Source organism: Pinus tabuliformis, chromosome J (assembly GCF_031772625.1).
Source record: "Pinus tabuliformis cultivar Carrire ecotype Pingquan chromosome J, CPIR1, whole genome shotgun sequence".
In the NCBI taxonomy this organism is placed as follows: domain Eukaryota; kingdom Viridiplantae; phylum Streptophyta; class Pinopsida; order Pinales; family Pinaceae; genus Pinus; species Pinus tabuliformis.
This window is the reverse complement of record NC_142295.1, coordinates 1,575,213,630-1,575,285,718: the sequence shown is the minus strand read 5'-3', so window position 1 is coordinate 1,575,285,718 and position 72,089 is coordinate 1,575,213,630.

The window sequence follows — 72,089 nt, the reverse complement described above, 5'->3', positions numbered from 1 at the left end:
CAACCTTGGTAATGGTGTAAGGACCATATCGGAGTGGTCTAAATTTCTGATAGGCTCCGGTAAGGCGTTCCTTTTGCAAATGCAACCATACTTTGTTGCCCACCTGAAACTTGTATGGCACCCGATGTTGATCATGTCGCTTCTTGTACTTCCCATTTTATTTCTCCAGAATGTCATGGACCACTGGTGGATATGTTGGATGTGCTCAATGAAGTTGTTTGCCTTATCGGCTTCAGACTAGACATGAGCCGAATTTGCCTGAGTAGCTGCAAATGGTATGGCCACATCAATGGGACATAGTGGCTGGAATCCCAAGCCCACCTGAAAAGGGTTGTGGCCAATCGAGCTGTCGAGAGCCCGGTTATAGTTAAGCTAGACATAGGGGAGGATCTCATCCCATGTGCATGGATGCTTTGAGTTGTACATGTGTAGAATGTGTACGATCATCCTGTTGACGACCTTTGTCTGGCCATCATTTTGGGGATGGAAAGTTATGGACTTAGTGATCTTGATGTCTAGCATCGACCAGAGACTAGACAAAAATATATTGATGAACTAGTTTTCCTGATCTAAGATGATAGATTGTGGGATCCCGAAGTGTACCCACATTCGTTCAAAGAAGAGTTTAGTAGTGGCTTCTGTTGTGATATTCTTCTTGTAGACCACCATAATGGCCATCTTTGAGAATCTATTGATGACCACAAAAACAGAGTCATTGCCATGCTTAGTAGAAGGAAGGACCGACATGTAATCCATGGAGATGGATTCCCAAGGTCAACTAGGGGTAGGACGCGAAGTATAGAGGCCTTTCTTCTTGATGGTCAGTTTGGAAATGGCATGGGCAATGTAGGATCTGATGTACTTCCAGACATACTGTCGAAGATTCGGCCAATAGAAATACTTCTGCAGTATTGCCACCATTTTCTCGACCCTAAAATGCCCAGCGACATGACTATAGTGCGCTTCCCAAATTATCTTGGCACGCTCGCTTGAAGGAACACAAAGGTGTCCTAGGTGGCATAACAAGGCATCCTAGAGGTGAAAATTTGGAACTTGTTGAACCTCCAAGAGCACCTTGTATGTGTGGCCAAATTTTGGGTCACTTTTGTAGAGAAGTGGCCAATCAAAAGTCTCATGCCCACAAGAGTTGAGCACGGTGGTTAACACCATGATCAATGGTCAGCTGAGGCAGTCTGCAACATTATTGGTGTTGACCTTCTTATACTTGATATTAAAATGGAACTGTTGTAGGTATGTGGACCACTTCTGATGGTGATCATTCTGCAACTTCCCTTATGTCTGTATGAACTGCGAGGGTCGACAGTTTGTGTGGATGACTATTTCCTTCCCCAAAATGTAATGCTTCCATTGTCGGCAGGCTTGCATAATGGAATACATCTCTTTGTCATAAGTGGTATACTTCAGAACTGTGTCTAAAAGAGTCTCATTGTGATATGCCACTGGATTCCCATGTTGAGTAAGGACTACCCCATTAGCATATTCAGAGGCATTTGTCTCGATCTCAAATGGTTGTTGCAAGTCTGGTAATGTGAGCATTGGTGCAGAGTAGGGGCGATGTTTCAACTCTATGAATTCCTTCTGTTGAGATTCATGCCAAAAGAATTTTTATTTTGCTCCTCCCTTGGTGACTTGAATCAAGGGCCAAGTGATATGAGAGAATCCCAACATGAACCTGCGATAGAAATTGGCAAGACCCAGAAAGCTTCAGAGCTCTATCAAAGTGGTTGGGTCTGGCCAATCACGAATGACTTGGATCTTAGCTGGATCCACATGCACCCCATGTTCATCAATAATGTATCCCAGATACTGAACCTAGGTCATGCAAAAATTGCATTTCTCCAAATTGGCACATAGCTTATGTTGCCGCAGTGTTTGGAGAACCTGTCAGATGTGGTGGAGGTGCTATTCCCAACTCTAGCTGAAGATTAGAATGCCATCCAAGTATACCACTACAAATGAGTTTGTGAATGGCTACAAGATTTCATCCTTCAGCCTCATGAAGGTTGCAGGAGCATTCATCAACCCGAAAGGCATAACCAATCATTGGAAAAGACCCTCCTTGGCTTTGAAGGCAATCTTCCACACATTGGAGGGTTCGATTGGTACCTGGTAATATCCAGACTTCAAGTCGATCTTGCTAAAATATTTTTCCCCCTTGAGTTGGTCTAGAAGATCATAAATCTGTGGGATCAGGTACCTATTCCAGACGATGATCTTGTTCAGTGCCTGATAGTCAATACAGAGTCACCAAGTCCCATCCTTCTTCTATACCAACATGATCGGGCTCCCGCAGGGCGATGAACTCGGCCGGATGTGACCTTTCTACAAAAGCTCCTAAATCTTCCTCTTGATTTCGTCGTTCTCCAAAACGGAGCATCGATATATTGGTCCATTGGGAAATGATGCACCTGGGTTCAGATCGATGGAGTGCTTGACTTGACATTGCAGAGGCACCCCTGCGGGGGAGGTGAAGATGTAATTGTACTCCTCCACAACCTTGTCCATCTGTTGTTTTTGTGCATAGGGGCCCTATCTGGAGGTCATGGCCACCGTCTTCTTCTTTCCCTGAGGGGTTATCATCATGAAAAAAATTCCCGGTTTTGGAAATTAGCTTACTTCATTGTTTTGCAATAACCAAAGAGATGGTGGTAGGTGGTGCTACCTCTAGTATCATGTACAACTTATTTCCCAAAGTAACAATAATAGCATGAGGCCTTGACTCATACATAGCATGTCACTTCCACAAGTATGGTTGGCCTAATAATACATCACAAACATCAAGGGGAGCAATGTCACATAATACCTCATCCGTGAAGGCCTTGATGTTGTATGGAAGGCGACACTACTGGCTCACGCGAAGATCCAATCCTTGGTGAAGCCACCTAAAGGTGTAGGTTGTGGGTGTGATATGGTCAATAAGCCTAGCTGCTTCACGACCTCTGCTAAAATGAGGTTCTTTTGGCTCCCGTTGTCAAAAATGAACTGTAGTGGGGAACCCTTTACCCAAATCTAGGAGTGGAAGAGGCTCTCCTCCTCCTCTGGATCTTCAGGTTCCTCCTTTTGGATCTTCTTGGTAGAAACAATGGCGTTGGGCTCCGCATCGATAATATTCTTTCCTTTATCATTCCCCTTGTCGAGTTTTGACTCAGAATTGTAACATGCATCTGACTTGAAGCCTTCAGCTTGACCACTACTGACTGCTTGGCCTGACACTCACTTGTGTTGTGAGTGGAGCTCTTATGGAACTCACACCATTTTCCCATGTCCTTCCACCGCTTTGCGGTGTTGTTCTTTGCTTACGGTTTTAGCAAGTTGTCTCGAGTCGCCTCGCCTTGGCTTTGTCCTTTGTTCTACAGTTTGGGGGCACCTTTTGCTTGCTTCAGATTCGCAGATCCAAAGTCTCGCTTCTTCTATTTAAACTTCTGCTCAATCTTGATGACGTATTGGTATGTCGTGCCGATCAAGGCGATGTCCTATATGTACCTATGTAGAAAATCATGGTACTTAAGTACCAAATGTTTCTCAGAATCCTTGATACCCAACTTCGTGCAAAGGGTATGCAAAACATTGATAAACTCTGACACATCTTGGTCTCTTCCCTGCTGCAGCATTTTCCACTTTATGTATTTATCCTCATAGCTCCCAATAGGGTAGTACTACTCCTTGATGACATCCTGGAAAGAGTTCCAAGTGGGTGCGGCTGAAAATAGTGAGGTCGTACTTTCATCTTTTTTCTCATAGTAGGTTTTCCGCCAGTCCTTGATGTGGGGGGTGGCTTTGAGAAGAGAAAAAGTAATCTTTTCTCGGCTCGAAAAATCATGAACAGAAAAATATCCTTCTAGTAGATTTAACCATTTATCTACGATGTCTACATCTATTTGGCCCTCAAATATGGGAATTTCAAAGTTTACTTGTACCTTAAAAGGAGTGGAACCTCCAAAGTGGTTGTTGGATGTGGATGCACCGCCGGTGGGCAACCATTGAAGGAACTGGGAGAGGTTATCCATCATCGCATTCCTTTATTTCTCAAGGGCCTCCTAAAGTAATATTTTGATAGGATCTCCTGCCCCCTCATCTTTATTTTCTTCCCTCATGGATGGTCTTTGGGGTTTGCGAGGTTGATCTTGCAAAGGTTCAACCAGATCGAGCCCTAACTCCTTATATTTTGACCTCGTTGGGGACATGCAATGAAAGACAAAGAAAGAGCAGACAGCTCTGATACCATTGATCTAGATTTAAACAGGAATGCAAAAAATTATAGATATAACTATAAATACAAAGATGCAATATAAATAACACTTCATTTCATTAATATCCAATACTGAAATATGCTTACAAATAGAATGGAAATAATACTAGCTCGAGCGATGGTAGCTTATCTATGAGAAGCGATGTGGTGGATACATGCCTATAAAATTTGTTACAATGAGACTCAAAGGCCTATTTATTATTTAGAAACAATGGAACACCCTAAACATCCAAATAGCTAACCCTAGGAGATAAAGCGCCAAACTAAGGGCCCTGTTTTGGTAAATTGGTACATCAACTTCCCGAGGTCATAACTTTGGCATACGATCTCTGTTTGATGCACACAATACCTTGTTAGAAAGATATATCTGGGGACTACAACTTTTAAATGAAAAACATTGGTCAATGACCCATGCTGGTCCTAGGTTTCCCAGAAACCGTTGTTTAGGGCCTCAAAACGACTCCGGAAGTTCAAGACCCTAAAAAATGCCAAAAATAGTAAATTGTGATACAAATAAGGAAACTAAAAAACTGAAAGAAACAATGGTGGGGGTCCAAGTGGAATAAGTGAGTGGCCACCAATATCCACCTAGATCAAAAATGGAATGAGGAAATGATCAATCATCTTTTCCATTACTCCCTTGTAGTTTCACTATAAAAGTAACTTGCAGTAGATATGCACCATGCTTTCTCTTGGTGACCAGCTCCACTTCATGCCAGGAAATGAATTCTAGGCACATATTACATCTAACAAGTAAGCATACATATAGAATCGAGCTTTCTTACCCTGGAGAGGGTTCTTAGTGTTAGCCACATGGATCCTCAACTATTGAGCTAACAAATCTGACTAATTGAATGGTCTTCCTTCATTCACAACCTGATTAAGAAAGAATGTTGATCCTTCTAGAAAGGTCTTAGTACTGCTTTCGCCATAAATTCGACAACATAAGACTATCAAGTACTGATAATCCTTCGTGAGAGATTTGGCCTTGTAGGTGTTGTTGGGTGTCTTGTGAAATTTAGAAGGCTCATTCACCCAACCTTCGATGACATCCTTTGTGTTCAGGTATCTTGTGATTGCATAAAAGTGGGAATCCATGAGTGATTCTGGCTCCAGGATATGATACATAAGGTCGTAATCAAGTTCTAGGAAAGAGGCAAGCCTTTGTCTGTTGGTAGTGCTAAGAGTCATAGTCTTGGAATCTGTATGAGATATTATCCAAATGACAATGTCTACATATGGGAAATTTGGTTATTTGCATGCAATATTGTGTAATCCTAACCTTTGTACATTGATTTACACATGTTGGTCCTCAAGATATGCTTTGAAACTCCTTGTTGAGAATGAATCGTTCATTTTCTTCCATGTAATGTCTGACTCTTTCTCGATAAACAGATGAGTCTCTGAGAATATTGGCAAGTTCATTGGATCACTCTCAACTACCTCCCCTCTGTTTCTCTCTGTATTTCCCTTTGATATAGATCTCTTGGGAGCCATAGTGATAGTAATTGATCAAGGGAAGTGATCAGCAACTGTTGTACTTGTAGGAGAAAAATGTACTCATGGAAAAGATACATTAGCTCAAGCAAAAATGACTCACAAAGCATGATAAAGGCAACATCCACAAGATTGAGAGGGAAAACTATGTAATATTTCTACTGAGCGAAGAGAATGGCCCCATGAACTACACATTATGCAGTCTCAGTAATCAAGGGATAATATTGAGGCTTAACATTGTGCAATGCGCAGTCTTAGCCTTGGTAGACTGAGGGAGAGGTTGTGCATTGTGCAAACTTAGTGGCCAAGGATTAGGCTTGAACCCTGGAACTGCACAATGTGCAGCTGGGAAAACAAAGGATTGTGCATTGCACAGTCTTAGAGGCCAAGTATGAGGCTTGAGCCTTGAGGCTTGAGCTCAATGGGTTAGATGAATTCAGGATGGAAGCCCTCCTACACAAGAAGTTACTCATGTACAAAGAAAGGTTTGGCATGACAAAAACATCAAAGACAAAGTTTTTCAAGAAGTTGATTGGGCTCTACTATATGACTCCAGGTTCAAGGACTTCAAAGGAAAATTAATGACCAGGTGGTTGGGCCCATATCTAATATAAAAGTGTCATGACAATGGGGTTGTGCAAATAAGGACCGTTGATGAAGGTATCCCCTTGCTTGTCAATGGATACAGATTGAAAGCATATAAAAGACCTTTGTCAAGGGAAGAGTTCATCAGTACCATCAATAAGGAAGTGAATGTGCTTGGAAGTGTCTCAGCTTCTAGCTCACCAAATTCTTGAAGACTGTTTTTATTTTTGAAAAAAATGAAAAAAAAAAACAATAAGGGACCTAGGTGAAAACCTCTATGAGGCACTCAAGGCCAACTTTTGGGTTGAAAACCTCCTTGAGGTAGTCCAAGAGTGAAAAAAGGAAAATAAAAATATCCTTGGGTGAAAACCTCCCTTGAGGCACCTAGGGCGGGCAGACAGGTTGAAAACCTCCTTTGAGGCGACCTATGTGTATTTCAAAAAAAAACAAAATGACATGACAGGGACCTCAAACCTGCCCACTAATAAAATTTTGTGATTTTTGCAAGTTTTTAAAGGAAACAAAGGACTCAGATTTCATAGGATAGCAAGCCAAGAATCACCCCATTCTTCCTCCATTCACTTCATGTCTCCCATGCCTACTAGGTCTCCATCATCCATCCTCATTTCCAAGCATCAAAAACCAATTTTTATGCAGTTTTCTGAATTCTACATGGTTTCCTATAGTTACTACAGGAGTTTCTTGTAGTACTACAGGATGTCCTGAAACACTACAGGAATGAAATTACAATTGGAAAATGATGATGCAATCCTATTTTAGGTTAAAATAAGGGACCATACACTTCAACACCGCTCACCCAAAACCAGCTCATGACAATGCCAACTTTTGTGTCCATCAAAAACCACTCAAAAATGGGTCCTGAGTATGATCTGAACTGACATCATGAGGAACTGATTCTTTGATAGATACAACAGGTATGAAAAAATCGTGGAATATGTAAGGATAATGAGGGAGAGGTGAGAAAGGATAAATATCAACTTTCACTGCAGATTCTTGTTCAGAAATAAAATCCCACACATAATCATCGTAAATGACATCACAAGTTTGTTGGTCAACACTAATCCCATCCTGAGTTTTATCCTCATAAACATCAGAAGAAACAATTAAAACCGATGGAAACAATAATTCACAATCAAGAGGACCACAAGAACCAACTAATGGAGGACAAGGAGAAAGAACATCACTAGAAACATCAAACTCACAGTCTAAACCTGCATTTGAATTCTAGATATGTGGGGTGGGAGAAGATGGTGATATATCAATGAAATGACTCTCAAGCTCTACAACCTCAGCCTGTGTAAATTTTTGGGTGTGGAGCCTGATTATCTTATTTTATAGGTATCGCCACATTGGACCCCAGTTCGTAATGTGGCAGCAATGTCGCCCGTAAAATATAAGCTGCAGGGGGGTCCAGGGGGGGACTGCGACATTTGGGAGGCCCCCCCTGGCGGGGGATCGGGGGCAACACCCCCAAAGCTAAAAATAGATGTAAAACTGCCTTGTAAAATGTTGTAATTCGTAGTCAATCTGGGTTGTTCATTAGGAAGAGATCTGACGGTAGAAGTTATGTTTAATTTAGGGTTTTTTGCCCTAGAAGGCACCTCCTTGCTATATATGAGGGAATTGTATTACGTCTAAGTAGATATGTATTATGAGCGAGGAAGAGAGAGGATATTGAGATTGAAGAGGGAATTAAAGTGGATCTTCTGTAGGTTGTATCTCTTCAGTTTGCTAGATAATATAAATAAAAGGGCTGGCTATTTCTCCATGGACGTAGCCCAAACTGGGTGAACCACGTATATTTGTGTCTCCCTTGTTTTATGCATTTTTTGTGTTTATATTTCTGCAATATTTATGTGTTCCATTGCTCTGTAATATATAATTTTCTAACATAAATGGAGTTTTTTTATGAGAAGAAGGCGAAGAGTCACTCAGAACAACAAATTCCTTCATCATAGATTTACGAGCTCCATAACCAGTGTATGTTGGGATACTTTCGAAATATTTATATTCTATTGGATTCATCGAAATAAGAACAGTAAATTTGAACTTCCCTTTCATGAGATTCCAATCAATATTATCTTCATAAAATTTGTAACATAAATGAATAAAGTGATTGTGAAAATCGTTAAGAGATTCATCAAGTCTTTTCTTAGATGTGTGATTTTCTTATAAACAAATTTATAATCATACCTATCAAAGGAGTGGTAGAGATCCTTGAAAATATGTTCGAAAGGCTGAATAGAAGTAGTTGGCAATGTGTAACACCATTCCTTGGCACACACTTTAAACATGAGAATGAACAACCTGCAAGCAATATCCCCACAGTGAATATTGTGTTGAGTGAAAAAATCAAGAAAGTGAGCAATGTGCTCAAGAATGATTGTTCCACCCTCGCTACCAAACCTCCGATTTGAAAAGTCATGAATTATCCCCAAGGGCACTTTCATATTTACATTTTTGGAAAAACATGTCAAGGTTAAGATATGGGATTTAGCCATTTAAAGGTTCACAAAGTTCAAACGAACTTCACGGATTTGCTTGTCATCTGGCCCTCCTTCTAGGGCAATGAATGTTGATGGTGTTGAATCCACCAACATTTAGGGGGTCTCCCAAATATGAGTTATCAATTAGGCCTCACACCATTTGGCGTAGCAGCCCCATATGGAATACAAAGCAGTTTCCAAAGTAGTTTGTTTTAATCTTATGCCTTGGTTGCAATAACACATAGAATGATGTATTCATGACTTTGGTGAAACATGTGTATGAATTTATGAAGGGTCAAGTGCAATTCATGAAAGGTTCTAACACGACGAAGGGGAATTGAGTGATCCCCTTAGAAGCCTGTAATAGTACGCAGCTTGAAAGGAACATGTTAGGTTCCTATACCAATAGGAATCATAATTTTTTAATGACTGAGATTAAACCTGTAATATGTACATACCTTTTCTTTTTACAAATGTTTTCGATATTCAAAAAATCAAAAAAATGTAAAGAGGGTATGTCCTAAAAGAAAAATCAAAGGACAAAAAGAATAAAAAGGTCAAAAAAGATGAAAAATATGAACCCCAAAGAAAGAAAAAACCAGGAAAGTGTGCTAGTCAGAATGCCACTACTATTTACTTTTTATGCAAAATAAATGATTGTGTGCAGTTTCTAACCTATGCCACAAATCCATGATAGTCAAAATGTTTAAACTTGGCTATTTCATGTTTTCAATTTCATGTCCATAGATAGATAATAAAATCTGACCAAATTGTTTAATCTTGGTATATAAGTAGATTAGATAGAGTAAATAAAAAGGAGCTCAACTATTTAATCTGAACCCTTAGATGTAATAAGGTTAGACTTAGTTAGATTACTATTGTAAAGGAAAAGAAAAATGTTTTGATAAGGGTTTGCCAGCTTAAGTGCACCCTAATAAAGAGAAGTAAAAATGGTAGGATGAGTAGATGGGTAAGTAGTAAAAAGGTTGTAGAATTGTGATGGTTGTTAGAAAAAAGCATATTTATCACCCTCATCATGAAAATTCCAAGTATGAATGAGAAATTGGGCATGAATTAAGCTTACAAAGTCAACTGATTAATTTCTCCATTCATTTCACCCTTAATTTTACTAATTTCCCATAAGCAAAGTCTTAAGTACGCAAAATCTTAAGTCAAAGGGGCTCAGAGAATTTCTCTGACTTCTGGAGGGACCGGACCCTCGACCCAATGACTTATAGGTCCTAAGTACTAAAATACCCCCCACAAACATTACCCCGCTTCACTCTCCCTCATTTTCCCAAACAAATACCTTTCCTAAGGTAAAACACCATTTTTCCTAAGGAAAAGCCATTACCCCCAAGCAAACCCATTTTCCTAAGAAACCCACAAAAATAACACTAAGCCTAAGTTGTAATGTGTTTATACAAAGCCAATGAATTATAAATGTACATTGTACTTAGCACTAAAACCATGTACCACTTTCATTCTTATTAACTTTTAATTTTATTTATATATTAAATCCCAGAAATACCCCTTTCCTGTATATTTTATTAAACCCCCTTAATATTAACACCCCTATCCCGAAGTTTGTAATATAAACTTTATAAATAAAATCCCGATAAATGACGTAAATTAATCAATTTGTGATTAATTAAAAAGTCAAACCCATTAACCAATCAAATCATGTCCGATGCATTAACCCTGCCTTAATCCATCATTTAATTAAAACCACCGCGCTTAAACATTAGTCGGGCCCCTCCATTACCCTCCGCACAACTCCCAAGCCCAATCACTATGCGATCACCTCCCCTTTGATCCGACAGTTATTAACCATATCAGGCAGGCCCAACGTCCGAATGTTACCCACCCAATATGAGTGATTTTAAGCCAAGCCCCCTTGCTACGTGTCATTTAGTCTATGGAATCGAGCGACCTCCCCCAAAACCAGCCAGCGCTCATAAGTGGTGCGAAATAAACCGCATACCACCGCCCGCTACACGAAAAATCATCTATTGTTCACTTCGCGCCAAAATTCAAACAAATCAAATGTTTACCCGCATAAACACAAAAAACCCTAGTTTTACTCATTTTCGCCTATTTGTGCAGTAAAACCCTGTGTAACCCTTATGTGCCACCTTAAGCCTCTGCTAACCAATTCAAGCATGGTTTACCTCCCGAAATCACTTTGGACTCACTCCATAGACCTATAAAGCTTGATAAAGCCATTAATGACCCTCCCTCTCAACCCAACATTTTCCTAACAATTTTTTTATTTTACAGGCGATCAAAAGACCGCAACCTTAGATAAACTATCTTAATACTAATCATAAGACCTGTTTACTCTGAGATTGTTATCAAGTCTATTCAAAAAGAGATGGAAAATAAACATACAGTTAAAAGACAAGCAAAGGAAAGATGAAATTGAATTATTTACTGTTGAAATAGACAATAAAAACCTAAAATATATAGTGAAGGTAAAAGGACACAGTAAAGAATAGTCAAAATGTATCAGGGTTAAAAGAGTATCAGATTGAAGACCAAGTCAAGTAAAGCTGCTAGCATGAAGACAAACAACAAGGAAGACAGTTACAAAGCATAAAGATTCATGTCAAAGTGAAGACAGATGAAAAAACAGAGCGGTAAAAGTGAACAATAAAAGTAAATATGGAGGCAGTAACGGTTAAATAGAGATGAAAACAATTTCATGAGCAACAATGAATTTTATCTAAAGTAAAAGTGAAAAAACAGTTAAAAGAAATTTAAGGTTAAAAGATGAAATCAGAGCAGAAATGGTACATTCTTTAGAAATTTCCTGTTTAAGTCATATTTTTTCAGAAAATATTGTGTCCAATCCAAGAAGTATTTTGAGAAACTGAAGGAGGTTTGTGTTCCTAAAAGGCTAATCTACAAAAACCCATCTCACGTTTTACACAGTTATTACCAAAAGGGAGATAAGTGCATGTCTTCACAACCTATTTTTCGGACTATGCAAAGTCTTGTTTTTGACATCTTTTTGGAGAGAATATTGTGAACAGCTGGAGCTGACTTTTGGTAAACTGAGAGAGGTTTATCTCAAAACAATAGTTATCTACAATAAACTCTTTCACTTTTTACATATCTATCACAGATTGAGATATACAAAGGTATCAATGGACCCTAATTTTGCAGAATTGCTGGGGCAGAATGCACAAAGAAAGGATGCAGTTAGTGACTTGGATGCCTCATCATCAATTAAGAGTTGCTATCAAATTTGACTTTCTCTTCTTTGTCACCATAAATCCATAAAAATATTTCCAAATAGATTCATTAGTTTTGGATGTCCTTTATTTAAGTTCTATTAGTGTAAAATAGTTTGAGATATTTGTAAACCAATCTTGATATTTTTTCAAGATATTTCAGTTTAGAAATTGTATAAATACTTCTTCATTTGAAGCATTTTAGGTGGATTCAAAGAAATTTCTGTAGACATTTCTTATCAAGTTAAGGAGCTAGTGTAATCAAGATTGGATTGGCTTATTGGATCATGGAATAAAGTTAAAGACATTTCACAAGATTCTTGTGCATAGCGGAAATCAAATAAGTATTATCTCTCATGTTTATTACTATTTTATCTTCATGTTTATAAATATTCACATGTCTCTATGAAATTTGAATGGTAAACAAGGAATTATATTTCAGAAATGGCTTTAATGCTCTCTGTCTTGACTGTTTACATTCTTAAAGTTTTCTGCTAAACTATCTTATTTTGGGAATTCTTAATTGCTCCCTTACTTCCGTAGTTTCCCCCTAGGTCTATAGTAAAGGATTCTTAGTTTCCCTTTGCTCATGATCACCTCCTTCTCTTCATCTTGATCCCGGTCTAAGGATTCTTCATTGCACTTTCACCCTGGTTAGAACTACCTCATCCATTTGAACCTGAAGATTTGTCTTTTGCTTTGCTAGCCTGCCCTGTGAACCCTTCCTTTAACGATTGATCTGATCTAGTTAAGCCATCCTTTGATTGGCTCCTTAGCCCAATGGCTTGAAGGCCTTGTTATGTCCATCTATTCCCAAAATTCCACCACCCAACCAAAATCAAAACCTTATGAGCACTAAGAACTAGCCTAAAATCCCACCCAAAACAAAGTTAAATTATAAAGAGCCCTCTCTAGACTTAGGTTGGCTAGAACCTAAGCCTAAAAGATTGGTTTGTGGTTACCTCGGAAATTTCTTTCTTTAACCTTGAGAAAATTCTGAGTGATAACATAGTGGCGACCATACTGGAGAGAACTAACATTTTCTTCAGAAATCTTTTATAGGTTTAGATCTGATCTATGATGGTGGATAGTGATCAGACACACAAAGGTTAAAATCATCCACCTGGTGACTCCAAATCAATTCCACAATCAAGGCTCCACTGGAGAAATGAACCTGAAAAAACTATATGAAAAGATCAGGCTTTTAACTTGGATTGTTATCCAAGACATTGTGTTCTTTCTCATCAATAAATTTTTTCAATGTATATTGTATTTTAGAGAAGATTTTAGATTAAATTTTGATGATTTCCCTTTGAAAATTGTAGATATAAAGTCTCCTTTCATATTTGAGCAGAATTCTTCTAACTCTTATGAAGATCATTTTCCAATTGAGGAGCATCAAACAATTAAGGCTAATCATACAATCTTTGTACATATTCCAATACCTCATAAAGTTCCTAATAGATATAAGCCACTCATATTACCTCCTACACTCCATGCTTTCCCTAACAATTATTACAAGTATCTCCCTAGGTTTGATGGAGAGAATGGTATCACTGCTCAAAAACATATTCAAGGTTTTGAGAATTATCTAGACTTATTTGAAATTGATGAAGATGATGTTATTATCAGGCTTTTTTCTCTTTCTTTGCAAAGTAGAGTAAAGAGTTGGTTCAAGAATTTACCTAACGCAAGCATCTCAAATTTCCAATATTTTGTCAAAAGTTTCCTTGATAGATGGATAATCAAAGTCAATCTTCTTGTGATCATAGAAGAATATAATAAGTTAAGAAGATAGCCAGATGAAACAATACAACAATTTTCAGACAGATTTAATCAAGCCTATTATTCAATGCCATCAAATATAAGACCTCCCCCTGATTCAACTCTTTTGCATTACCCAAGAGCATTTGATCTAGAGATAGAATTTTAGCTAAGAGAAAGAAACCCCTCAACAATGGAATAGATGTAGAACATTGCAGTAGATGTAGAAGTTAATCTGCAAATTAGAAGAAAAAAGTTGAATGCATAAAAAGAGGAAAAACTTGACATTTTGATGAAGAAAACAGAGGAAATGATGCAGAAGATCACCATAAAAGATGAATTTTTTGCACAAAATCACCATGACACATTTATTTCACAAAAGGAAAAGGTTGATATTCATGAACAAATTCCTGCTAACTGTAACTACCATAGATCAGAAGATAGATTCATAGAGCAATATGTGGAGAAGCAATCTCCTGATCTAAGGTGTATGTTTGATGACATTACTTCTTTTAATGATTTGCCTAAATATGATCAGTATGATGATAATTATGTTCTTCAAATCCAAACTAACTTTACAGAGCAATCAAAAGCTAGTTTGGGGAATAAGGAAATTCAGTTTCATCAACTTTAAAACAGTGATCATTTTATCCATATCAACTATGAAAGCGAAGAAGAAAGTGTAGAAAATTTGGAAATAAGTGAAGCTTCTTTGCCTCTTTGTTTTGAATCATTTCAGTTTTAAAGGAAATTTGGTATAAAATCTCTAAAGGAAAGGATGAGCAGCTTGTAGAAATCTATGAATTTCCATTCAGACCTATGAGTAATAATTTGCAGCAATCCTTCCAATTTTTTCATGATCCAATAGCTGATAGGTTGGATGATGAATGCAATCATAATTTTTCCCCATTAACAAACTATGAGAGTCAAAATCAAGATGATAATATTTTCACCAGACAGACATTTCAATCAGTAGAAGTATCATCACAAAGCTCATCTGAAAGTCTATAGGGTGTTAAAGATAAAAGTGACATTTCAGTTTCATGGCATGGAAGCCATCCAGAACAAGTGTGCAGTTGCTTAAATCAGTTGAACAATAGTGTATATATTTTGGAAGATCCTTTTGTACATTTTTTAGAGCCTACAAAGGAAAGCAAGTATTTCCTTATCTTCTCATTGGTTGACAAGGTTATATTTGGCTTTAGAACCTTAGTTTTAATCACAAACAAGCCCAAGCAGCAAAATCCATCAATATATATAATGCTTGAGTGGTTGCATTGGTTGTTTCATTTTACCTAACCAACAGTCAGAAAGCTTATTAGAGTAAGTAGGTAGAATTCAGTTTTCAGCAGCAAATTTATGTTAGATCAGATTCCAATTTGCAGAAAAGGGTGTATTTTTAGTTCAAAATTTTTAGTCACAAAGATTATACAACAGAGCATATACATGTGTGGGATTGGCCCAATGGATCAGGCTACTAGTCGATGGTGTTCTTGACATTTCACAAGGAAATTCCATCCCCAAGTGGAGCCACTGTTAGGTTCCTATACCAATAGGAGTCATAATTTTTGAATGGCTGAGATTAAACCTGTAATATGTACATACCTTTTCTTTCTGCAAATGTTTTCCATATTCAAAAAATTAAAAAATGTAAAGAGGGTATGTCCTAAAAGAAAAATCAAAGGACAAAAAGAATAAAAAGGTCAAAAAAGATGAAAAATATGAACCCCAAAGAAAGAAAAGACCAGGAAAGTGTGCTAGTCAAAATGCCACTACTATTTACTTTTTATGAAAAATAAATGATTGTGTGCAGTTTGTAACCTATGCCACAAATCCATGATAGTTAAAATGTTTAAACCTGGCTATTTCATGTTTTCAATTTCAAGTCCATAGATAGATAATAAAATCTGACCAAACTATTTAATCCTGGCAGAGAAGTAGATTAGGTAGAGTAAATAAAAAGGAGCTCAACTGTTTAATCTGAGCCCTTGGATGTAATAAGGTTAGACTTAGTTAGATTACTATTGTAAAAGAAAAGAAAAATGTTTTGATAAGGGTTTGCCAGCTTAAGTGCACCCTAATAAAGAGAAGTAAAAATGGTAGGATGAGTAGATGGGTAAGTAGTAGAAAGGTTGCAGAATTGTGATGATTGTTAAACAAAAGCATATTTATCACCCTCATCATGAAAATTCCAAGTATGAATGAGAATTTGGGCATGCATTAATCTTACAAAGTCAACTTATTAATTTCCCCATTCATTTCACCCTTAATTTTACTAATTTCCCATAAGCAAAGTCTTAAGTACCCAAAATCTTAAGTCAAAGGGGCTCAGAGTATTTCTCTAACTTCTGGAGGGACCGGACCCTCGGCCCAATGACTTATAGGTCCTAAGTACTAAAATTCCCCCCACAAACATTACCCCCTTCACTCTCCCTCATTTTCCCAAACAAATCCCTTTTCCTAAGGTAAAACACCATTTTTCCTAAGGAAAAGCCATTACCCCCAAGTAAACCCCTTTTCCTAAGAAAACCCACAAAAATAACACTAAGCCTAAGTTATAATGTGTTTATACAAATCCAATGAATTATAAATGTACATTTTACTTAGCGCTAAATCCATTTACCGCTTTAATTCATATTAACTTTTAATTTTATTTATATATTAAATCCCAAAAATACCCCTTTCCAGTATATTTTATTAAATCCCCTTAATATTAATACCCCTATCCCAAAGTTTGTAATATAAACTTTATAAATAAAACCTTGACAAACGACGTAAATTAATCGATTTGAGATTATTAAAAAAGTCAAACCCATTAACCATTCAAATCATGCTCGATGCATTAACGTCGCCTTAATCCATCATTTAATTAAAACCACCATGATTAAACATTGGCCAGCCCCTCCATTACCCTCCACACAACTCCCAAGCCCGATCACTGTGTGATCGCATCCCCTTTTATCCAACAATTATTAACCATATCGAGCAGGCCCGACGTCCGAATGTTACCCACCGGATATGAGTAGTTTTAGGCTGAGCCCCCTTGCTACGTGTCGTTCAGTCTATGGAATCGGGCGGCCTCCCCCAAAACCACCTAGCGCTCATAAGCGGTGCGAAATAGACTGCATACTCACCCACTAAACGAAAAACCGTCTACTTTTCACTTTGCACCAAAATTCAAACAAATCAAACGTTTACCCGCATAAACACAAAAACCCCAGTTTTGCTTGTTTTCACTTGTTTGTGTAGTAAAACCCTGTGTAACCCTTCTGCGCCACCTGAAGCCTCTGCTAACCAATTCAAGCATGGTTTACCTCCCGAAATCACTTTGGACTCACTCCATAGACCTATAAATCTTGATAAAGCAATTAATGACCCTCCCTATCATCCCAACGTTTTCCTAACAGTTTGTTTTATTTTACAGGCGATCAAAAGACTTCAGCCTTAGATAAAATAGTCTTAATACTAGTCATAAGACAATTTATTCTGATATTGTTATCAAGTTTATTCAAACAGAGATGGAAAATAAACATACAGTTAAAAGACAAGCAGAGGAAACATGAAATTGAATGATTTACTGTTGAAATAGATAGTAAAAACCTAAAATATATAGTGAAGGTAAAAGGACATAGTAAAGAATAGTCAAAGTGTATCAGGGTTAAAAGAGTATCATATTGAAGACCAAGTCAAGTAAAGCAGCTAGCATGAAGTCAAACAACAGGGAAGATAGTTGCAAAGCATACAGATTCATGTCAAAGTGAAGACAGATGAAAAAACAGAGCGATAAAAGTAAACAATAAAAGTAAATATGGAGGCAGTAAGGGTGAAACAAAGATGAAAACACTTTCACCGGCAACAATGAATTTTATCTAAAGTAAAAGTGAAAAAGCAGTTAAAATAAATTAAAGGTTAAAAGATGAAATCAGAGCAGAAATGGTACATTCTTCATAAATTTCCTGTTTAAGTTATAGTTTTGCAGAAACTATTGTGTCCAATCCATGAAGTATTTTGAGAAACAGAAGGAGGTTTGTGTTTGTACAAGGCTAATATACAAAAACCTATCTCACTTTTTACATATTTATTACCAAAATGGAGATAAGTGCATGTCTTCATGTTATGAAACCAGCTCAAGAAAAAGATAGAAAAGATAGATCAACGCCTTAGAATTTAGCCTCTTCGAGGGGGAAACCTCCTTTACATTACATAAATGAAAAATTCTTCGATGATTCAAATGACAAAACCTCCTTTCTATATATAGGAGTGTAAGGAGTCACAATATAACCCAGCCAACCTAACCATAATAATATAAAGCCACAAAAATAACAATAGAGGGCTCTATGGGGCACAGTGATAACAATATGGGGATAATAGGGGCATAACAATATTAATAAGGGGTACATCTACAATAGTAATGGAGTAATCACTAGTATTATAGGGACCCAACATGCCCCTCTCCTTCAAAAAAGTGTTGTCCTCAACGCTTGAGAAGTTTTGGATGCTTCTGTATAAAATTCTCATCCTCCCATGTGGAATCTTCAACGGATAAGTTCTTCCACTTGATAAGATACTCCGAAATTGATTGATTTCGTAGCTGTCGAGTTCTTGTTTCTGTGACTGCTTTCGGTTCCAATATAATTTTTCCTTCCTCGTCAAGTTCTGGCAATATTGTTTGAACTGGGAGCTTGTCGCCTATAACCTTCTTTAAACATGAAACATGGAAAACTGGGTGCAATCGAGAAGCTGTAGGAAGCTCCAATTTGCATGCCATAGTACCAATCTTTTGCAACAACTTGTATGGACCATAATACTTTGGTGATAATTTATCATCCTTCTTAGCTTGCTTGAGGGAAAGTTGCTTGTATGGTTGTAGCCGTAGGAATACCCAATCACCTACATCAAATCTTCTTTTGCTACGATGTTGATTTTCCTGTTGTTTCATTCTATTCTGTGCCAAAACGAGGTTACCCTTTAAGAGTTGGAGGACTTGTTGTTGATGTTCAATGTGATGTTCCACTGCTTGAACCTTAGAATTTTCTCTTAAATATGATGTGATGGATGGTGGCTGATACCCATAAAGTGCCATAAATGGGGTCATTTTTGTTGCTGTATGGAAGGAAGTGTTATACCACCATTCAGCCAGAGGCAACCATTTGACCCATTGTGTCTGTTTATTAGATACAAAGCATCGAAGATATCCTTCCAAACATTTGTTTACTATCTTAGTTTGCCCATCAGATTGAGGATGATAAGATGAGCTATGAGCTAATTGAGTACCCAGACAAGAAAATAATTTTGTCCAAAAATTTCTAGTGAAAATGGGATCTCTGTCACTTACAATAATCTTTGGGTTTCCATGTAGCTTTTGAATTGTTTCCATAAATGCAGTAGAAACTGTACAGGCTTTAAATGGATGTGATAATGCACAAAAGTGTGCATACTTGGTAAGTCTGTCAACTACCACCATGATGACACTCTTTCCCTCAGACTTGGGTAAACCTATGATAAAATCGATTTAAACCTCCTCCCAACATTGGCTTGGAATGGATAAAGGTTGTAATAGACTCGGTGTCTTAATTGTTTCAACTTTATTTTGTTGGCAAACCAAACATTCCGCCACAAACTTTTGAATATATGATTTAAGGCCATCCCAAAAAATTCCTTCTTAACCCTGTGGTAAGTTTTTAAAAATCTTGAGTGCCCTCCTAAGGGAGAAGTGTGCAATTCCATAAGAATATTTTGTTTTAGTTGGGAATTCTTACAGAGGTATAAGCGATATTTGTACCATAACAAATCATTTTTCCAGCTAAATGTATCAGACATACTATAATCTTGTTGTAACTTTCGAATAAGTGCCCACACTTCTTCGTCATTCTTCCATTCCTCCCTTGCTTCGTTTATCCAATCTGGTTGGATAATAGAAATGGCGCACAACAATGCTTCCACATCCTCATCCTTTCTTGAGAGTGCATCTACCACCACATTTTGCTTCCCTTTTTGGTAGATGATTTCAAAGTCATAACCCAACATCTTTATGACCCACTGTTGTTGCTCTTCAGAGGATAATCTTTGTTCTAAAAAGTATTTAAGGCTATCATGATCCGTTTTTACCTTGAAGTGTCTTCCCATTAGGTAGGGTCGCCATTTCTTAAGTGCATGGAGTATTGCCAGCATTTCCTTCTCATAAATAGCTTTGTGTAAAAACTTTCCCTTGATTGGACGACTTTCAAAAGCAATGGATCGTTCATCTTGCATTAAAACAACACCAATTCCATTTCCTGAAGCATCACATTCCACAATAAAGGTTTTTGTGAAGTCCAGTGTAGCTAAGACCGGTGCTTGGCACATTGCCTCCCCTTTGATCCAACAATTATTAACCATATCGAGCAGGCCCGACGTCCGAATGTTACCCACCCGATATGAGTAGTTTTAAGCCGAGCCCCCTTGCTACGTGTCGTTCAGTCTATGGAATCGGGCGGCCTCCCCCAAAACCACCTAGCGCTCATAAGCGGTGCGAAATAAACTTCATACTCACCCACTAAACGACAAACCATCTACTGTTCACTTTGCACCAAAATTCAAACAAATCAAACGTTTACCCGCATAAACACAAAAACCCCAGTTTTGCTTGTTTTCACTTGTTTGTGCAGTAAAACCCTGTGTAACCCTTCTGCGCCACCTGAAGCCTCTGCTAACAATTTCAAGCATGGTTTACCTCCCAAAATCACTTTGGACTCACTCCATAGACCTATAAATCTTGATAAAGCAATTAATGACCCTCCCTATCATCCCAACATTTTCCTAACAGTTTGTTTTATTTTACAGGCGATCAAAAGACTGCAGCCTTAGATAAAACAGTCTTAATACTAGTCATAAGACAATTTATTCTGATATTGTTATCAAGTTTATTCAAACAGAGATGGAAAATAAACATACAGTTAAAAGACAAGCAGAGGAAACATGAAATTGAATGATTTACTGTTGAAATAGATAGTAAAAACCTAAAATATATAGTGAAGGTAAAAGGACATAGTAAAGAATAGTCAAAGTGTATCAGGGTTAAAAGAGTATCATATTGAAGACCAAGTCAAGTAAAGCAGCTAGCATGAAGTCAAACAACAGGGAAGACAGTTACAAAGCATACAGATTCATGTCAAAGTGAAGACAGATGAAAAAACAGAGCGATAAAAGTAAACAGTAAAAGTAAATATGGAGGCAATAAGGGTGAAACAAAGATGAAAACACTTTCACCGGCAACAATGAATTTTATCTAAAGTAAAAGTGAAAAAGCAGTTAAAATAAATTAAAGGTTAAAAGATGAAATCAGAGCAGAAATGGTACATTCTTCATAAATTTCTTGTTTAAGTTATAGTTTTGCAGAAACTATTGTGTCCAATCCATGAAGTATTTTGAGAAACAGAAGGAGGTTTGTGTTCGTACAAGGCTAATATACAAAAACCTATCTCACTTTTTACAAATTTATTACCAAAATGGAGATAAGTGCATGTATTCATGTTATGAAACCAGCTCAAGAAAAAGATAGAAAAGATAGATCAACGCCTTAGAATTTAGCCTCTTCGAGGGGGAAACCTCCTTTACATTACATAAATGAAAAATTCTTCGATGATTGAAATGACAAAACCTCCTTTCTATATATAGGAGTCTAAGGAGTCACAATATAACCCAGCGGACCTAACCATAATAATATAAAGCCACAAAAATAACAATAGAGGGCTCTATGGGGCACAATAATAACAATATGGGGATAATAGGGGCACAACAATATTAATAAGGGGTACAACTACAATAGTAATGGAGTAATCACTAGTATTATAGGGACCCAACATGCCCCTCTCCTTCAAAAAAGTGTTGTCCTCAACGCTTGAGAAGTTCTGGATGGTTCTGTATAAAATTCTCATCCTCCCATGTGGAATCTTCAACGGATAAGTTCTTCCACTTGATAAGATACTCCGAAATTGATCGATTTCGTAGCTGTCGAGTTCTTGTTTCTGTGACTGCTTGCGGTTCCAATATAATTTTTCCTTCCTCGTCAAGTTCTGGCAATATTGTTTGAACTAGGAGCTTGTCACCTATAACCTTCTTTAAACATGAAACATTGAAAACTGGGTGCAATCAAGAAGCTGCAGGAAGCTCCAATTTGCATGCCATAGTACCAATCTTTTGCAACACCTTGTATGGACCATAATACTTTGGTGATAATTTATCATCCTTCTTAGCTTGCTTGAGGGACATTTGCTTACATGGTTGTAGCCGTAGGAATACCCAATCACCTACATCAAATCTTCTTTTGCTACGATGTTGATTTTCCTGTTGTTTCATTCTATTTTGTGCCAACACGAGGTTACCCTTTAAGAGTTGGAGGACTTGTTGTTGATGTTCAATGTGATGTTCCACTGCTTGAACCTTAGAATTTTCTCTTAAATATGATGTGATGGATGGTGGCTGATACCCATAAAGTGCCATAAATGGGGTCATTTTTGTTGCTGTATGGAAGGAAGTGTTATACCACCATTCAGCCAGAGGCAACCATTTGACCCATTGTGTCTGTTTATTAGATACAAAGCATCGAAGATATCCTTCCAAACATTTGTTTACTATATTAGTTTGCCCATCAGATTGAGGATGATAAGATGAGCTATGAGCTAATTGAGTACCCAGACAAGAAAATAATTTTGTCCAAAAAATTCTAGTGAAAATGTTATCTCTGTCACTTAGAATAATCTTTGGGTTTCCATGTAGCTTTTGAATTGTTTCCATAAATGCAGTAGAAACTGTACAGGCTTTAAATGGATGTGATAATGCACAAAAGTTTGCATACTTGGTAAGTTTGTCAACTACCACCATGATGACACTCTTTCCCTCAGACTTGGGTAAACCTATGATAAAATCCATTTAAACCTCCTCCCAACATTGGCTTGAAATGGATAAAGGTTGTAATAGACTCGGTGTCTTAATTGTTTCAACTTTATTTTGTTGGCAAACCAAACATTCCGCCACAAACTTTTGAATATATGATTTAAGGCCATCCCAAAAAATTCCTTCTTAACCCTGTGGTAAGTTCTTAAAAATTCTGAGTGCCCTCCTAAGGGAGAAGTGTGCAATTCCATAAGAATCTTTTGTTTTAGTTGGGAATTATTAGAGAGGTATAAGCGATATTTGTACCATAACAAATCATTTTGCGAGCTAAATGTATCAGACATACTGGAATCTTGTTGTAACTTTCGAATAAGTGCCCACACTTCTTCGTGATTCTTCCATTCCTCCCTTGCTTCGTTTATCCAATCTGGTTGGATAATAGAAATGGCGCACAACAATGCTTCCACATCCTCATCCTTTCTTGAGAGTGCATCTACCACCACATTTTGCTTCCCTTTTTGGTAGATGATTTCGGTGGAGCACTTGGAAGGTATGCTTTTGACAAGCAATCTAGTGGTTTTTCAATAATAATTGTAACCTTTTCTGCATTAGGAATTCAAAGAAGATAAATGATTTTGATAAAATGTGCAAAAATAGAAAAAGGAAGCTCAAGTGCTAATAATTGACGTTTTCTATGCAGGAAGACGTGCGAGAAAGGAGTTCCCGTCCAAAAGTGAGAAGCAGAGGAAAAATAACTGCTGTTCCTCCAGTGGGGAACCGGATGCGGACACGATCAAGCAAAATCGGAATTGAATAGTCCAGGAAAAGAATGCGGGATACCGGCTCGGCGAACGCAAGAAAGATTGAACGATTAGCGAATCCCTCAGGATCTTTGATCCTGAGGGATCGCTGCTTTACTTATCTATGATTATCTAGATATCTCCGTCATTTCTTTTATATAATGGCACAGCATCATTAAGCAAGAGGACGACTGTTTTTGTAATTTTACAGTTCCAGAACAAACTTTAATCATTGAGTCTCACTGAGACTTGATTTTGTTATACTTTTGTGGATGCGATTAATATAAAAGACTTGGTGTTTATTCCGTCTTTGCGTCTGGAGTAATCTAAGGCAGTGTACCATTGGCAGCTAAGGGCCCGGCTCCGAAGGACACTTGCTTTTGTATCATTATACGGTGATTTGTGTGTGGTTTGTTTATCTTTATTACTTAGCAATCTGATAAATTCTTTATATGATACGCTATGCTCTGTTATGATCAATGAATGAATGATTTCTCCATGTAAGGACTCTGCAATGTATAATTGGATTCACACAGGGTCGAATTGTATCTTTATTCAGCCATTTCTGTAACCGAGTGCTGGTATGAATGTTACTGTCATTGGATTTATGTGAAACAATATTTGTGGGATTTGAGAGTAGCGTCATTCTGTTTAGAAACATAGTTATATCATCCAATATTCTCAGATTGCTATATTAGTGTAGAACATGTACATATAGGTGATGGTTGTTGTTCTATAAATCATTAAGGATTGCTGTTCCATTTGATTATTGCTGTTCCATTTTACTGCTGTTCCATTTACTGCTGTTCCATTTCCGTTTTGCTGTTCCATTTTACTTTCCGCTGATTTATTTACCTGCCTTTGTTGTTTTGGTGTGAGAGAAGGCCTAAGGCTGTAGTGAGCCTCAGCAAGACGTTGCTTAGCTCCCAGACCTATAAGTCCATGCTCTAATTTCCCTTCCTGAATCAGTTTCTAGAGGGATGGGTTATTGCTTCCGTACCCTTGACTGATCAACTGTTTTGTGTGATTCCATCTTTTGGGTTAGTTTAGTTACAACTTAGCATCTGTTTTCCTTTGAATCTTCTGAACACTGTACTACTAAGAATTACTCGGAAAAATAGCCTCGGATTGAGCTACTTCTTGCAATAACAAAACATTCCCGGATTGACTTATTAATGTGAAATAATTAGCGGTGTGAGAGACCCTAGTTATAGCTCTACATTTTGGCGCCGTTGCCGGGGAAGGAGTATAGCCATTTTCCCTTTATAGAGTAGTGCGGAAATCTGCTAGGGGGGAGTTGGATTTTAAAAACGGAAGGTAAGAACCTGCGTACGGAGCATGTAAAAGTCCTGCTCCACCGTCCGCTCTCTTAGCAGAATTGCTGGTTGAATAGGATTTAGTAGTTTTTAGAGTGCATGACTAAGCAGAAAAAGCTAGAAAAGAATATCAAACCTCCAGTCAAACCTGAAAAAGCCAAAGGACCGGTGACCCTTGGCCGAACAACCTTCATAGACGAAATCTATAAGAAAACTGAATCTCAGCTGTCAGTAGACCTCAGAAAGATTCATTCTAAGCAGCCTAATAGTTCCCTTCAGGCTACAGCATCACCATCTGGAGCCTACGCTGAGGTGCATAGTCAGATTGATGAACAGGACTTCCAAGAAATTGAAAATTCTATGTCAGAACGGCTGCAAGAAGGGAATTTAAGCAATCTTTGTGAAGGAGAAGGGGAAACAGGGGAAATAGAGGAACCAAGGTCTCCTTCTAGGATAATCCAATTGTTAAACAGCCCAGATAGGGGGAGCACGGCCAAAGTTAACATTGAAGGCACCCCATTCCCTCAGACAGAAATCCCAGATAAGGGAAGTGTCATTAAAATAGTTCCTGCCAAGGCCATCCCTTCTCAACCTAGGAACACCCTCCTAGAGATTCTGGAAGGATATTGGCACATATTTGATCCAATGGCGCAGAATCAGCCAAATACTCAAACTTCTACATTGCAATATCCTATAGTAGATTCTGATGCAAATGCACCCATGAAAGCAATACCTCTTCAACACATCCCGACGTTTCATGGACTTATATCAGAAGACCCCGATGCATTTTTATTTGAATTCGATGTGCTATGTAGAGGGTACGATTACACCACTAACCCCCAGAAATTAAAGCTGTTCCCCTCCACTTTAAAAGGAGCAGCTCTGAGATGGTTCATGGGTTTAGGTGGTGGAGTCATAAACAACTGGGAGCAAATGAAAGAATCCTTTCTAAAAAAATATCAGGATTATTGTAGGTCGAGAGAGCTAAAAGATGAAATTTTCCAAATGACGGACAAACCAAATGAAACTTTAGAAGAATACGTAGAATGTTTCCAGTATAATTTACAGAGATCCCCCTATGCATCACTACCTCTGCCTGATAATGTGTTAAAAACTGCATTGATTAGAGGAATGAAAGAATAGTGGATTGAAACATTGAATATCATGGGAAAAGGGGATATTTACCAAGAGAATTTTGCTGATATCATTAATTTATGCATCAGGAGTTCAAGAGCCAGCACAAGGATAAAATCAACAGAATATGATAGGTTTGTTAGAGATAACAAAATATCAACAGAAGGAGTAACAAATGTAGAACTAGGGAATTTATTAGAAAATTTTAAAATTGATATTCTGGGGACATTAACTACACAACTTGATATTGTGCAGGCTAAACAAAAGCAAATGGAGGCGGAGCAAAATCTGGCAATTTTCTGCCCCCGATGTAGAAGAAAACACAGCCACAAGGAATGTCCGTCTAGGAAATACACTCTGGAATTCGTCAATAGAGTGGGGCATCAAGGTCTCAACTGTAGAATACCTTGAAACCATGCAGAAGGCTTTACATACAGATGTTAAAAGGCAGAAATCAGAGCATTGTGAGAATGAATTCTGACACATTTCTTAATATAAACATGTAAACAGATATGAAATACCTAGAAATAAATAAATAAATACACAAAGAAGACAAACACTGGCCAATACATCACATGAATCTTTGTAGATTGAATCCAAGCTTGCAAAACCCAATTTTATTGAATTTCAGGAAAAGGATTACCAGGAGCTCAGAATAGTGCTACAATTCACCCAATCCAACCCTTTACACATTAAAATTACAATAATATATAGGAAATAATTCTCCCCCAGGCTCAGGAGGTCGAATCTAACCAAATTTCCAAAGATAGCAGTAGTTACATTGAAGTTTGGAACTGTCTACCATGAAAAATGGATCAGATTGCTGAAAACTAGGGGTCGCTTTAGGAGCTAGTATCTCATAAATCATTAACTATTTGTAACCTTTGGAGGAGGTGTTTTTAGATGAGATTTTTATGAGAAAAACCTCTCTCAATGTTTTGATATTCGTCTCTATTTACCCAAGATCTGCATTTAACAAATATGTGTTAAATAGGAAAATTTTGAATCTTGAAGACTAGGGCTCAAATATGCATTCGATTCTCCAAATATGTAACACCTGTGGGAAAAATGAAAATGGTTAATGTTACTTAATCTGTGATTGACCATAACCTCTCTCAGATTTTTATAAATAATCCCCATTTACCTAGAAACTGTCTTGGAAGTTAACTAGGTAGAAGGGTGAAAATGTCCAGTAAATTGCCTGTTTTGAGTTGTGACATCCATCTCATGGTTCAAGAAGGTTTAGAAAAACCCACGCAATACATTGAGCATAGCATAAATGAGCACCCAAAATATTTTGTTCTACCCCAAACACCTAGGAAGCTAGAGCAACTGCCAATGCATGCAAAATAATGTACAAATAAGAATGAAGAGCAAATTCAAAGGATGTTCCATGAGTGTTGCCTCCAATTGAGGTAGCTTTTCCTGTGACTTTCATCCAATCTAGTGCCATCTGAGAGAATAAGAAATGATGTACATTGTGCTTTATTATAGCCTATAAGTTGTCTGAAACTATTCTATTATGTCCATAATCAATGATGAGTGCACCACCACCATATTAACATAAGCAAACTCAGATTCACCATCAACAATATCAAAGTTAAGCTTAGATTCACCTGGTGTTTGCACTGTCCCAATATCAAGAGTTGTGATATGTTTTATGAGGATTAATTCCTGAATTGGAATTTCTTTGTTAGGTACAGGAAAAGAAGTCCTTCTACTACTTAGGGAAGTCTTTCACCACCTTCACTATTCAAAATAACTTTGGTACTAAAATCAACAACAGTTTAGATATGTTTTCAACCTTTGCCTCCTCTATTTTCAAGTAATTCTCCATTTTGTCACCACGAAGACAATTATCTTGATTTTCATGACAAGAATTTTGGTTCAATTGCAACCTTACCCAAAACCTGTACATTGCAACCTTACCCAAAACATGTTGCTAATAAAATAGTATGAGCTATGAAATCCTTAAATTTGGGAATGCCATGAAATGAGCTCAATACGCTCATGAGTTGGCATGAAAATTATAGAGTGCCAAGAGTAGGAAGAAGAGATGAAGTAGAGAGAAGAACAAGATCATAGGTGATTGGAGGAAGAAAGGTAGAAACAAGAAGAGGAAGAAAGGAATATAATAGAAGAAAAATAAGAAGCATGGAAAAATGCCAAGGAACAAGAGAAAAATCGACTACTAGAGGAGGAGAGTAAATAGTTGCAGGAGAAGGAAATTGCTCAGGAAATTGAAGATCTCATTGTGATTCAAGAGATGAAGGTAGAACTGGAGCCACGAAACCAATATGTTAATCTTATGCTGAGTACTTAGCATGTCACCATTTAGTCTCCCCCTCCTCCGACATCAGAGCAAGCTCCAATCGAAGAAGAGGAAATTGTTCCTCTTGATGATGGGTCGGTCATGGATTTGTACAATATAACTTATGATGAGCTTCAAAATAATATTGTACAAGCAAAGAAGAAACACTTTCCAAACGATCTTACATCTCCTGCATTCATTAGAGAAAGGGTAATTGTGAAGACACAAGGAGAAATCCAAACGACATAGTTGCAACCAACTTGGCCTTTGCAGGTGCTACCATGTCAAACACATATTATTTGATGGACGAGAAAAAACAAATGGAAAAAAATAGGATGCAAGGCCTCAAATTGAGCATCTCCAAGCAGAAGTCCAGAAAGCAGCTTTTGCGCAGGTATATCAAGAAGAGCTCAAGGAAACCATACTTGGTGAATTATTGACATTGGAAGATACCATGCACGATCTTATGAGGAGCTTGTCACCATGCATAAATATATTGTCCACTTGCATGACATGAAGCATAAGTGAAAGGATAATGCTAAAGATCTCAAGGTTATCCATATAGCCATCACTGCCATGCGTGAGTGGTCAATGCAATAAAAAGGGGCATTGTTTGAATTGGTAAAGAAAACAAGGCAATAGGCAAAGTGGGAGAAAGCACAAGTTTAGATGATCATTAAGAGTAACAAAAAAATCGCCTCTTTCATCACCAAAATTCGTGCCTTATATGCATGATTATAGAATAACATCGATTCATGGAAAAATCACACGAGATCCCTTCAGTTGGCTCGCTCACCAAAGCCAAGCAGATGAATCAAGTCAGCCAGGAGGTCAAAGAATACTTGGACCAACTCAAGCAGATTGTGACCAAGGGAGATCTAGAGGTGAACATGAATAATATGCAGAAATACATTGGTGGCCCTATGTAGATCAACACTATGTTTCTCCAACAGAGGAAGGAAATTCAAACCAATTCGAAATCAGTTTACCCAGATGCAATGGAGGCTAGAGTCCACTTCCATCCTGATCCTGTTGCATATTTTTTGGATTCATCACACAATACAAATCTTGGCACCACGATATGTACAAGTTGAAGTGGTTGAGCCAAAGTTTCCCCAAAATCAAGCTGAACTTGTTTTGTATTATTAGGCTTTATAGTTGACTCTACCCAATTTTATCTTACATGGGTAGAAGCGATATTATAATATTCTTTTGTAATTAATTCTAAGTGAAATTCCAAGTTTGAATTGTGGAAGGTGAAGAGTCATTTTGTAATGAATTCCAAAGGTCATGGTTGTAGGAAGTCAAACAATCATGAGGGAAGTCAAAGAGTCATAAAGTGAGATGAATAATCACCCGTTTTTTTATAAATATACCCTCATTGTGCATGTAACAGGATTTTGGCTTAGGATCAGAAGCTTGGGAGTTTGGAGCCTTGGCTTCTTCGTAGAATAGAGGGAGTATCTTTCTTTGGAGGAGACGGTGTTGGCTTAATGTTCCACTATTGGGACTAGTGGTCAGTCAATGGTATATGTATGCTTGGGACTTTCACTTTAATAAAAGCTGAGAGCCGACACGTTTTCATGAATATGTTGTTAATATAGTAGGACTATTCGTGTTATGTTTGTAGTATATGTTATTTCATTTACGTGAACACTTATAAACTATTTTGATTGCATTAGTATGAATCTTGTTGAATGCATGCTGTTGTATATTTCTATCATAGTTAACTTGTGAACTATTTTACAGGCTAACTTGTGATGCCTTTTATGCTCGTGTGTTCCTTTCAAGATACGTACTATTACATGATTCTAAGGGGGTCACTCACTTTCAATTTGTCGTGTTATAACCTTTCATGCATTGCTATTGACCCTTCACAAAGTCATACACTTGTTTCACCAAGGTCATGAATACATCATTATATGTGTTTGTTGTAGCTGCTGCAACAACCCCTCCAAAAATTCTAAAATCCTTAAAATTTTTGGAGCCCTTGTATCGTGCAAGATTTCATGCACCTTTGGGATTTGTTAAAAAGTTCGCCAGACTAGAAGAGCCTTGTGAAAACCTAAAGTTTTCCTGCTAAGTGAGGCTAAGTCGCAAGATCCTGTTTTAGCAAGCCAATTGCATCTTCGAACGTGATTATATCGAACATTTTTGACCCTTGCGACTATTGCGACGCATAAGTCACCAAGTCAAAAAGGTCGTGTGGTTTGCTGTTATGAAACCAACTCACAAAAAGATAGAAAAGATAGATCAATGACTTAAAAATCAGCCTCTTCGAGGGGGGAACCTCCTTTTACATTACACAAATGAACAATCCTTGGATGATACAAATGACAAGAAATCATTTCTATATATAGGAGTCTAATGGGTCATAATATAATCAGAGTCGACATAACAATAAAAATATAAGGGCACAATAATAATAATAGTGGGCTTATATGGGGAACAATAATAACAATATGGGGACTACATGGGGACAAAAATATAATAAGGGGGTTGCACTAATAACAATAAGGGGTTACACTATTAGTAAAGGGACCTAACATGCCCCTCTCCTTCAAAAAGTGTTGTCCTCAATGCTTGTGTAGTTCTGAATGCTTCTGTATAAAATTATCATCCTCCCATGTGGAATCTTCAGCAGGTAAGTTCTTCCACTTGATGAGATACTCTGAAATTGATTGATTTCGTAGCTATCGAGTTCTTGTTTTTGTGACTGCTTCAGGTTCCAATATGATTTTTCCTTCCTCGTCAAGTTCTGACAATATTGTTTGAACTGGGAGCTTCTCACTTATAACCTTCTTTAGGCATGAAATATGGAAACCTGGGTGCACTCGGGAAGATGCATGAAGCTCCAATTTGTATGCCATAGTACCAATCTTTTGTAACACCTTGTACGAACCATAATACTTTGGCGAAAATTTATTATCCTTCTTAGGTTTCTTAAGGGAAATTTGTTTGTATGGTTGTAGTTGTAGACATATCTAGTCACCTACATCAAAATTATTTCAATGTAATGTTGATCTACATGTTGTTTCATTCTATTCTGTGCCAAAGTGAGGTTATCCTGTAAGAGTTTTAGAACTTGTTGTTAATGCTTAATGTGATCCTCCACTGCTTGAAACTTAGAATTTTATTTTAAAGATGATGTGATGGACGATGGATGATATCCATAAAGTGCCATTAATGGGGTCATTTTTTCTGCAGTATGGAAGGAAGTGTTATACCACCATTCATCCAGGGGAAGCCACTTGACCCATTGTGCCTATTTATCAGATACAAAGAAATGAAGATATCCTTCCAAACATTTGTTCACTATCACAGTTTTCCCATCAGATTCAGGATGATAAGATGATCTATGAGCTTGTTAGAAAATTATATATTACGGAGCAATGAAACACATAAAATATTGCAGAAATATAAACACAGAAAACGCACAAAACAAGAGAGACACAGATATACGTGGTTCACCCAGTTTGGGCTACGTCCACCCCGAACAACCAATCCTTCCTTTCTATTATCCAGCAAAATGAAGAGACACAACCTACATCAAATCCGCTGTAATATCCTCTGTTTTCTCTCACAGTCTCACCTCTCTATTTCTCGCTCATAGAATACACATATATATCTTAGCCTCAAATACAATGCCCTCATACAAAGAGAGGGGGTTGCCTTCTAGGGCAAAAAACCCTAAACTAAACATAAGTTCTACCGTCAGATCATCTGCCTAATGAACGGCCCAGATTGACTAGAAATTACTATACTTTTACAAGGCAATTTTACATTTGTTTTTAGCTTCAGGGGCGCTGCCCTCGAACCCCTGCCGGGGGATCGCTAGCCCCTAGACCCCCCAGCCGGGGGGGATCGGCCCCCCCCCCGGACTCCTGCGGGGGGGACAAGTCCCCCCCGCATGGAGGGGTGTACAAACTTCCTGGGGTATACATTCAGCTGAAACAAAGACCTCTGAACAATCATGCTCCACACACAAAAATCTCCCACTTGGAGAATGATTGTAGAAACTCTACCACTGCTTCATTTGCTGGACAATGACTCCTCTTTGGACCTGGCTGTTTCTCATCTTCATTGTCATCCTTGAAGACCAATTGTAACTGAGCATATTCTCAGTTTCTCCCTGGTTACAACTTTTGTTAGCATATCTGCAGGATTCTGGCTAGTGTGTATCTTTTCCAGCTTCAACTCTCCATCTTCCAACACTGATCGTATGAAATGGTACTTGAGATGTATGTGTTTAGTCCTAGAATGAAATGCTGAGTTCTTTGCAAGATGATGGCACTTTGGCTATCACTGTATAGCGTGCCCATATCATGCTCCTTACCCAATTCACCCATAAACCTTTGTAACCAAATCATTTCTTTACTAGCCTCTGTAGTAGTAACATACTCTGCTTCTGTTGTTGAAAGTGCAACAACACTTTGGATTTTTGAAACCCAACTGACAGTTGTTCCTCCAACAGTAAATACATATCCTGTTGTGCTCCTCCTGTTATCTCTGTCACCTACCATAGCTGCATCAACATATCCCTGTAGAGAAATGTTTGAACCACCAAAGCATAATGCTTTATTTGTGGTACCTTTCAAATATTTGAGAATCCATTTCAATGCCATCCAATGTTCCTTTCCGGATTGTTCATGTACCTGCTTACAACTCCCACTGCATGTGCAATATCAGGCCTTGTGCAGACCATTGCATACATTAAGCTTCCAACTGCTGATGCATATGGAACTTTAGACATATAATCCATGTCTTCTTGGGTCTTTGGGCACATTTCCTTGCTAAGTTTGAAATGGCTAGCAAAAGGTGTACTAACTGGTTTTGCATTTTGCATATTAAATATTTTCAACACCTTTTGTATGTACTCATTTTGAGACAATGTTAATTTGCGATTTTTCTTGTCTCTAGTTATTCTCATACCAAGGATTTGTTTTGCATCTCCCAAATCCTTCATTGCAAATGAATTTGCCAATTTTCTTTTGAGTACATTTATTTCCTTCATGTTAGATCCTGCAACAAGAATATCATCCACATACAATAATAATATAATATAGCTGCCATCATTTTGCTTTTTTAGATAAACACAATGATCAGAGTGACATCTAGTATAACCTTGTTCAGACATAAACTTGTCAAATTTTAGATACCACTGTCTTGGAGTCTGTTTTAAGCCATACAAGCTCTTCTTCAACCTGCACACTAGTTTCTCCTTCCCTTTCACCTCATATCCTTGTGGCTGCTGCATATATATCTCTTCCTCCAAATCCCCATGGAGAAAGGCTGTCTTTACATCTAACTGCTCAAGATGCAAATATTCAGCTGCTACAAGACTTAAAATAGTTCTGATTGAAGTCATTTTAACAACAGGAGAAAATATTTCATCAAAATCAATACCTTTCTTCTGTGCAAACCCCTTCACCACAAGTCTAGCTTTGTACCTCTGTTTTCCTCCATCTTCTTCCTTCAGCCTGTAAACCCATTTATTCTTCAATGTAGTTTTTCCTGCAGGCAACCTAACTAAATCCCAAGTCTGGTTATGCATTAAGGAGTCCATCTCTTCTTCCATGGCTACCTCCCACTTCTTCCTGCTTTCAACCTGCATTGCTTCTTCATAACATTCGGGTTCACCAGAATAAGTCAACAATAGATAATGTAATGAAGGAGAGTATCGTTCAGGGGGTCTACTTATCCTGGTAGATCTTCTAACACCACTTTCAGGTGTTTGGGGTGCCTGTTGCTGTTGTGGTGGTTGCTGTTGTTGATTATTATTATTTTCAGGCACCTTTACTTTTTCAGTGATGTCATCAAGAACTGCGTATTCCTTGTTTTCGTTTTCTTTCTTCTTTTCCTGCAACTGATTCTTATACAAGACCTTTTCATTGAATATTACATCTCTGCTCCTAATGATTTTGTGATTTTCATAATCGTATAAGCGATAATCAAAATCATTAACACCATATCCAATAAAGGTACATTTCTTTGACCTTGCCTCAAGCTTTGTTCTATTTTCTTTATCAATATGGACAAAGGCCTCACAACCAAAAGGCTTTAAAAAAGAGTAGTTTACCTTTTTCCCTGTCCATGCTTCCTCCAGAACACCACCATCCAAGGAACTTGAAGGCCCTCTATTTATTAGATAAATAGAAGTATCTATAGTATCTACCCAAAACTGTAAATACAATCCTGCATGCAATATCATGCACCTTGCACGCTCCATGATTGTTCTGTTCATCCTTTCTGACACACCATTTTCTTGTGGTGTTCTTGGAACTGTCTTCTCTCTGTGAATTCCATGTTCTGAACAGTACCTATCAAATTCTTTGTTGCAATATTCACCTCCATTGTCTAATCTAAGACACTTCAATTTCTTGCATGTCTCAATCTCAACCAAAGCTTTCCATTTCTTGAAAGTATCTAATACATCAGATTTATTCTTAATACAATAAATCCAAGTTTTTGTAGCTGCATCATCAATAAAGGCAACATAATAATGAGAGCCACCGAGAGATGATACAAGAGCAGGTCCCCATACGTCTGTATGCACAAGCTCTAATTTTTCGTTCTTATTTTCTTTCCCAACTCTGAGAAATCTGACTCTCTTCTGTTTTCCATAAATGCAGTTCTCACAGAAGTCCAAATCAACATTCTTCAAACCCGGCAACGAATTCCTTGAGTGAAGAATCTTCATCCCCTTTTCACTCATATGTCCAAGCCTATGATGCCATAATGCTGCATCTGCTCCTTTGGAAGTTAAAGCATTAACAGAGTTAGAAATACCATTGCATAAATACAATGTACCAACCTTTTCACCTTTTGCTATTACCAGGGCTCCTTTGGTGACCTTCCAAGCTTTATCTGTGAAAGTTGACACACAACCTTCACCGCCTAACTGCTCTGTTGAAATCAGATTTTTCTTTAGATCTGGAACATGCCTTACCTCCTTTAAAAGCCATTGGTTTCCATTCTGCTATTTTACAAGAACCTTACCCATTCCAACGATTTTACAGGGTTTATCATCACCCAGAAGAACTTGTCCAAAATCTCCTTGAACATAGTCATGAAAGTATTTCTTATCAGGTGTGGCATGGAATGAAGCCCCTGAATCTACCACCCAGGAATCAGTAATATTTTCGAAAGAAAGAATCAAAGCATCTTGTAACACCTCACCTGTCACATTTGCTTCATGATTGTTTTCTTGCTGTGCATCTTCTTCTTTTCCCTTCCGAGATATACAGTCTTTCTTTAGGTGTCCTTTCTTTCCACATTTCCAGCACACTATCCCTGATCTGGACTTGGATCTTCCTTTCGCTGATTTACTGCGATATCCTGAGCTCTTTCCCCTTTCCATTTTTCTTCCTCTAGACTCTGCACTCAAAGCATTTCCCGATGTATCACCGGAGCTTTTCCATCACATTTCCTCACTAAGGATAGCACCGACAACATCATCAAACTTTAAAGTACTAGATCCAGAAACGGAGTTACTAATGGCCATTACCAAACCATTCCAACTTTCTGGTAATGAGCACAAGAATAACAGAGCTCTAACTTCATCATCAAAGTTTACCCCTACAGAACTTAACTAACTTGTAACTGTATTAAAATCATTTAAATTGTTTGCAACATATCCACCTTCCCACATATTCATATTAAATAGAAATACCTTGTTTGAGGCCGAGGGTTTTTCATATAATTTCGACAACGTCTGCATCAAACCCTCTGTCGTGGTTTCCTTCAAAATGTTGAAGGCGACTAACGCAGCAAGGCACAACCGTATTGTTCCGAGTGCCTTTCTATCGAGAAGGTTCAATTCTTCGTCTTTCATACCCGTCGACATCTTTGTTTTTCCGCCCAATGGTAGGTATAGATCTTTCTGATACAGATAATCTTCCATCTGCATCTTCCACAGCAAGAAGTTTTGGCCGTTAAATTTCTCGACCCTAAACTTACCATCTTTCGCCATTGCTCCCACTCGAACCAGGAACCCTTCTTTCCTGCGAGTTTATCAGCCAAATAGACCTTCGGCTCTGATACCAGTTGTTAGAAAATTATATATTACGGAGCAATGGAACACATAAAATATTGCAGAAATATAAACACAGAAAACACACAAAACAAGAGAGACACAGATATACGTGGTTCACCCAGTTTGGGCTACGTCCACCCCGAACAACCAGTCCTTCCTTTCTATTATCCAGCAACATGAAGAGACACAACCTACATCAAATCCACTGTAATATCCTCTGTTTTCTCTCATAGTCTCACCTCTCTATTTCTTGCTCATAGAATACACATCTATATCTCAGCCTCAAATACAATGCCCTCATACAAAGAGAGGGGTTTGCCTTCTAGGGCAAAAAACCCTAAACTAAACATAAGTTCTATCTTCAGATCATCTGCCTAATGAACGGCCCAGATTGACTAGAAATTACTATACTTTTACAAGGCAATTTTACATTTGTTTTTAGCTTCAGGGGCGCTGGCCCCGAGCCCCAGCCGGGGGGGGATCGGCCCCCCAGACTCCCGCAGGGGGGACAAGTCCCCCCCGCGTATAAGGGTGTACAAACTTCTTGGGGTATACATCCGGCTGAAACAAAGACCTTTGAACAATCATGCTCCACACACAAGAGAGCTAACTAAGTACCCAAATATTCCACCTCTTGCACTCCAAAGAAACAATTGGAGCTTTTTGCATATAATTATTTCTCCTCCAATAGTTTAAGCACCCTGTAAACATGTTGAACATGATCCTTCCAAGACTTGATGTAGCTTAGTATATTATCAAAAAATACTAACATAAATTTTCTAAGTAAGGGTTTGAAAATGGAATTCATCAAAACTTGAAATGTAGAAGGTGCATTGGTAAGGCCAAAAGGCATGAAAAAAATTTCAGAATGACCCTCATGAGTTCTAAATTTTGTTTTTGAAATGTATTCAATCTTCATTCTGATTTGATGATATCCTGAATGAAGATCCAACTTGGTGAAGTAAATTTATCTATGTAATTCATCCAATAATTCATCAATGAAAGGAATGGGAAATTTATCTTTAATTGTAATCTTGTTGAGCTCCCTATAATCCAGACACATGCGCCATGATCCATCCTTCTTGTGTACCAATACCGCTGGAGCAAAGAAAGAACTTTGACTAGGTTGAATTATACCAACCTCTAGCATTTTTGCAACCATACGTTCAATTTCACTCTTTTGGGCATATGGATATCTGTAAGGCCTGATGTTTGTGGGAACACTTCTTGGAATCAAATGAATAGCATGATCATGAATGGGTGGGAGGCCTTTGGGAGTCTCAAATACCTTGGAATGATTGTCCAGAACTTTTTGGAGATCTGGAGAAATAAATGATTTCGATGTGGGTACCTCTAGTGAACATAATTGTGAAATTTCGCCCTGTTGTTATTTCTTTAGAAGCTTTGTCATCCTGTTAGAGATAATTATCTTTCCCAGTTTCCCTACGACACCCCTTAATTCAACATTCTTTCCCTCCCAAAAAATTTGAAGAAAATTTCTTGAAAATTAAAATATACCGTACCCAAATATTGTAGCCATTGAACTCCTAGTACAACATCCATACCACCCATTGGAATGGAAAGAATTGGATTATTCAAGACATATTGTCCCATGGATAACTTGATATTATGACACTTTCCAGAGCAATTTATGGTTCCTCCATTTTCAACCATTACTTGACACTTTGGCGCTAGATATGGGAAGCAATTCAATTCCTTGGCTATCTTACAATGAATAAAATTATGGGTACTACCTGAATCAATCAACACTGTTACCTTTTTCTTCTTCATATGCCCTTATATTTTGAGAGTTTGAGGAGTGGTAATTCCTATCAATGCATTACAAGATATGGTCAGATTCATTTCTTCTTTCTCTGGGATTGGTTCCTAGTGTATATCCTCTTCTTTTGACATTTCTTGTTCCTTTATTTCTTACTCTTCACAATCTATGTAATATAATTTCTTCTCAGCACACTTATGACCTTTAGTGTATTTTCTATCACAACTGTAACAAAGCCCTTTTGCTCTTTTTTCTTCCAATTGTTGAGGCGTCAACCTTATAGGTTGTGGAAGGCTAGGAGAAACAACACTTCCATTTTTATAGTTGTGAGTGGTGGGCTTCCTTGGTTCCATAATTTTGTTTTCCATTTTTCTTGCCAACCCGAATGCCTTCTCCAATGAATTAGGTTCCAAAAGACGAACCTCTTGTTGAATGTTATCCTTTAAAGTACCTATGAAGACATAAATCCTTTTCTTCTCTGGAATATCATTTACCCTATATTCAATTCTTGGAAGTCCTCAATGTGCTCTACCATTGAACCCTTTTGTTTGAGATTTATCAATTGGATAAAGAAGGTGTTTCTCTTTGTATCCTCATAATGTGCTATCATTTCCTCTATTAAAATTAACCAACTGACAAGTAGTTTACGAGAAAAAAGCCCTTTGTACAATAAAAATTAACTTGGTTCTAAATATAAAGATAAATATGTACCTTTTGCAACAGTTGTACACCATGTAGATCAAAATATTGCTCCATCTATAGTATCCAATTTACCAGATCCTTGCCATCAAACTTCCTCATATCACTTTTTCTTGATTTTAGGAGCTCAATCTTGAAACGACTGTAACTCTGTAATTTTGGATCTCCAATTTCTGAAATTTATTCCTGTGGTAGAAATCTGAGTCCTCTTTCTAACCCTACCAATCTGATCGATATTGGATTCTCCAAGGAAGAGTTATGCCCAAGCTCCCAAGATGACCTTGTTATATACTTTTTCAGTAGAGCGAACTTGTATGAAGTGCCACGTGTTATTGTTTCGACCTTCGGACCTGAGAACAATACACATAAAAATGTAGTTGGTTCTCCTTTTGTAGCTTCTTACGAAATTTCAATCTGATGCTTAGAGAGAAAGTTACGACGATTTCCCTAGGTCGCCTATTTGGGATTTAATTCGGGAGCCTGCAGAAATCGTAAATATCTAGACTGTATCTCCGAAAAAGTAGCCAAAAAGATCTGAAATTTGGGTCTGAGCTTCACCACGATTTCGACTCAAATGGGTTTTAATTTTAGAGTCTGAAACTTCATAGAAACAAAATTATAGCAAAAATTCTACAATGACTTGTTTTAGATGGAATTTTGGATCTTGCAAAAACCCTAACTTCCTTGGATCATATCTCTGAAAATATTGCGAGACAATATCTGAAATTTAGACGTGAGGTTTAGAACGATTTTGGCTCAAATGGGTTTCTTTGTTTAGGTTCTAAAACTTTGTAGTGAAAACATTATAGAGAAAATTCCACAATGACCAGTTTGGAGCAGCGAAACCCTAGAATCCAAAGCTCTGATACCGAATGCTATGAAACCATCTCACAAAAAGATAAAAAAGATAGATCAATGACTTAAAAATTAGCCTCTTCAAGGGGGAAACCTCCTTTTACATTATACAAATGAACAATTCTTGGATGATACAAATGACAAGGCATCCTTTCTATATATAGGAGTCTATGGGGTCATAATATAATCAGAGCCAACATAACAATAATAATGTAAGGGAACAACAATAATAATAGTGGGCTTATATTGGGCACAACAATAACAATATCAGGACTACATGGGCACAAAAATATAATAAGGGGGTTGCACTAATAACAATAAGGGGTTGCACTAATAACAGTCGCCCTTGGCACTAACTGCAACCATGTGACCCTTGCGACCTCACGATCAACATGTAACAAGGTCATATAGGTCGCAAGGTCTCTCTTGACACTCATTGTGACCATGAGACCCTTGCGACCAACAAGTCTTACGGTTGCATAGGTCGCAAGGTCACACTTTAGACCCATGTGACCTCCACAAGTGCGTCCAAAATTATAAAAGGGTAGGTCGCCCCTATTCATTTGTAACGGCTCCTTTGGTCGCGCAAAAGATGAAGAGGGTTTTCGACATAGGTGCACACGCACTTTTCTCTAGGTAGGCAACCTTTCAACTTCTTGGTAATCATGTTTTTTAATCTAGTGTCATACCCTACCCCCCGACCTTCCACATTCTATTCCAAGGGGTTTTTATCCCCTTTTTCTTAGGTTTTTCACCTTAAACCCAAATAAGCGATTGCCTTGGCCCTGATCAGTCTTTCTTTACCCTCTCATGACCATTCCTCGACCCTAATCATCCTTGTTTTCAACAGTAAGCCCAACCATCTTGCCAAGAATAGTTCTAGTCCTCCCCAAAGCCTCAAATATTCCTCCTTGGCCCACCCAAAACCTAGCTCGCACGACCCCACAACCGCGATACCACTTTTCTTGCAACCTAGCAACTATGTTACCCTGCGACTGTGCGACCTTGTGACCCTCGCAACTCTGTGACCTACAACTCATATGATAAGTCACTAAGTCGCACTCTTTGACTTGCGACCATGCGACCCATCTCCCTTTGCGACTTGCCAGAAAGACCTCCTGCCAGCTTTTAACGTTAATTTTATTTAGGAAGTCTTTTGCTTGATTTTCATGCCATTGCTCTCATCATGGGATTGTATTTTCGACATGCCAGGTGATGTATACCTCGAGTGCATCTCCATCTCCTCCTTCGAAGATGATATGGCACCCCCAACTACTAAGGCTACTCGCAGAGGCTCGAGAAGCCATTCATGGGAGATCTACCAGGACGAGGATCCACCCATATTTAAGGATACAATGTTCAACATTAATAGAACCATGAAACCCTCCTGGTATAACATCTACAAAGAGTTCTCAAATACATACATACTGGAAACCCAAGAGGATTTACTGGTATACCTAAATATTAAGAGGTCGAAGCTGTTAGTGTCAGTGTCTTCGCCACTACGATCAGTGATCAAAATTACTCTTTTGCATTTCATACTAGGAGTCCCATTCTGATGAGGTTTCATTCCATTAGTTCATCGATCTACTGATGGTAGGGTTCATTTCAGTTTTTCCCTCATGATATGTACTTGCTAACCTCCTTTTATACCTTTCAGTCAATGGTTTATACTCATTGTCAGTCTATTTCATTAATTAGATAGGGTTTTCGTCTCATTAGGTCTAGGGTTTCCTCTATGGTCAGATTTCAGTGATTATTGCTAATAATGGTCAGCAAAGACATGATGAGGTTAATAACGATCATAAAAGTCAAAATTTGTTAATTTGTAAGCTTAATGAAGGGCTCACCTCAAAACTAGTTTTGAGGTGAAAACAAAGCATTTGGATTTCATAGTTAAATTTAATGTAATTTTATCATTCTCATGTGTAATAAATGGTTCCATGCTACTCCTGGTCACCCGGTGATATTTCCAAGCACCTGCCACTGCAAAAATCAAGTCATCTTGAGCACCAATATGCCTGCAAAAGCAAAAGAGAACAAACCCTAATTTCCTCTCCCACTGAGCTAGGGTTGGCTATGGGAGCAGATATATCTAAGAAAAGGAGGCATGAGAGATATTAGAATGAATGAGCCCATTTCATATCATCAAACATCAAGTGTCCATCATTTGTCGAGAAGTCATTCCAAGGAACAAGCCATTCATCATACATAAGGGTCGATTTTTCTTCAAACTGTGTTTCTGAGAAATAAAAGATGAATTTGACAAAAGTGAGAGAGGTTTTTGTCCATCATTGACTCAAGAAGAAAAACCTCTTTCATTTTTTACACAGGTTTCATGGTTTGAGAGAAATGTCAAAAATACAAGTTGCCTCAGGAGAGTTAATGCACCTCTGGAGTGACCTTGGGAAAATCAAGATTTCTCCTAGCCTGGTTAGCCAAATGAATTTTTTGATGAGTCAAATGATAACTAGACACAAAGATATTTCCAATGTGCTATCCTGAGATTAATTTGGAGTTGAGGAAGACCTTCAAAAGTTGACTGCAACAACACTCTTCATTTAGGCAGCCTCATTCTGCACATTTTTACAAGTCTTGGGAGATTGGACTTTTGACAGGGCAAATGAACTCCAAATTGGAAAATTCAAGATGTTCGGGAAAGTAGACTCGATAAGATATCCAATGAGCTATCACATGCCCAATTTGGACACCTGGAAGGTCTCAAAAAGTGGTATGCAAAAGGCATTTCACATAGGATCAGTGGTGTTGCGCATAGAAAAGGTGCTACGCACCTAGCAAAGTTTGACAGTGTAAATTTGCACTGGCATTGCACATTGAAAAGGCAATGTGCACCTGAGAGAAGGCATTGTGCACCTATCCAGCCAAGCCTAAACTTCCTCCAAACTTACCAAATCACATCCAAATTTCCTCTTGAAGGTAAGTACTATCATCTTATTGTTGTTTAGGGTGCTTTCATGAAGATTTTGCTTGGTCTTTCCTCTTTTAAATTAAACCCCTAAATTTGTTGTTCTAAAACCTATTTTTCTTAGTGCTATCACTCATTATAGATAGTAAACCCTCATACCCTCTATCCTATTACACTCCACTCACTCTCTCCCTAAACTCCACTCCTACATATATTTTTCCCTAATTCCATTCCCCTCATAAATTCCCCCACTCCTACTTACACTTCCGCCAAACCCTAAAAACCCTACCTACTCCCCTACAAACCCTACTTACTTCCCTAAAATCATACCCTCTCTCCTAAATCCCATTCACATTCCCTAAACTTTGTTTACATATCATACATTCACATACCCCTCCATACACTCCATTCCTCCACTCTGTTTTCACTTCACCATTGTCCATACAACCACAAGTGTTCACAGCCATAGGCACATATTCAGATGTTAAATGACAAGTTGGCAAGGGCCAAATACATTATCATTAATTATCTTGAGCAAGAAAACAAACAATTGACCGACAAGCAGGCCCTCATGGAGATGCAAATGATCAAGGAAAACCAGCAAAAGGCAAAGAAGGCAAAGGTCAAGATGACTTCCATTGAGCAAGAGATTGAGAATGACCGGGAAACTTGGCTTGAAAAGGTCAATATACACCTTGAAAAGCTGCTTGAGAAGGCCAATAGAGACAAGAGGATGCTTCACCACTTGGCCTATCACTATTTGACCCGGAACAAAATATGTAACACAAGGATGAAGAGGCTTAAGGCTAAGTTGAAAAAGGCCTTAAGGAGCAAAAAAGAGCATGACAAGCTAAAAATATTAGCTGAGGCCTCACTAGCCCATAAAAGCACTTAATGAGAATGCCTTGTGCCAAATCTGGGCAAATTTTGGTGAGTTTTGATCATTTTCCAATTTTGAAATTTTGCAACATAGGAAATTCGGTGGCGTTGCACTTTTGACTGTGACACTTTTTGGAGAAGTGGCTTACATATTCAGATTCAACATGATGAGAACATCAATCCATGGAATTTTCAAAAAACTTGGAAAAGGTCTTGATCACCTAAAGGTCAAAAAACCATGAAAAAATGACCTCTCTGCCACTTTTTGGACACACAAGAAGCAGTCTTGGGAGATTCCACTTTTGAGGGGGCAAATGACCTCCAAATGAAAAAATTCAAGATTTTCCATAAACCATAGAAGAGGACCTTTCCAACGAGCCATCTTGGGCTTAATTTGGTCAAGGGGAAGGCCTCCAAAACTAGGTTTGAAGCGGCATTGCGCATAGGAACAGTGGCGATGCGCATAGGATGAATTTTGCCAGTTTTGCTCAAAAATCCAGTTTTTGCCTAGTTATTTCAAAAATTGACTTTTAATCTCATTTTGGATGAATCTATGAATGTAAATGATGCTATAGTATGTAAATGTAATTGCAAAATGAATCTTGAGGGTAGATTCATCATTTTGAGGTGGTTTGGGGTTGAATGAATCAGTTTCCATGGTTTTAGAGGCAAGTTGTCCCACTACCTATATTCTTGTTCTTAGTTTAGATATGGTTGAAACCACCCCTCTTTTCATGGATTCTACCCCTGATGGCTAGCATAGGTGGTTTGATGCCTATATTATGTACTTTCTTAGTCATTTGTAAAGGTTGGACCCTCTTGGATGCTCTGAGCTCCATTGTACATATCTACAGTAGTTTGGCAAGGAAATAAACTAGGATTTGTAGCTATTTTTGTGGGATTCTTGTGGGAATGTGTTTTTGCATTGTTTCTCCTTATATCATTAGTTTTTCTCATGTGTTATGTGTGCCAAAATCTAATTCATTCTTCTAAACTAGATGAAATCAAGATTGATAGGTAGAATACATTGGTAACAGTGCTCTGCCTTGGGAATACATTTAATTTTTGATGTTTTCCACAGTTTGAAGAGGATTCATGATCCTTGTATGCCCTCCTCAGATCCTCACCAGTCTTAGTCCTCCCATCTAACTCAATTACAGGTGCATAAACACCTACCTACCTCGGCCCACAGAATACCCTGCATTCCTGACTTCATTTCCCGGATCCAAAGCTACCTGCTCCATTTGATCTAGCAACAAAACCTTCAAAATCAACCAAAAATCCTAGAGTTACTATACCTAGCCTAAAATCCATATTCAATTCATTCATCTCAACTGAGATTGACAAGGAGAGAGCCCTCTCCTGACTTGGTAGGGCTATCTACCAGGTTAAGTGTGGTTTGTGGTTATCCTAGGATTGCCCCCCTTCAGCCTGAGGTCGATCTAGGATCTAACAGAAGCTACACAAGGTAGCATCACACCCCTTGGTCTTCCCATGCATAGAGACTATTGAAAGAAGGGCTCAGGAAGAGGCAGAGAAGAAAATACAGGAGGAGGAGCATAAGGCTAAGGAAGAAGAGGAGAATGCAGCAGGTGCTAAAAAATAAAGAAGAAAATATGCAGGAGGAAATAAGAGCTTAGGAAGAGATACAGAAGAAAAGGCAGGAAGATGAGCTCAAGAGGCAACAAGCGCTCGCAGAGAAAGAAAGAAAGCAACAGGAGGAAGAACTAAGGAGGAGCAAAGAAAAGGAAACTAGGGGAATCGAGCAAGGAGAGACTAGTAAAACAACCGAGCTAGATATAGAACAAAGTGAGCTACCCCCATTGGATGTGCCTCCTTCTACTCCCCTCACTGGTGGGCACCTTCCCTTGCAAGAACTGGGTTTCTCAGAAGGACAAGAAGAGGAAGTCCTAGACCTCACAAGGCTCACCTTCAATGAAGTCAGCCTCAAAATTGTGCAAGAAAGGAAAAAGTAGTGTGCCATGAATCCAGCTGAGCCGTTATTAGTCACCACAACCAAGGAGATTGTGACCAACATAATAGTGAAATTGGAAATGATTGCATCAGCCGGGAAAATTTTTGTTTCCACCACGGAACATAATCTGGCCTGGTTGAGCAAACAGATCATAGAAATTCAGAATAGGCTTTACACGTCTAAGAAAAGGGCTGCCAATGCAAAGCAAGAGAGAAAGAGAGTAGAGGAAGAGAATGCAACCCTCCGTTTAGTTCACTCAAGCACAACAGAATTTCAGGCAGTGATCAAAGAAGAGGCTGAGACCCTTCGGGAAGCCATGGTGATGGTCTAAAAAGAGATGTCTAAGCTACATCAGATGGTGGCCCCAATATTCGCAATACAAGCTCACACAAAGGTAAGAGTCACAGTGATAAAGGAGGTTGTGATTGCTCTAGATAAAATACATGAATGATCTGTTAAATACCCAGGAGCAGTAGCGGTGGCCCCTAAGAAAAATTGGATAACCATACAAAACACCAAGGTTTAGCTCCACATTAAGATTCAATCAAAGGACAAATTAACCAAGGATGTGGACAGGGTATTAGCTTCCTACAGACACCTGTTAAGTGAGATAGAAACTACGATCCAACTTCATGGGGTTCCTTCTATTCGAGAAGTCGGGAAAGTGAGGAGGCAGGAGGATATCTCAAAGGAAGTACAGGTTTTTGTTGATACATATAAACAATAAGCCCGTACATATGACATGCCGGTCACCAAAGAAAATATCACATGTTATGTGGTAGAACTAGTAAGGATTTACACCAAACTATTGACTTTGAATAACTAGGTGAATTCCAAACGGACCACTCTCATCCTAGATGCACTCGAGTGCCTGCACAAACATGATGAAGATCAGCCACAGATCACTCCCATTGTAGCTGAATACAACCTATGACACACCTATTTGACAAAACAACTCAATTTGGACATCCCAAAACTTGCTATTGTTAAATTGATGAATTAGATTAGTAGCTTATTTTTGTGATGTATGTACTTTGGTAGAATAAGACATTTTGGAATACGAAAGGTCATGAGGAAGACCAAGGGTCATTGGGTAGATGAAGAGTCATGAGGAAGTTCAAGAGTCAAGGGTAGGCCATGAGTCACCCTCACTCTATAAATACACCCTCATGACACATTTGTAAAGACATTTTTGCTAAGGACATTTTGATATATATTGCTTAGGAGAACTTATGCTCTTCTAATTGATGCAAGGAGTGATTGTAATATTCCACTATTGGATTTCTCAAATCATTTATATTGTAATGCCATGAGTATTTTATTCGCTTGATAGATCATATGTTCTTGAGAGTTCTTTGATGTGTGGCCTTTTCATGTGCTGTCTCATACTACAAACTTTGTGTTGCTTCACATGGATGGTATATGATTCGCTAACTCTATGCTTGTGATGATGAACTGTTTCATTGGTATGGGTATAATCTATTCTTGATTGTACATTTACTTATGATCATAGATGTTTGATTATTGTGAACTAATTTACAGTTGTTAAACGCCTTATCTTTTAAGACATGATTCTTATTTGAAGTTTGCTGACAGTTACTTTACGTAAGGTTTATGTTGTTAATAGTTTGGATATTCATGGTATGCACATTATAAGATATTTGTCAATTATTTCCTTGTGTTTATAGAAGTTCATGCTTTCAATTGAGCCCACATTCCACCTTTGTCTGAAGCAAGCTCAACACACTTGAACAGTAGCTGGGCCTACATACCAGAAGGGATCCCAAATAGTGCAGGCTCTACTTGGGAACCTACACTGGGGAGATCAACTTTGCAGTTGGTGGAGAATTCCAACCCGTCTACATATTTTGGTGCTAGAATGAGGGCGATGTCAAGTACTAATCCACGCCCTCACACTAAAACTTCTTATCAAGCTAGTAGCCAAACTTGTCCTCGCACGCCTCCTGAGATACCATACATTTCCCCTAATGGTCCGGCTTTCACGAGACCACATGAAGAAGAGTCCCAACTTCTCGCTCTTGAATAATCCCACAAGAGGAGAGGAACTTCCCCTGTCCGAAGTCACCAACGAATAACTCAGGGCCATGTTCCCTATTACTCGATAGTTTTCCAGTGGTTTGAAATGCATTCCTACAACTAACTCCCTATCCAAACCACACACCTCCACAACTTATCACACGCATCAAGGCATCCTCATTAACTCCATATCACAGTTAATCGGCCTAGCGCTCGATGACTATGCGAATGCTGTTGAAAGGCTCTCCATCAAAGGGTTGGACAGTCCTCCCGAAGATGAGGTGGGTGATCCTAAGAATACCTTCACCGGCAAAAAAAGCCATTCACAATGAGGATTGACATAGGGAAATGATTGAAACCTCACAGAGGATACCCGAGTCAACAATCAACCTCTAAGGAGAAATACTAAGGGGACCCTAAGGCGGGGAATACCTTAGAGATTGTATAAACTTTTACAATACGTAGTGGCTCCTAAGGAACTTGATGAATACTAGGAATGTGTGAAACACTAGGGATCCAGGACACCTTAGAGTGCCTTGAGGGGAAGGCAGGTGGCCTCCTCACACCAGTGGGGGATCAGGAACCCGTAGTGAATTAGAGGGAAATGATTGCCGCCTCCTGTTTCAACAACCTAGAGACAACTGCTGCCAACAGTCAACCATATTAGCAATTTATACCTAGCATTTCCAATGATGAAGGTACAATACGATGACATGGCTTGCTGATTATTTGCTCACAGTCTTGAGAATAAGGTAGCCACCTGGTATCGGTCGTTGCCCGTTGCCTCCATCCGAACTTGGGATGAATACGGGAAAATATTTCTCAATAAATTTTCAAAAGACAAGACACCATCTATACTCCTCACCGAGCTTAACATGTTGAAGTGCCACAAGAAGGAGAAGGTGAAAGATTTTAACCAACGATTCACCACCATTTTGAATAAGTTCCTAATGGACGTGGCTCTTGATGATTCCATCATGATTGATTATTACACTAGGGCCCTGCCATGGGATATTGCCGTGTTCATTAAATGTGAAGAAAAACCCACCCTGGTAGAGAACTTTGCTACATCACTCAAGGTTGAAAAGAATCTTCTTTCTATTGGGGTCGTAGAGCATGAGTCCCGAGAGGAGGCAAAACCCTCCGGTAAGAAAAATCAAGCCTCATCAAGTAAAACTGTAGATAAAGACAAAGATTCCTTCAATTTTGAAGGACTGGCCAAATCCCTAAAGCAATTGACTAACGAAGTGTCTGAATTAAAGAGAAAGACCAGTGACACTTCGGGAGGAGGAAAGCCCGCTAAACGTTTTTCTGGAAAACTAACAATCCCCTCCCTAGAGCGTCACATGCATCCAGTTCGAACTTCAATGTGGAAGAGCTAGGAAAGGATAACTTTTGCACTTTCCATCAAGCCTCTCACTCTGAGAAAACCTGTCCCCAATGGCTCCATAACATGACCGCCATAGTCACCTAGCTTTTAGAAGACTAGGCCACGAGAGAGGGTGAAGAAGAAACTAATGACCCTAAAGAGGACGATTCCCCTCCTAGCGATGATGATCCATCTGTTGTGTTAACCTTCGAATTCATCCATGGGGGAGAGGTACTGATCGCTCAAGAGGCCATCATGGGAGATAATCCTCCCTCGAAACCCCCAAAAAGATACAACCTTAGGAGTAAAGGTCCCATGTCAGATGCTATGCTGGAAGATAAGAAAAAGGATTTGTTAAGAAGGATTTTGCCACCCGCCAATACCAGCCAACCATCCACCCCTTCCCCCAAAGGGACGAATGATCTAAGCTCTAAGGATTCCCCAACTGGTGTGAGAGGGGACTCATCCACACCCAAAAGTTTTACTAAAAGAGTGATAGCTAAAACTACCTTGTTAACGCAATGCTCGGTGCAAGAGGCTTCATCCATTGACTTGGATTACAATATGAACAAGGAAATGAAAAAAACTCGAGCTAATATTTCATTGTATGAGTTATGCAAGTTGACCAACCAATGTGAGTTGACTCTCAAAACCTTTTCCACCTCTCCTGCCTGTTCAAAACCCTCCTCATCAGGCAGGGCTGACTCCTCTTGTTGATCCCTAGCCGTGATTTACCTTCAAGACATAGTAAATTCCGCAAAGGCAAACTCAAGAGGTTTGATCCCTCCTTTCCTGTTGACCTTTGAGTTGTTCAACTACAATTTACACAATTGCCTAGTTGACTCTAGTACGTTAGTCAACATCATGCCCTAGCTAGTATGCAAAAGGATAAACATCCAACCAGAGAAAACTGACGCTAAAATCATCCAACTCAATAGATCCCAAGTTCCAGCTGTGGGAGAGTTGAATAATGTTATTATTCGGTTGTCTTCTGATTCTCAGGTTCATCGGTGCATTGGCATAATCGTAGTAGACATCCCAGAAGCCTATAGTTTACTCCTTAGCAGAGATTGGTCCTGCGAGCTTCAAGGCTACTTTGCCATAGACTGGTCCCACTTATGGCTGTGCTACAAGGGAAATAATAACCAGATCAGGGTCAATAGTGAACATTGCATGAAGCACATCGTAACCGACCTTGAGGGCTTTAACGAACCAATCATTTATGCCTAAGAAGAGATGCGGGTGTGTCTCCTCGAGACATTATTCAGTTTCTATCAGTATGAGACATCGATTATTCCCCCAGATACCTAGTCATAAGTTCCAATGTAAACCCCAAGCCATAATAATGAAATTTGCGCTTTTAACCTGCACACTTCGGACCCACCCTCCCTTAGTGTTGGAATCTGGACATTGTACTATGATGGATCCAAGACTCATGACGGAGCTGGAGCAGGTTGTTTCCTAGTAGACCCCAAAGGAAAAAGATTCTTGATTTCTTGCAGATTAGAGTTCCAATGAACCAACAACACTGCGGAGTATGAGGCATTGGTCCTCAGCCTCAAAAAAGCCATCGATCTAAAAGTGAATTGTTTGAAGGTAATCAGGGATTCTGAAATCATTACAAGGCATGTATGCAACACAATTTATTGTTTGTCCCCTCAACTCAAGAATTACTTGCAAGAGGTATGGCGTTTGATAAACTCGTTTAAAGCTTTCAACATTATTTCCATTCCTAGATTTAATAATGTCGCCACCGACACTTTAGCTAATGCAATAGCTAGAGTCACGTCCCTTAGGGTTGAATGTAGAATTTTCAAGTTTTTTTCTACAAATCAGCTAGCTTTGATACCATGTAGAACTTTTTCTACAAATCAGATAGCTGTGATACCATGTAGAAATTTGCCACCTGTAGATCACCTGGTAATGCAATGTACTAAAGCAAAACACTTGATCTACTTCTACAAACAATTTAGCAGAAGCTTAATCAACCATGAGCAACATCAATAAGAACACATATAACTGATAAGAAGGAATCAATCACACATAACACAGAAGAATTTACCTAGGGAAAGCACTTGATTAAAACCCCATCTCTGTATTATCATACAAGTGGAAATATAGTCCGAATTACACAAAGCCTTAACTCGGAAGCTATCCAGCTCTCAGTCCAATCCCTCTACTGCTCATAGACAGTCAAAAGCTTCTCACAAACCTTCTCCTCTACCCTCCAAGCCTCATATTTCCTTGTGTAGTTTCCTTGGGGTCCAGTGCTACCACTTGTGTGAATTGGCCTCTTCACACACTCACTAGCCTCTGATCTTATTGCACAAACTTGAAGGAGATAAATCCTCATCATGGATGAGCTTCCCTTATTGGAAAAATATTCATCTAACTGATAGTACAATGTCCCTTCTCTGATCTCAACTGGGTCTCTGACAGAATTGACATGCATCAGTTATCCATGAGTGAATACACAATTATTTGAAAATAATAGTTGTCACATGCATGCAAGAATCAACAAACTATATCTCATTAATTTAAAAACTTGTTAAATTAATATAAATGAACTTGACTAAGTTAAACTAAGTCAATTGATCCTCTCAATATAGAACTCATCCTTAATTCCTCAATCAGTAGAGAAAAGCAAGGACACATTCCCCAATGCATGGAGAAATAATTGCATGTTCTCACAAAGACTTCAAGTTTGTGTTTCCTTAACTAATTAACTCATTGAGATTAATTAATTAATATTTTAAACTGTTGGTAAGACCAAATTCGTTTTTACTTCCTATAGTTAGACCAGGGACTGCTAAAAATAGGAAGGGACCCAGAAATGCTATTTTTAGAAGATTCTATTTTTAGTAGTTTCACCTCTCATCCAAGGTGGCCAAAATGCTCATTGGCCAAACTGCTATTTTTAGAAGTGCTATTTTTAGCAGCTCTATTTTTAGCACATTCTAAATTTAGCATTTCTTGTTGCACACTTTTCAACACTCCCTCTCAACAAGAAAGGCTTCCTCTCAAACCCGATCCTGTAACTCTGGAATGTTCTGCATGCAACACATCTACCAAGTGCGGTTGCTCCAAAAACACTTGGAACAAAAAAAACTCCCAACTAACCTCTCTATTGGGCTAGAAACATACTCTGATGCTGAAGCTCTACTTGCTACTGACAAGTGCTCCCTCTCTGATCTCTGCGCTACTGTAACATCTCCATGCATCTCGCACCGTTGCACCCTTCTCTATGATACCCTGCACTGTGCAACATACTTGTGCTTCTCGCATTGCTGCAGCCTACATGCTCTGCGCTGTCCTGGGATTCCCTGCACTGTAGCTATCTTTGTCGCTCCATCTGCATCTGTCTCTACTCAATCAGTTAGTTCCTGCTACTCCACATCGGAGCTCCCGTAACAAGGTCTCATCCAAGAGGTTGGGTACTTCAAGGATCCTGCCCCTCCTCCTTGGAACGATCACTCTACATCGCCCCACCTCCTATCTGGAGGTATGGCTGCATGTGATCCCTTTGGCGACCTGGCTCTAAGTTTCCCCCTACTGGAGGTCTCTGCATGAGTATATGTCTCTACTCGATCTCCTCTTAGCTTCCCCTGTTGTGGTTGCTCCACAACCTTCTGAAACTGCTGCACCAATCATGGCTCCTCGACAATTGTCTAAGACTTCTTCTGGCTTTGCATGTTGAGAGGTAATTTACCCTCCCTCTCAACCGCAAAGTATCTAACCTTTGCCTTGCTCCTCAAGGCTTTGCATGCATCTTGTACCTCAAGTGCATACAGGTTCTTGGCTAGCACACCAATCTATTTCCACTTTCCTGCCGTCACGAAATTTTCTAGAAAAAGAACTGATTTTAAATCAGCGATATCTCCCTCATCCGAACTCCGATTTAGCCGATTTTTTTTTTTTTTTTTTGGGTATTTTTCCAGAAGGAATCCAAATATGCTATTTATTTCTAAAAAATTTGTATAGAAATTTTCAGATCTGCTCTGCAAACTCTCGACCCAAAACTCAAAACTTTGAAATCTCCTCTCAGTATATTGTTCTCTCCTTGATCACCTGTGCTCTGATACCATGTAGAATTTTCTAGAATTTTTCTACAAATCAGCTAGCTCTGATACCATGTATAAATTTTTCTACAAATCAGCTAGCTCTGATACCATGTAGAAATTTCCCACCTATAGATCACTTGGTAATGCAATGTACTAAAGAAAAACACTTGATTTACTTCCACAAACAATTTAGCGAAAGCATAATCAACCATGAGAAACATCAATAAAAACACATATAACTGATAAGAAGGAATCAATTACACATAACACATAAGAATTTACCCCGGGAAAGCACCTGCCTAAAACCCCATCTCTGTATTTTCATACAAGTGGAAATATAGTCCGGATTACACAAAGCCTTAACTCAGAAGCTATCCAGCTCTCAGTACAATCCCTCTGCTGCTCATAGACAGTCAAAGGCTTCTCACAAACCTTCTCCTCTACCCTCCAAGCCTCCTATTTACTTGTGCAGTTTCCTTGGGGTTCAGTGCTGCCACCTGTGTGAATTGGCCTCTTCACACACTCACTAACCTTTGATCTAACTGCACAAACATGAAGGAGATAAATCCTCATCATGGATGAGCTTCCTTTATAGGAAGAATATTCATCCAATTGATAGTACACTGTCCCTTCTCTGATCTCAACTGGGTCTCTGACAGAACTGACATGCATAAGTTATCCATGAGTGAATACACAGTTATCTGAAAATAATAATTGTCACATGCATGCAAGCATCGACAAACTATATCTCATTAATTTAACAACTTTTTAAATTAATCTAACTGAACTTGACTAAGTTAAACTAAGTCAACTGATCCTCTCAATATAGAACTCATCCTTAATTCCTCAATCAATGGAGCAAATCAAGGACACATTCCCCAATGCATGGAGAAATAATTGCATGTTCTCGCCTTCAAGTTTTCTTTTCCTTAACTAATTAACTCATGGAGATTAATTAATTAATGTTTTAAACTGCGGGTAAGACCAAATTCGTTTCTACTTCCTATAGTTAGACCAGGGACTGCTAAAAATAAGAAGGGACCCAAAAATGCTATTTTTAGAAGATTCTATTTTTAGCAGTTTCACCTCTCACCCAAGGTTGCCAAAATGCTCATTGGCCAAACTGCTATTTTTAGAACTACTGTTTTTAGCAGTTCTATTTTTAGCACATTATAAATTAGCATTTCTTGTTGCACACTTTTCAACAATGAATTTTCTATTGAAATTGTGTATAAACTGGTTGTGCCTGATAACATAACTAACTTACGCATTTTCAATGATGATCTATAGATTTTGGAGTTTATGACAAGTGCGGAAGTGTTTAAAGACACAACCATTGATGAAGAATAACATGAGAGGTCCCTACAACAAGAAGTAGACTCGTGAAAAGGAAACCTTATACCTAAAGGGGTGGTTACATTGGAGAAATTTTTTGATCTACAGAACCATTTCCGAGGCCCACTGAAGGCCAAGACCCATAGTTCCACTCTCTTACACGAGCAGAACAACCTTGGAACCGAATTTGATCCCAAGTGTGTCAACATAGGGTTGGGATGCTCCCCCGAAGAAATATAGACATTCATCAGCCTATTCAAAAGTTATCACGACATTTTTGCTTGGACATATGACGACTTGAAAATATACGATACGTGAATTATCCAACATGTAATCCCTACAAAAGAAGGGGCTAAACCATTTCAACAAAAATTGAGGAAGGTGGATCCCACATTAGAACCCCTTATCCAGAAGGAGCACAAGAAAGTGTTGGATGCTCACATGATCTTCAAGGTTAGACACTCTACTTGGGTATCCAATCTAGTCCTAGTGCGAAATAAATTTGGAGAAATACGTTTGCGTGTCGATTTCAGGAACCTCAATTGGGCATCAAATAAAGACAACTACCTAATTCCTTCCATGGACCAGATTCTCCAAACCGTCTCGAGATTGGAATTCTTCTCCTTGTTAGATGGTTTCTCTAGCTACAATCAAGTCCTAGTAGTTGAACTAGACCAGATCAAAACAAATTTCAGAACAAAGTGGGGAACGTTTGCATTTCAACATATGACCTTTAGACTGATAAATGTTGGGGAAATGTTCCAAAGAGAAATGGATATTGAATTGTGAGGTTTAATGGTCTAGAGCATTGTGGTCGACCTGGATGATGTCATTGTTTTCTTGAAGAAAAGGGCTGACCACCTTCACCATTTGAAACATATTTTTGAACGATGCCGAAAATATGGAACCTCTCTCAACCCCAAAAATAGCATATTCGTGGTTTCTGAGGGCAACCTTCTCAAAGGAATCACTGTGGACCCCGACTGCATGAGAGCCATAGCATAGATTCCTCAGCCAAGCACCAAAAAAGGTATGCAATCTTTCCTTGGCAAGATTAATTTTCTCCATAAATTTATTTCAAATTTTGCACAAATTGTCAAACCTTTGCAAAATATGATAAAGGAAGATTTAGTGTTCAAATGGAATCAAGGAGAAAAGGAATCTTTTGATCACATCAAAACAATGATCGCTAAAGATCCTTTCCTTTTTAGGCTATATTTTACTAAGGACTTCAACTTATACATTTTTTCCTTAGGCTCGTCCTTGGCCGTGGTCCTCACACAAAATGACTGGAACCACGATGAACGTCCAATATCCTTCATGAGCATAGGGCTACAAGGTGCATAACTAAATTACCTGGACATCGATAAGCAGACATATGCAGTCTATAAAGTGGTGAAACACTTTAGACCATACATTCTAAAAAAATGCGTCACAATAATGGTCCCACACCCTGTTGTCAAGTCACTCTTCGTCCAATAGGAGCTGGGTGAGAGGAGAGCCAATTGGATGACCTCCCTCCAAGAGTATGATTTGGATTTCAAACCCTCTCACAACACGGGCTCTGTAAGCTAACCGCTGAGGCGACAGATCAATAGGTTTCAGAAGCAGATCAACTGGTGTCGAAGGCAAAGGGTTGGAAACATGATATTAGACCAGAACAAACTACTTGGCTCACATGAATCCTCTTCGTGGTACTCTAACTTGAGGAAATACCTAGTGCTAGGATCTCTACCCGAGACCATGTCTACTAAGAATAAAAGAGCCATTAGGCTCAAGGCTGCCTCATATCAAATGGTTCAGGTAGATCTTTTCAAAAAGCACCATCTTTGTGTACTGATAAGATGTTTGGAATTCGATGAGGCTCAAAAAGTGCTGAAGGACCTACATGAGGGACCCACATGAGGTCATTATGCGGGTGACACCACTGCCCACAAGATCATGTGGACAGGCTTTTACTGGCCCACACTCTTCAAAGGCACACATGCCTACGCTCAAAAATATCCCATCTGCCAGAAGCACATAGGCAGGCAGGCTAGATCATCTGCTCCACTCCAACCCATAGCAGTTGAAGAGCCTTTCCAGCAATGGGGGTTGGATGTCATCGGGGAGATCATGCCGAACTCATCAAAGCAACACAAGTATATACTCACAGCCACTGACTATTTCACCAGGTGGGTGGAGGCAATTCCGTTACAGAAATTCAATGATGATGAGGTAATTTATTTCATTAATCATTACATCATAGCCAGGTTTGGTGTTCCAACCTCCCTTGTCTTTGATAATGCTACATATTTTTCATCTTTAAAATTGTATGATTTTTCTTTGGAAAACAATATCGTGTTAAAACATTCAGCCAACTATTACCCTCAGGGGAATGGCCTAGAAGAATCTACCAATAAAACTCTCATCCACATCCCCAAGGAAACCCTGCTTTCCCACCAAAGGAACTGTCATAATGCACTCAACCTATGGGCTGACCGGTTTACCCCCAACCCATCCATTGGCACATCCACTTACTTCCTGGTTTATGGGAAAGAAGCCATATATCCACCTAACTTGTATCTCCCTCCCCTCAAATTAGCTCAAGAGTTACAAGGCTCCCCTTGCCCTTCTATTTAGAGTCGTATCGACACCCTCATGAAAATGGAAGAGGAGAGAGTAAATACCATAGAGAAATTTTCCGTTCACCAAAGCCATATTAAAAGCTGGTTTGACAAGAATTTTGCAGGGAACTATGAATTTATTGTAGGGTATTTGGTGCTTAAATGGGATCGGGCTCATGAAGACAAGGTAAAACACACCAAGTTTCAAGCTTTGTGGATTGGTCCCTTACAAATCAAAGAGAAAATTGACCAACACACTTATAAGTTGCAAAAACTAGGAGGGCAAGTTGAACCCCTTCATGTGAATGGCCAAGACCTAAGGATCTATTTTAAATACCAGCCCAAAGGTTGCTAGTCCCACCTTGTACCATAGTTCCCTTTCATTTTCTTAGCTAGCCATTGTTTTGTTTTCAGTATAGTCGATGTTCATTTATCTTTAGAAAAAAAGTTTGGGATGACATGTAGAGGTTAGAATGACCCTGCACGATTGGTTTCTGTAGATGCTCTATGGAACCATTTGCTGACTGAACCTTAAGTCGTGACCAAGATAGAGTGTGAAAGATTGGCAGTAGGGGGAAACTCAAATGGCACACACATCCTCTTGCCATGCTCGCATCGATCTATCCTAGTTGCTTACATAGCCGATGAGTTTGAATTGTTCTAGCTCACCTGTTGTTTTGGGAATGAAGGGGAAGATGAAGAAACCTTTTGAGCACGCATACATTTCGGGAAAAAAATAAGGTCTCCGAAAAACCAGAAACAAACTCTTTGCAAGTCAAATATGTCAGGATCCCTCATTTGCCCAGGATTTAAGCCACCATCGAATAAGTGCAAATAAGAACAGGCAAATAAGTGCCAATGAGCACATCCAATTACTCATAATAAGGGCTAAAGGACCGAGAAAGGCTTCCTATGCAAAGAGGTAAGGCAACGACTCCGTCGGGGTACTGACCAGGCTCGCTAGCAGCGGAGGAATGTTCGTGATTTCTAGGTAGTGGCTATGTCGGGGTACTGTTCAGGCTCACTGGCAGCGGAGCAACACCAGAGTACCATGACCACTATACCAAAAAAACTGTAAGTTCATATCATTACCTCAGTTTACCTCTTCCTTCCCAGGATAGCAGGAAGTAGCATCCTATCTTGTGTGTTAAAGGTCTGTTTTCACAGATTGAGATAGCTGATCAGTTTGAAGGAAAGTCATGAGTACCATTAGTGGGACTCATAACTCTATAAAAGAAACACTCATTCAGGTCTCCTTAACCTAGGCAAAAACACGTCAGAGATACTGGAGTTCTCCTAGTGAATTGCCAATTATTGTAGCCGCTGCAACAACCCTCCAAAAATTCTGAAATCCTTAAAATTTTCAGAGCCTTTGTATCGTGTAAGATTTCCTGCACCTTTGGGATCTATTCAAAAGCTCACCAGACCAGAAGAGCCTTGTGAAAACCTAAAGTTTTCTTGCTAAGTGATGCTAAGTCGCAATATCCTGTTTTAGCAAGCAAGTCGCATCTTCAGAACATGACTATGTTGAACATTTGTGACCCTTGTGACTATTGCGACCCATGGACCCACAAGTCACTAAGTCACGTGGGTCACACTTGGAACTTGTTGTGACCATGTGAACATTAGGAACTCGCGACCAATAGGTCGCAAGGTCGCATAGGTCGCAAGGTTGTGCTTGACACTCATTGCGACCAACAAGTCACAAGGTCGCATAGGTCGCAAGGTCACACTTTAGACCCATTTTACCTCCACACGTGCGTCCAAAATTATAAAAGGGGAGGTCTCCACTATTCATTTTTAATGGCTCCTTTGGTCGCACGAAATATGAAGATGGTTTGCGACTTAGGCGTGCACGCATTTGTCTCCAGGTAGGTGACCTTTCATCTTCCCGGTAATCATGTTTTTTAACCAAGTACCATTCCCTGCCTTCCTAATCTTCAACATTCTATTCCAAGGGGATTTTATCCCCTTTTTCTTAGTTTTTTCACCTCAAACCCAAATAAGAGTTGCCTTATCCTTGATCAGTCTTTCTTGACCCTCTCATGACCATTCCTTGAACCTAATCATCCCTGTTTTCACCAGTAAGCTTGACCATCTTGCCAGGAAGATTTCCAGGCCTCCCCAAAGCCTTAATATTCCTACTTGGCCTACCCCAAACCTATTTCGCATGGCACATGGCCGCGATACCACTTTTCCCCAACCTAGTGATTGTGCGACCCTGTGACTGTGCGACCAGAGATTGTGCGACCAACAACTGTGCGACCCTACGACCTAGCAACCCTATGACCTTTGTGACCTCCACAACTATGCTACTCATATTATTAGTCGCTAAGTCGAATCTTTTACTAGCGACCATGTGACCCATCTCCCTTTATGACCTGCCAGAAAAACCTCCTGCTGGCTTTTAAAGTTAATTTTATTTAGGCAATTTTTTGCTATTTTCATGTCGTTGCTCTCATCATGGGATTGTATTTTAGAAATTTTAGGTGACGTAGACCTTGAGTGCATCTCCATCTCCTCCTTCAAAGACAATATGGCACCCCCAACTACTAAGACTACTCCGAGAGGGTCGATAAGTGGTTCATGGGAGATCTATCAGGATGAGGAGTCACCCATCTTCGGGGATACATTGTGCAACATTAATAAAACCACAAAACTCTCTTAGTATAACATCTACGTGGAGTTCTCAAAGTCGGACATAATGGAAACCCAAGAGGATTTCCCAGTATACCTAAATGTTAAGAGTTCGAAGCTACACAAGACTCCCTGGCCTTTCCGTGCATAGAGACTATGGAATGTATCTTTAAAAATACAAATACAAATTCATGGATGATCAGGGACCATGCTGGAGAACCCTTAGCTATGATCTCCCCTACAGATATCACTACCTACTATAAACTCTAGGAGAGACAGGAGAATTTCAATACCAGGTGGGTCTCTGGTTTTGTAATCTCAGTTAAAGATATCTTGAGAGAATGGTAGTAGGACCCGTTAAAGTTCCAAGTTAGATTAGATCAGGCGTATATGACAAAGGGGTTACGTAAGGTATTTCAACTAATTGCCACTATGATGCGTCTCTTATATGGTAAGGAATACTATGATGTATTCTATACCACCTGGGTTCCTCTCCTGCATGTCGTCGCCACTTAAGGAACTGTTTTCAATTGGGAAACATTCTGGCATCATCTTTGAAAACAAACATAGCTGCAGCCAAATGACCACAACCAGAACAACCTCCAGAATTCTATATGGTTTCATACCTCCTAGACGTTGTCTGCATAATATGCCAATTTGAGCACTAGAACTATAACTAGGATACATCAGCAACCAACCCCATGCACCGCAACTACAAGGTTTTCTGGGACACTTCCTATAGAGGTATGATTGATTTAATTTCTAAATCTTTCATCGCCCTACTATACCAACTTATATTTGGTGAGGAACCACCATTCATGTAAAAGAGGGCTATGGAGACAGTGTTCAAGGTAGCACATTGGTTTCCCATCCAAGAGGGAACGTTCATTAGAGTGTTCAGTACCCATAAGGCCCCCAATTCCCTACCTAGGTTTGTCACAGGCAAAACACTCCTATGAGAAGTATGCTACCAAATGACACAGGGATTTTCAAGGGTACTGAACAAAGGCAAGAAGAAACCATGGCCCTCCTTCCCTCTCACCATTGGAGCTTATGTAGTGGAGAATTTTAAACAAGTAGAGGAAGAGGTTGAAGCATTAAATGGGAGCCATTTTGTAAGTCTCAACTATCAGACATATGATCTCGAGAAAGTTGTGGTTGTCCACTGCAATAAAGAAAAGTTCAGCTGGTCATATTCACACACTAGACAAGAGCATGAAGATGGGGTGAAGAATTGGTATAACTCAACGAGGGAACTTAGTTCGAGTGAGTAGGAAGCTAGAGATGAGGAGCTCCTCGAGGATTCCCAAGAAAATTTTAATCTTAAAGAAAGAGCCTCCACCATCAAGAAAAAATAGCAGGAGACACAGAGCGGCACCAGGGAATCCGACAAGCAAAAGGGAAAAGAGGTCAAAGATGTTTTGAGCAACCCCGAAGAGGAATACATTAATGGAATGCTGGAACGAGGAAATGCCACCCTAGTAAGAAAAAAGCAGGAGCTTAAGAGGTGAAGAGAGCAAGAGATCAAATAGTCTCAAGATTCTAGTGACCAATTCCAACTTGAGAAGAGAAGGTGACAAGAAGAGGAGGAAAAGGAGAGACAACTACAAGAAAAGATGTAGGAGGAAATTATTCGAATGGAAAATGGAATCAACCCATGGTACTCATAAACCCATGTTATTTATCCACCCATGGAATTTATCCATGGTATTGTAAGTGACATCCACCCATGGTATTGTAAGTGACATCCACCCATGGTATTCATTCACCCATGTAATTTAACTGTGGTATTGTAACCAAAAATTAAAATAAGTAGCAAGTCGGATTTTGTAAAAGGACAGTTTGTCCACCACAATGTAGCTTTTAATGTTATTCTATGTCTTAATAAAAAATTTCTTTGTGGTTTTGTTTATTGGGCATTATCCTCTTTTTCTTCTGGCATTTCAATTTTTCATATCTTGGGGGCCTCTCCCCCAAAATCATTTCAATCTCTTAGATCTTGGGAGCCTCCCCCCAAGATCTGGATCAGTGGTATCAAATTAGGTTATGATTTCATGGGAATGAGGGTTTGATGCATATTTTAGTTTCAATTTTTTTTGCAGCAATATTCGACAAACTTCAGGCATGTGCTACATCCTCAACAAAGCATTTTCTTTGACCAAGTGGGTAAAATTTTTCTTCAATTTTTTGTAGGAATGTTTTTGGGTGGCGAGTTTGCAGATCAGATATGAAATTTTTGGTGCAAAATTTACAAAAACAAATAACAGATCTAGATTCCTTGCGAAAAAAAATACCCAAGTTCAAAAAACAAATTAGGTGAATCGGAGTTTAGATGTGGGAGATATTTCTGATTTAAAATCAGCTATTTTTTTAGAACTTTTGTGACGACCGAAAAGTTGCAGCACAAATCTGAGATTATAGACTGTCCAGATAAGGATTTCCAACAGATGGGAAGATGCAAAATGGTCCTTATGTTTCCAAAAAAAAGTTATAATAAATATTTTGAGATATTTACAGAGTTATGTCCATTTTAATTCTAGAGCAGCATTCAGAGCGAGTTCCCTTTGGATACATGCCCTCCCACCCCGCTTTAGAAGGAAACTACTTCACATTCATCAGTTTCAGCATAATAACATTTGGATTTGTAGGTTTTAACCCCCTACAAAAATTACCTGCATACGAATTCTAAAAAACAGAAAATAAACAATGCGAGAGCATAACACATAAAACACATATACATAGAGATTTTCCCCTGGATCCCAAAACCGAGACTACCAACTTGATTTTTCATTATGTTCCTTTCAATGTTACAATACATATTTATACATCCTGAAGCATCCAATACCATGGACCGAAAACCATCGCATCCAAAACCATGGTCTGAAACCATCGCATCAAAAACCATGTGCAAAAAATCATGCACAAAACCATAGGTAGGTCCGCCCAACCTAATATAGGGTCCAAAAACAAAATTTTCTGGGGCGCTGCCCCGAACCCCATAGAGTGGGGTTACCTGCACCCCTCAAACCCCCTATGACCCCCCCGCTACGCAATCGACGCAACGAAGGGGGGCTCCACCCCCCTTCTAACCCCCTAGTTAACTATGTGGGCTAGTCATGGAGAGAATATAACACAACCCAACATTCTCTTACTTGCTATTTTCTTTCCAAAGGGGGCCATAAGAGAGCTTAGTCATTTACCTAGCCCTGCAACACCCATTGTTTCTCTACACCAAGAGAACTTATAAGAGCTCACAAATTTTGTCAATGCATTTGCAGTATTCTTCAAAGTGTCAACCTTTACCAGCAACACCTTTTTGTCTTCTATCATATCCCTCACAAAGTGATACTGAACATCAATGTTCTTTGTCTTTGAATGATATGCAGGGTTCTTTGCCAAGAAAATTGCACTTTGGTTGTCACATTCTATCCTTATAGCTCCCTGTACTAACCCCATACTTGAACACAATCTCTGCAACCAAACTGCTTCTTTGCTTGCATGAGTGGCTGCCATGTATTCTGCCTCTATAGTTGATAGTGCCACTATAGATTGTGTCTTACTCATCCAACTGATTGCACCTCCAAATAGGTTAAACACATACCCACTTGTAGATCTTCTTTTCTCCAGATCTCCAGCCCAATCAGCATCAACAAAGCCACGAATATCCAACACTTTGTCCAATCTTGGTCTTCCTTGGTAGCACAAACCATAATCACTAGCGCCATACAAATACCTGAAAACCTACTTCATTGTAGTCCAGTGCACCTTCCCTGGTTTTGACATAAACCTGCTCAATACCCCCACTGCATGTGCAATGTCTACTTTAGTACAGACCATCAGATACATCAGGCTACCAATTTCACTTGCATATGGAACACAGGACATGTCCTCTTCCTCTTCTTGTGTCTTGGGACACTATTCAGCAGAGAACTTTACACCTACAAGAATAGGAAACTTCACCCGTTTACTATCCTGCATATTAAACCTCTGCAATATTGTCTTGACATACTTCCTTTGGTTTAACTAGAGATTCCTCTTTGTTCGATCTCTTTTAATTTCCATGCCTAAAATATAGTTTGCAGCACCAAGATCTTTCATGTCAAATTTGGAGGACAAATGGGTCTTCAAATCCTGGATAATTTCTTTGTCATTTCCAACCAACAACATATCATCCACATACAAGACCAGATAAATATCACGATCACTAATTAATTTATAATACACACAGTGATCTGCTTTGCTTTTGGTGAAGCCAAGTCCTTGTATAAATGTATCAAATTTCTGATACCACATCCTTGGTGATTGTTTTAACCCATACAGAGACTTCTTGAACTTGGATACCATTTCTTTCTTACCCTTCACCGCAAAACCTTTAGGTTGCTTGATGTAGATCTACTCTTCCAGATCCCCGTGAAGAAATGTTATCTTCACGTCCATCTGTTCTACCTCAAAATCAAAAGTAGAAGCAACAGATAAAAGTAATCTAATAGAAGTTACCTTGGCAACATGAGAAAAATATCACTAAAATCAATTCCCAGCACCTGGAAATAACCTTTTGCTACCAACCGAGATTTGTATTTCTCCACCTTTCCTTTTGCATTTGTCTTCTTCTTGAACACCCATTTGCTGCCAATGGGTTTCCTTCCAGCCGACAACTCCACCATATCCCAAGCCTCATTTTTGTGCAAAGATTATATTTCATAAACCATGGCCTCTTTCTAGAGTTTTCCATCCTCTGAATCTACTGCTTCCTTCACAGTTCTGGGATCATCATCAGTAATAGATAAAGCAAAATTTGAATGGAAACCAAATGGACTATACCTTTCTGGCTGCCTTCTTTCTTGAACTGATCTTCTCACACCCGGAGTTTGTGGCTCTTCATCTTCTGATTCCTCCTCTACTGTAGAGTCTAATTCTTCCTCCTTTAGCTCAAACTATATCTTCTCAGGTTCCTTTGGTTGGACTTCATGTTTAATAACATCTTTCAGCTCTTTGAACACCACATCTCAGCTGTACACAACCTTCCTTGTTACTGGGTTCCAAAGCTTTTAACCCTTTAAACCATCCTTATACCCAATAAAGAGGCACCTTTTAGATTTACTATCCAACTTGGTTCTTTTCTCCTTTGGAACATGTACATATGCATCACATCCAAATACACTCAGATGTGAAAGAGAAGGTTTCTTACCAGTCCATACCTCTTGTGGAGTCTTATCTTCTAGTGCTGATGAAGGTGATCTATTGACCAGGTAACATGTAGTCTCCACCGCCTTTGCCTATAATTCTTGTCCTAACCTAGCATCACTGAGCATGTTCTTGCCCTTTCCAACAACGTCTTATTCATTCTTTCTACAACTCCATTTTGCTGAGGTGTATATGGAGTAGTCTTCTGCCGTTCTATACCACATTTCTTATAGAATTATTCAAATTCCTTACTGCAAATCTCTCCACCGTTATTTGTCCTCAGCACCTTTATCTTCTTCTCTATCTGGTTTTCCACGAGAGCCTTAAACTCTTTAAACCTGTCATAGACTTCAGATTTCTTCTTAAGGAAATATATCCATGTATTCCTTGAGAAGTCATCTATAAATGATACATAGTACACAAACTTACCTAGTGATGGAACCTTCACAGGTCCAAACACATCATTGCGCACAAGCTCTAATATATGTTTCGCCCTCTTACCACCAGAGGGGAAACTCACTCTATTCTGCTTCCCATGTACACAATTTTCATAGAAATTAAAATCCAGAGAGCTATTTCTCATACCTTCTACCATACCTTTACCACGAAGTATTCAAAGGCCCTTCTCTCTAATATGTCCAAGCCTTTGATGCCACAGCATGGTCGTCTCCCCAGAGACCACTAGATTTTTTTCTCCACTTTAAGGAACCATAGAACTGTTGCACCGATCAATAATAGTGCTACCTTGTAGCTTGTATATAGTTCCAATCTGAACTCCCCGCATCAATACCAGTGATCCCCGAACCATTTTGCAGGTATCCTTCTCAAACATTATTTTTACACCTGCATCATCCAGCTTGCTTACGGAAATTAGATTTCTGGCCAATGTAGGAATATGCAGAATGCCCAGAAGTGTTCTAATCCCTTCGCCTTGCAACTTCAACTTTACTTTTATGTGACCAACAATTCTAGCCTTCCTATCATCCCCCAATAAGACATCACCACCATCATATTTCTCATACTCGCAGAACCACTCTCTATGGGCAGTGAAGTGAAAGGATGCACCTGAGTCAATCAGCCATGCCTCATGATCTACCTATGTACTTGAAGAAGCCAAATACACATCCCCACCTTCATCTGAGGTGGTTTTCGCCTCTGCAGAAGGAGCATCATCAGATCCCTTTCCTTTGTCAGGAGCTTTAGATTTACAATCCCTTTTGTAGTGCCCTTCCTTTCCACATTTCCAGCACACCACCTTTATAGGTTTTCTTGGAGATTTATATCTCCCTCTAGATTTAGATCTCCCACTTGATGGCTTATTTTTGTTTATGTTCTGGGACTATCCTCGTATAGACAAGGCATCACCATTCTAGCTCTCCATATTTTTCCGTCTCATCTCCTCCGTCAGCAAGGATGAGACTTTTTCATCAAACTACAAGGAAATTGCATTGCTACCTATTGCAATAACCAGACTATCCCACGAATCTGGTAGAGAACACAACAAACTAATGTTCTTATCTTCATCTGAAATTTTAATATCAACATATAATAACTGACTTACCACGATATTAAATGCATTTCGATGTTCTGTCACCGAGTCTCCATATTTCATCCTCAGATTATACAACCTTTTCCGTAAGAACAATTTATTCACCAGAGACTTAGATTGGTACAAACTCCCTAACTTGTCCCACAAAGCCTTCACCGTAGCTTCCCCTGATACATTCAACAATATTGAATTTGAGACACACAATCGTATGGTGCTCTTAGCCTTCCGTTCTAACTTCTTCCATTCTTCATCAGACACTCCCATTGGTTTAGTACTTGGATCTACCGCGACCCACTGATCTTTATCCACCAATAGATCCTCCATCTTGAGTTTCCATAACTCAAAACTATGACCATTAAATTTCTCGATCTCTATCTTTCCACTGCTTTTCATCCTCTTTCACCACCAGAATCGATCCTATAGATCTCCCACTGAACAGGGTCTACCACAGGCCCAAGCGAAACCCATCAGCAACAAAGGCATCCCCTTTAAGCCAAAACAACTCTGATACCAAATGTGGGTTCTAACCCTGTATAGAAATTACCTGCATACGAATTCTAAAACACATAAAATAAACAATGCGATAGCATAACACATAAAACACATATACACAGATATTATCCCCTGGATCCCAAAACTGGGACTACCAGGTTGATTTTTCATTATGTTCCTTTCAATGTTACAATACATATTTATACATGCCGAAGTGTCCAATACCATGGATTGAAAACCATCACATCCAAAACCATGTGCGAAAAATCATGCACAAAACCATAGGTAGGTTCGCCCAACCTAATATAGGGTCCAAAACAAAATTTTCTGGGGCACTGCCCCAGGCCCCATAGAGTGGGGTTACCTGCACCACTCAAGCCCCCTGTGACACCCCCTGCTATGCAATCGGTGCAACGAAGGGGGGGATTTGACCCCCTTCTAACCCCTCGGTTAACTATGTGGGCTAGTCGTGGAAAGAATATAACAAAACCCAACAGGCTTGGGTTCTTCGGAGACGTGCCCTCCCAGCCCAGGCTATGTAGGCACTTGCTACTTCAACAACAACCAACATCACAGTTATAGGTCAACCGCACAAAATCCTTATCATCGAAGTCCATTTGCTAGGTTGCACATTGTTCAGTTGGTCACAAGCATTACAGGGTATCTCTATCCTCGGATCTTCATTTTTCATGGTTATGGGTCATCCACAAACCCACACTTCATTGAAGTCCATTTTCTAGGCCGCACACTGTTAGTATCACAGTTGGTCACAAGCATTATAGGGTATCTCTATCCTTGGATCTTCATTCATCATGGTTATGGGTAATCCACAATCCCACATTTCATCGAAGTCCATTTGCTAGGCCGTACAATATCAGTATCACAGTTGGTCACAAGCATTACAAGGTATCTCTATCCTCAGGTATTCATTCATCATGGTTATGGGTTAACCACATAAAACCCTTCTCTTCAGTGGCTCTTCATATTCAACAAAGGCTTTGCAGGAGCGAACTTCACGCAATGGGGACCATTGATTCTTAAGGAGGGAGGAATGATCCAAATGGAAAATGGAATCAACCCATGATATGCATCCACCCATGTTATTCATCCACCATCGAATTTACCCATGGTATTGTAAGTGGCATCCACCCATGGTATTTATCTACCCATGGTATTGTAAGTGACATCCACCCATGGTATTTTCTTATGGTATTGTGACATCCACCTATGGTATTCATTCACCCATGGAATTTACCCATGGTATTGTAACTGAAAAATACTATAAGTAACAAGTCGCATTTTGTAAAAGGACAGTTTGTCCATAACAATGTAACTTTTACAATTATTCTTCATTTTAATAAAAAAATTCTTTGTGGTTTTTTTTATTGGGCATTCTCCTCTTTTTCTTCTGGCATTTCAATTTTTGAAGGGGGATCTTAATGCCAAAAGTGGGAGGGATTTTTAGGGGGGATATAAACCTGTACTTACTTTGAGATATCCTTGTGCCTCCTCACTTGCCCAATTTCTCTGATAGAAGGAACCCCATGAAGTTGGATCATAGATTCTAGCTCGCTGAACAGGTGTCTGTAGGAAGATAATACCCTATCCACATCCTTGGTTAATTTTTCCTTTGATTGAATCTTGATGCGGAGCTGAACCTTGGCATTTTGCATGATGATCCAATATTTCTTAGGGACCACTGTTGGTGCTCTTGGGTATTTAACGAACCATTCATGTATTTTATCTAGATCAATCACAACCTCCTTTACGATTCCATGGGAATGAGAATTTAATGCAAGCTCATACAAAGGAAAGAGTCGCAATGCTAAATTTCTCCTTATTGTTGTTTACCCTCCTGAGCCACTTCTTCACTTTGTCCAAGAACCATGTTTAGTCTGGACCTTTGACGCTCCTATCCTACCTCCTCAGCTACCTATGTTTTGGATGTGGACATTTCTCCAAGCTAGAAGACCTACTTTATCACTCCAACTGTCACTTCTTCCACCTTAACCTCCATACTATCAGCCTTAAAGTTTAAATTAATCATTTTCATGTTCAAATGCTCCACGTGCTTCTGCAACAACTCCAGATCCTTCCCAATAGCCACGACTCCAGATCCTTCCCAATAGCCACGAGATTAGTCAGCACCATTGTAATTTGATCATGCACCTCTTGAGCTACCTACCTCCCCGTTGTTTCTATCATGGTTGCAATATCTCCCATGGATGAAGTTCCATACTCATCCACACTACCATCGGTTTCGTTGAGTTTGGTAGAGGTCATTTTGAGAGCAATCCTTACCTACACATGAATACTTCTATGGTTTAACTGCTTCACCCAGTTCCTTAATATGATGCCATGTTTCCTATCGTTTTCTGCACACATCCTCTCACATTGAATGATATTCTCAGGATGTTGATCAAACTTGGCACAATCCTCCATCCCTGCAACTACCAATTTGCATTTGAATGATTTTTCTTCCACTCGACACAACTGAAAAAGTATACTGTTTTTGCCTTCTCCAACCTCAACATTTAATGACATTCTATTTGTGTTTCTCTTGGCCATCGTCATGGAACTTAGTTATTTGAGCCTCCATTTGTAGTTAATATATCCCAACTTCTTACTCTTCCACTTGAGAGAATCCTCCCATGCCTCAGAGCGATACTTGAACGGGCTTGATGTGTCTCCTTTAATGCTCTATTTATTCCAATTGTGACCTGAAGTGATATTTCTTAAAGGTTCGATCATGGGACGTGACATATTTGATGGTGTGATTGGTCTATGATCATAACTTCTTGCTCTAAGGCAACACCTTTATTGGCTTTGCTATCTGCCTCATGATTGTTCTGTCATTTTACTTGGAAAAAATTATAATCTTCTAATTTTCTTAGAAGAATCCTTATCCTTATGAACATAGGAGAAATTTTGGTGTGTTTTTAATGCATGATCATGGTGCACCTTTGGATAACAATCATTGAGTCAACAATTATACTATGTTTCCGCCAACCTTTGGATATAGCAATCTTCAGACCTTGCCAGAGTGATAAGGCTTCAACTAGATTATTCACGGCCTTCCCCAATCCCCATGTGTGCCTTATTTCTATTATTCCATCAAGGTTATAAATCATTCCTCCTACTGCTACCTCCCTCGTTACTATTTTTCTTTTGAAACATGTTACAAATTATCGAAGACAAAGCTTCCATCAGGATTTTTTATCATTTCGATGTTTGTTCTGTTTTTAACAAAAGACAGCTATGCGAGTAAATATTAGTTCTTTCGGCATTCAATTTACGAAATATGTATGTGCGCACGTCTTTATTCAATATACTGATGTGAACAAGGTATCAATGTTTCCCATATTTGTTCTGCACATATGTTTTCCCACAAATCAATACTTATTGGCATCCATTAAAAAGTCACTTAATCTAATATTGCATAATAGTAATAAGTATTTAATCGAAAAAATATTTGTTATTTCTAGTTTACAAAATTCTTTTTGCAATTGTGGTTGTTACATTATGAATTAAAGTTACCATTCTCAGTGATTAAATTAGTTTCGCATTCACAAAAATCGAAGAGTTTAAAACTAAATATGTTTGTGCTGAATAAGGTTCCCACTACACCGAAACTGCGTGTCAAGTTTTGCGAGAAATAGGTGTGTCAAGTCATTCATAAATAAAATTTGGTTCGATTTTACATAGTAGTGGTGACCAGCTGTAAAGTTGATTCGTCAAAGAAGGTAGTTGAATACATGTTGGCATAATATTTATTTGTGAATCTCCTTGTGGACTTTAATATTTATAGCTAGTATAGATAGTTTTACGAGTCTTCAAATTTAACTGAAAAAACAATGGAAATTCCAAGAGGCTCATAATTCGTCGATAAGGTTTTTTATGATGTTGAATCCATTTCCAGTATAAAAAAACATGATTCAAACACTATTGTCGCCATATTTTTATTGAAAAACAAAAGAATGATGGATTGCAGTTTTTTTTGGCCATGTGGGAAAATTTACCGATGGGGTTTTTGATGATGTTGAATCTATTTTTACTATAAAAAAACATTATTCAAACACTCGTGCTACTGATTTTTTATTGAAAAAACAAAAAAAGTCAAATTACGGTGATTTTTTGGCCTTGTGGGAAACTTTTCTGCTTCAATAGGCAATATCTACTAATTTATATCATATGTTTTTTTTTTTCTTATGACACATATATCAATGATCTTGAAGCAGGAGAAAAGTGTGAAATAAATGAACAAGACACTTTTGGATTTTTGGAATTTTTACCTATTGCTTTCCGTAAAAGTTAGCTTTCGTATCTTTAATTGATATTTATCTAGAGTGCCATGTGTAAAACTTTTCAGATGAGTAATAGTAACAACCAATTTTTTTGAAGAAAACAAAGAATTGTAAAGTGAAATGAGATTTGAATACATTATTCATTGACAAAGTAATTTTTTACGGCAAAGTGAAAATGGGTAGCAGGGAAATAAAACAGGCTATTTGTAGTGATACAATTAACTCACTTGATGACATCAATGATAGATTTGACTGGTCGACAATGTATGAGTGATATGTAAATCTGTCACCAGAAGAGAAAATGAGCAACGAGATTTGGAGTATCGGATTAGAGAATGTTGGGTGTGTTCCAAAGGTCTTTGATTTCAGAGAAATTGTTTGTTTCTACACAAATAGTTTTTATTTAAGAACGAGGAAAATTAAGATAGGACTGACAAAGGTTCCTTTGAACCCCAATTCATTCAGATGGTTACTTAAGTTACTACAACTGAACAAGTGTTTAAAATTTCTCGTTGCGAATAGTTTTTGAAGCCAGAAGGAGGCAGGATTGACATTGTGTGAGAATTCATTTCTCCAAATTCTGAGGTTCCTTCCGATATTTCTCTTGTATATATTTCTTTGTTTAGGCAACCATTTAGGGATTTATGTTGGATTTTTTCCCATGTATTAGGGAAAGAAAGTACAATAAATATTCTAAAATGCATTTTCTATGTGCTTTATAAGACATACAAAAATAATTGTATTTTCAATTGGGATGATGTCATTTCCAATGAATTAGTTGTTCAACTACATAGATTATCCAAGAATAATAGATTCTTTATGATGACATATTTGGTAACAACTCTCCTCTCAAGGCATGTGTTTGATGGTTTACCCTATAGTCCTAAATTCATTTTTTGCGAGGAACCAATGCAGTTCTGGTATCCTATATTGTGGAAGAAGGAAGATTCTTTAAATTTTTGTTTAATTCAAGGTGTGTTTGTAAGGAAAATGCGTTTCATGGTAACTAGAAAAGAGCCTCCTTGAATATCTGCAAAGGTGGAGGTTTTCTGATATGGCAGAGGGGAACTTG